The 55,081-nt window shown below is 43.1% G+C and overlaps 1 protein-coding gene across 1 annotated transcript; it reads left to right on the plus strand.

The window, feature by feature from the left end:
• The first annotated feature begins 4,957 nt into the window (after positions 1–4,957).
• On the plus strand, positions 4,958–52,514 carry LOC123990860 (stanniocalcin-2-like). Its single transcript, XM_046291798.1, has 7 exons — positions 4,958–5,494; positions 5,690–5,814; positions 6,021–6,217; positions 47,761–47,910; positions 49,260–49,402; positions 49,909–50,120; positions 50,258–52,514. Exons 1-7 carry the CDS (start codon positions 5,354–5,356, stop codon positions 50,634–50,636), a joined length of 1,347 nt encoding a protein of 448 aa, XP_046147754.1. The 5' UTR covers positions 4,958–5,353; the 3' UTR covers positions 50,637–52,514.
• The last annotated feature ends 2,567 nt before the right edge of the window (positions 52,515–55,081 follow it).

Here is a 55,081-nt window from a genome sequence, read left to right on the forward strand (position 1 = left end):
AATACAAGTTCGATCTGTACATCAATGCATATCTTTTGTGCAGTATACAAACAGGAAGAAAGGTGGAAGAGCCAACGGGAAAGAGGTAAGAACATAGGAGGAGGGACGGCAGCATATCATTAATGAATCACAGTGCAACCCAAATATTCTCTCAGTTCATCACAATTACATAATAGTGTCTCAAGTCGGCCTGAAGGTTATCTGTTATGCTGGTGAATGAGGACCCAAAAGCGACTTAACAGAAACAGAGTCTTTATTCCAGTCTATAACAAAAACGATAATCCTGGAAATTATCTCAGGAAAATACAAACAGGAAAACTGAAATCCTCTCGTCAGTAGAGAGGAACGACTGGAGACGCGACCACAGACTGCAGGTCGCTTCGGGAAGGCACAGGACGTAGCTGACATAGACACCTGCTCACACGCAGCATCTGAAGAAGGCAAAAACACGACGGAACAAGAACACAGCACAGCAAACATCAAACAATGATCCGACAAGGACAGAAGCGGAAAACAGAGGAAGAAATAGGGACTCTAATCAGAGGGCAAAATAGGGGACAGGTGTGAAAGAGTAAATGAGGTAGTTAGGAGAATGAGGAACAGCTGGGAGCAGGAACGGAACGATAGAGAGAGAGAGAGAGAGAGAGAGGGAGAGAGGGAGGGGGAGAGAGAGGGATAGAAAGAGGGAAAGAACCTAATAAGACCAGCAGGGGGAAACGAACAGAAGGGGAACCACAAGGACAAGACATGACAATATATGACAAAACATGACATTATCTTAGGAGCAGGTGAGGTGGCGATGACGGGACTGGGGGTTGGCATCCTCTCTCACATCAGAACATCTGCAGACAAGAGACAGATGGAGAGAGAGATGCTTAAGCCTTGTTTTTATTTTTTATTCTAACATTGTTAGTCATCATAATAATCATGTGAAATGCAAAACTGACCTTGGTTCATTAACTCTGGGACGACTGCATCTCTCTGTATTTCAATGTAAAGCATCTCTTTAATAATACTTCCTGTATAATATAAACTGACCTGGGATCATTAACTCTGGGACGACTGCATCTCTCTGTATTTCAATGTAAAGCATCTCTTTAATAATACTTCCTGTATAATATAAACTGACCTGGGATCATTAACTCTGGGACGACTGCATCTCTATGTATTTCAATATAAAGCATCTCTTTAATAATACTTCCTGTTGTCCAAGTGCCCTCTAAGTAGACAGTTCAGCTGTGGGAGGGGTTCATCGACACAACTGATATAACCTAGAGGATTTAGAGAGAAGAGGGTAGAGGGATGAAGTGAAGGAGAGAGACTGTTATTGAGAAAATAAGGTAGTTCAAGAGACAGTGTTCAACAGGAATCTGTGTGTGTCGCCTCACCTGGTGTCCACACCACACTAAGTGGCTGCAGGGTACTTAACATCACTAGGGTATGTGGCCTCACCTGGTGTCCACACCACACTAAGTGGCTGCAGGGTACTTAACATCACTAGGGTATGTGGCCTCACCTGGTGTCCACACCACACTAAGTGGCTGCAGGGTACTTAATGCTGAAAAACATGAACGGGCACACAAGGATGAAAAATATATAGCGAAGTTATAGAAATGATGAAGTGTCTTACTATTCTCCATGGTTGGCCCTCTTGCCTATTTGTTGAAGGTGGAAGGAGCCACAGTTATACACCTGAGTCTGCTTACTGCACAACCCAATCAATCAGATTGATACATGAGTGTGTAGGCGTGGGTTATAGGGTGTCTAATTGTTCTACATTTTTTTCAATATGGGTGACTTAAAAGAGCCTGTAGTTTTTGTACAGACAACACACTCTTACCTAAAACAGCACCCTCACCTGAGAAGTAGAAACTTGGAATTGATTTTAACTGCAGTTGACATAGCTAAGTAAATGGAAGAATACTCTTATAGATTGGAGATGTTTGATATGAGTCTAGAAGGAGAGTTTACAGTCTAGCCAGACACCTAGGTACTTATAGATGTCCACATATTCCAGGTCGGAACCATCCAGGGTGGTGATGCTAGTCGGGTGTGCGGGTGCAGGCAGCGAACGGTTGAAAAGCATGCATTTGGTTTTACTAGCGTTTAAGAGCAGTTGGAGGCCACGGATGGAGTGTTGTATGGCATTGAAGCTCGTTTGGAGGTTAGATAGCACAGTGTCCAAGGAAGGGCCAGAAGTATACAGAATGGTGTCGTCTGCGTAGAGGTGGATCAGGGAATCGCCCGCAGCAAGAGCAACATTATTGATATATACAAGAGAATTGAACCCTGTGGCACCCCCATAGAGACTGCCAGAGGACCGAACAACATGCCCTCCGATTTGACACACTGAACTCTGTCTGCAAAGTAGTTGGTGAACCAGGCAAGGCAGTCATTAGAAAAACCGAGGCTACTGAGTCTACCGATAAGAATATGGTGATTGGCAGAGTCGAAAGCCTTGGCCAGGTCGATGAAGACGGCTGCACAGTACTGTCTTTTATCGATGACGGTTATGATATCGTTTAGTACCTTGAGCGTGGCCGAGGTGCACCCGTGACCGGCTCGTAAACCAGATTGCACAGCGGAGAAGGTACGGTGGTATTCGAGATGGTCAGTGATCTGTTTGTTGATCCAATATACCATGGCTTTCAACCAATCCCAATGCAGGACTCAAACCACCCAGTTTATAAAAGCACATAATCCCAAAGTAAGTGCTCCAAAACACTCCTTTCTTAGATTCCTAATCCATGTGCCAACCAGGAAGAATACAGTCATGACTAATTTACATTTTAGCAGACACACTTACCCAGAGCTCCTTACAATAGTGAATGCATACACTCTTATACTTTATTTTTCTTCTTCATACTGGTCCCCCGTGGAAATCAAACCTACAATCATGTGGCGTTGCAAGCGCCATGTTTTACACAGGACTCTACAAGGATATACCAGTGGGAGCACAATGACATATTGATCCCAAAAACCAGGACTGCAATCTGACTGTAAAATGATTACAGCACAGCAGGCCAGCCTGATTCTGCTAAATAGGAAGAGTTATGATTGGGACTAGTTCCATTAAGTATTTGTGTGTTTTCATGCCAGGGTGCTTTGTTTTTGTTGTTTGGTGGCAGTTACAGAATATCTTATTGTACAGATCAAAGATACATATGCCACAGCACATGTCGAAAAACTCAACTACAGCTGGAGACTACAGCATTGCATAATTAAACCTCTGTTCTAGCTGCTTTAACTCTGACACATACTGATGTTATGTCACCATCTTGTGGCCCATTGGTGGTGGAAATCTGGAAGATTTTTCATTACTGTGCTCAAACCATCTCTGAGGCAACATGAAATGAATACAATCCATTAATAAGCATAACTGCATTGTGAAAAATACATTGCCGTACAGAGGGTGTACCTCAACTCTCCATGTTGGTATTTGTGTAACCGATGTAAAATGGCTAGCGAGTTAGCGGTGGTGCGCGCTAATAGCGTTTCAATCGGTGATGTCACTCGCTCTGAGACCTTGAAGTAGTGGTTCCCTTTGCTCTGCAAAGGCTGCGGGTTTTCTGGTGCGATGGGTAACTATGCTTCGTGGGTGTCAGTTGTCTATGCGTGCAGAGGGTACCTGGTTTGAGCCCGGCGAGGAGATGAACTAACGTTACACTGTTACATATGCATATGTTATACACAAACAATGTGTATGACCAAATAGGTTTGAGATCATTAACATGCAAACCCTACCCAACAGTGCAGTACTCAATATCCAAAAAGTTTAACTGATTAAAAATGTGAAAATTTAAAAAACACACAAAATAAGAAATACGAGAGGAGGCTATATACAGGGTATACTCCCAGTACAAAGGGTTAGCCTACAAGACCATGGTGTACTTACATGGAAACAATGTTACAATACATAAAGACACTGTCCTCCTCATCAGACCCCCCTTGTTTCTCCCTCCTCTTCCCTCAGTATCACCATGGTTCCTCTCCCTAGTTGCCTGGCAACCACCTACTCCTGGAAATTGAGGAGACTATAGTTGACATTATAATTAAAGACCACCCCCACCATTTACAATAACTACATTTATTAAAGAAAATAATTGCAAGACAAAATCATATCTCTGTAGTTGATTTTTGTAATATAGGCCTAAATTACAAAACAATTCACATTTAGGATATTTATAAATCAGCCACATGGCCAATAGTCTAACACTTGAATTTACCTCAAGTTTGTTTTAAGAGCCATGTGGTATTAATATTCAAATCAACAGAAGATGCTGTCTGACAATGTAAGTCAGATAAACATAATTGAGTTTAACTGCAAATTGCAGTAATTGAAGTTGTTATGTAACACTCACATGGCCATTTAAAACAAAAATAATAATAATAACATCACAAATGCAGATGTCTTTTTTCCCAGTCTCACCCACACCAGACCTATAATCACCATCCCATCTTAGATGGGCACTGTCTATTTGATCTGTCACACAGGAAATGTATGAATTCATTAGGCACAAACTGATTTCATCATTATGCAAAACCAAGTCCTGTAATCCATAGGCCTATATCTAAGTTGTTATGAGGTGGTCTACATTTACCAGTAGGCCTATGCAATTTACAGGAAAGATATACATACAATGTGAGTATTGCTGACAATATTAGAGACATTCATTTTTTTAAATCAAACAAGACAATGAATATGATCTGCTCATTACTCCCTGTCATCAGTACATTTGGTATTTTTAAGGTTGAACTGTGTCTAAGCAAAGAGTTCCCTCTCTGTAAACAAAAGCTAAGAGCCATTTTATTGTTGATCTGAAAATGTGGTCTGATGCGCGGTGTGGCGCAATAGAGGAGCCTCCAGAGGCACGCAGAGGCCAAATTGAACTCTGTACCGCATCACAGTGCGCCTCTCAAATGTTTTAACAATGCGGAGTGCTCCGTATAGATCCGCATTGACACGATTGTTTGACGTTCGGTGAGGGCGGGAGGTCATGTATAACACAAACTCACTTCATTGACAACTTCCTTCACAACAGCGCTGCTCGGCGAAACTAAATAAATATGAATGACCTGACTTCTGCAGAGTCCATATCACCGTAAATGCTGCACGGCCAATGCAGAATTCGGAATGACCACGCAAGACCTCGCGTAGTAGTAACTTCCCAAGAAGCAACTTCCGTATTGCAAAGCATTTTGGTACTCGTGTACACTTCCAAATCATTCTTCCACATAACTAGCTAGTTTGTAGTTTTAGACCCACGAGCAGTTATTTTGTGTCGTTTCCTCAAATTATATCGATAGTGTTCCACCGGTTTATGAACAAGGCTGAAATTAAACAAACATCGGTATGGCGGAGGGTGCCAGCGGTAACGCGGTGAATCTTCCTCCCGGAGATCCTCAGCTAATCGGTCTCATCGTGGAACATCTCAAGAACCGAGGCTTGTTCGACGAGTTCCGCAGAGATTGCCTGGCAGATGTGGATACAAAGGTACTATATATAGCTTTCAACTTTTTTCCTGACTAACTGGCTGTCAACATTTATTTTACTCAGTTAGATCACGTTTACGCTTTGTGTCCAACCATGTTGTTTTTAGCATAGCTAGCTAACGTTAGCTAGCCAGTTGTGCTGGAAAATGTCCTCAGCTATTGATCAATGCCGGTGTACTTCTGTCATTGCCGTCAGCCTGCCTACCAGAATCTGCGACAAAAAGTTGACAACTTTGTATCCACTCATTTGAGCACTCAAGAATGGAACCCATCAATCAACAAAAATCAAGTGCGAAATGGGCTAAGACAAAGCGTCGTGCAGTAAGTAGCTACAATACTTCATATACTCATAATTCTGCCTGTAAGTGTCAAATGCGTTGCTGACAGTGCATATTACAGAGGATAGTGAAATCGGCACATTGGATGGCTAAGCTCATGTCCCCAGTCTGGACTGAGGTAGGTGTTATCAGTTGTTGCTACTTATGCCACAGTCATTAGTCATCTGTAGTGTCTCTGCTGTGTGTCAGGTCAGGCATGCTGGAGTCTGGCGTGGACAGAATCATCACCCAGGTGGTGGATCCCAAATTGAACCACACTTTCAGGCCCCACATTGAGGATGCCATTCATGACTTCCTGTCTGCTGAGAAGGAGGAGGGTCCATCCAACACTCAATCAGAGACTGAGCAACAAGAGGCTCCAAGCCACACTGGACCCAAAACGCCATGAGGTCAGTGTGTTAACATAAACATCATGGGCACATCTATAGGCATTGAACTGTATAATCTCAAAGTTTCACAGTTTGTCTTCTCTCCTTTTACTTCAGGTACAGAGAAACGTTTTCTGCTGAAGGTAGATATTTTTTAGCGCTCCATCAGGCTGGATGGACAAGGACCTACTGTCTAGTAATCATGGAGCAAGAGGTTTGCACAACTCTTAGTCTTTCTTCATGTGGAGAAACCAAGCCGTGGATGTTAGCTGTCATTGCTAACAGCTACCAAATAATGCCCATAACAAGTCAAAGGGGAATTGTGCAAATGACACTGGTATAGCACCCTCAAACTCAACTCTGGACCTCGAAGCCAGTTCCACTGCATTTTTTCATTGTTCCCCTCTCAGGGACTGATTTTGACCTGAGACACCAGGTTGTGTGCAATTCATTATCAGGTAGAAGAAAACCTGCAGGCAATGGACCTCGTAGGCTAAGAGTTGAGTACCCCAGGTATAGCACATGGCATTTTGTTTGTGGTTATTGAATTAAAGAGACTGGTAACTTTATTTTTAAGGGCAGGAAGTAGCCATTGTAAGTAATGTTGGCTTACAGATTTTGTTCCTCAGTTTGACACTTATTGGCGAATATTGTAAATGTCATTCACCAATAAATGAATGATTTGGTTGAAATGTGCACACTGCTCTGTCATTTGTTAAACTGTGTCAATACCGTGCTGTACGGGCTGCGGTAAGACTACATTGCTCAGTTAGCCTGGAGCAGCGTTTCCCACACTTTGTCCTCAGGACCCCAAGGGGTGCAAGTTTTTGCCCTCGCACTACACAGCTGATTTCCTAGATTTTTATTAGATTAGAATGATCACAGCATTATCACATTTGGATCCATCCAGAGCACAGCCAGTGAGATCTCTTACGGGATGGAAGGTGTACTGCGTTACATAGAGGAGACAGTCCATAAAAGGGAGCGCTGCAGTCTTTGCCAGTTCAAGACTTAACATCTGGAGTACAACCCAGGTTATGAAACTAGATGCCAGGGCGAGGGAGTAGAACAGCCTGCCCCTGACTGAGGCTTGTTGGCATTCCTCTGGGCAGGCAGGGTGCAAGTTGATTGGCAGTGCCTGGGAGCACGGCATGGTTGCTGTCTCAACACATCCATGCTATATTTCTCTCGCTGCCCTCAGCCGTGTAGGAGTGAGGCTTAGCTCCATGGCCCTAAGATGCAGCTCCAAGGCCCCCAGTAAAAGGAGGGGGATGAGGGGCTCTGGATGAGCTGTGCAGAGTGTTCCCGCCTGGCTGGGACAAAGGTTGAATTGTCAGAGCTGCCTGGATGGAGCTGCTTCTGTCATTCACCACCTCGCCTCTGAGGACGTGCATACTAGCAGGCCCGCTGTGCTGCACCACTGAGAACTGGCAAGCAGGCCTTTGTTCTCTTTTTTTAAATCAGAGACCTCCACACACTGACACTACTGAATGGCTTTTAGGAGTGGTCTAAAGAATTCCGTAAGGAAATAGTGTGTAGTAGACCGATAAGCATTTAGGGCAAGTGGATACTAGTGAGACATTGGACTTTGAGCATAGCTAATTTGTTGCCACCCCCCCCTCCCAACACACACTTACACAAATTGAATAAAGGTCCTGGTGGTGTGTCAGGTTTTCAGAGACCAGCAGCATGGCTACGTGACTCCAGCCCCCACCCTGACATCAGTGTCTGCTGCTCACGCTAATTAAGATGCTTTGCCACAGTTCCTCCATCTGGGGAAACTCAATCCTGTCCTGATTTTAACGCTACAGTTGTCAGCTGTCTGGTGTGAGTAATCAGAATCCAGGGTGAGGAATTTAATGCCCTGGCTCCACTGCACTCGAGCTGGAAGTCTCTGGTCTTCACTTCATCTTGTCAGGAGGGGAAAGGGGGGTTGAGCCACCCTTGTTTCTAGGAAACCATACACAAAAGTAATACTTTTACTAAATATTTAGGAAAAGTTAATCATTTCAAGAGTCTAAAGGAAGAAACCACATGAAAAAAGTCAAATTAATATATACTAGAGGTTTCATGATGCTTCTATCTAAACCAAAGTAAATCATTTTCTACATCAGTTGGGGTCTCTAAGTTTCAGTATGATGTCCTAAACCTGCATAAAAGTGCATCCTTGTAGCTGTGTGGGCTAATTTAGACCAAATGTTTGCCTTGGGATTAGTTGAGCCAATGTTTGAGCAAATTGAAGTGTTTTCTTACCAGGTGTAGTGCTTGGCATTATCAACAGGGCCTGGCCAATGATAAGTGCTTTTAAAAAAGTGTTTGTTAAAATATGCTTAAAATGTACAAAAATCTGTGGAAAAAGTGATTGTGTTGAATAGTGTTTGGGAAATAAAGTTAGACATGGTTTCAAAAAGTTAGTGGTACAATTTAATTCAGTACATACATTTGTAGGTGGCTTAACTTACCCTGTCCCGTGGCTCAACTTACCCCATACCTGGAGTAAGTGCCAAGTTACCCCAAATGTTCTAAACTGTATGTTTACATGAATTCTGAATATTTCCAGGGATACACAACATCCTGAAATATATGTAGGTATCTTTGTTAGAAAGAATACTTTACTGAACAAGTGAGCTATATCAAGAAGCTGATTAAACAGCATGATCATTACACAGGTGCACCTTGTGCTGGTGACAATAAAAGGTCACTCTAAAATGTGCAGTTTTGTCACACCACATAATGCCACAGATGGCTCATGTTTTGAGGGAGCGTGCAATTGGTATGCTGACTATACGTCTACCAGAGCTGTTGCCAGATGATTGAATGTTAATTTTGCTAGCATAAGCCGACCTCCCAACGTCGTTTTAGAGAATTTGGCAGTATGTCCAACTGACTTCACAACCGCAAACCAGGTGCAACCACACCTGCCAAGGACCTCCACATCCAGCTTTTCACCTACAGGATCGTCCGAGACCACCCAGCTGAACAGTTGATGAAACGGAGGAGTATTTCTGTCTGTAATAAAGCCCTTTTGTGGAGAAAAACTCATTCTGATTGACTAGGCATGAAATTGTTGCATAATATGTTTATTTTTTGTTCAGTCTATATTTATCTTGACAGAGTAAAGCTGAATGTAAAACAAAATGGCTTAATTTACACCACTCTCCACTACCTTTTCTACAGGTCACAGTATGTGGTTGGGATTACCCATGAACCCTTATTGAATTATGGTCACTTATTACACATGCATTATACAATTAAAAGCAATGCCAATTTATGACCAGATGGCCTCAACACAATCACATTATTCTGAATAGTAAAGGTCAAGTTGTGTTCCAGTCCAGAACTCTCACAGCAGCATAGCAACGTCTTCCTTCCACTCAATGGAGGAGCAGAGTGTACAGGGCTGTACTGTAGCAGATGCTTTGGCAGTATCTGAAATGTAAGACAAACCCACTAGAGGGCAAAGTGATTCTAACAAGCTCAGGAACATCCTCCTCTAGCTGTTGGTCTTGAGTCTGACTTGACCCGGCTAAACTGACAAAGTATCATGTATAGTTTCTGTAGAATAACGAAGTATGCAACCAATACAACAGGCAGAGATGTTTTTATTTTAATATAGCTGGTCAGCTGTGGGGTTTCAAGCAATCAAATTTATAAGTCCCCTTTTTACATCAGCCAATGTCACAAAGTGCTATACAAAATCCCAGCCTAAATTCCCAAAGAGCAAGCAATGCAGATGTCGAAGTACAGTGTCTAGAAAAAACTCCCATTGAAAGGCAGGAACCTAGGAAGAAACGTAGAGAGGAACCAGGCTCTAAGGGGTGCCGAGTGAAGATTAAAACAGTGCCAAGATGTTCACATTTTCATAGAGGACCATTGTTGTGCTGCTGCTCTCTTCCTGGTCACTATCTTGTGTCAGTATGTGAGCAACACATCATGATGTAATTATGACTCCCTAATTAGAATTTTGGAATATTGCACAATCATAGCAATCATTCCAATTATTTAGAAAAACAAATATTTGTAGGACATAGCAAGCCAATCATTTATCATCATTGTCAAGTGTAAACAATCAAAAGAAACTTAAAACCCAAACTCTGCCCAGTACTAAATCGCTCACGGATGAGAGAGGACACAGGGTTGAACTATGCATTGTGTAAGAAACCAAGTGACACAGCACTTTTGGCCTCAGATATGCAGCAATTAAGTTCAGGGTCCTTGGAGGGTACTGGTAATATAGTGTGAAATTGTGTGTTGTGTTCACTGCACATCTTGGGGGCAAAAGTCTCAGCTGTCATTGCATTGGTTTTCTGAACCAGAGTAATTATTGAAATGGGACAGAGTAGGGGTAAATTCACCCCCTCCCCTTAACCCCATTAGAGCACAGCTGCACGTTGGACCCAGAGTTGTCCCTTAGAGGCCCAAGCCACAACAATTAAATCCCCATTCCTCTGCAAAGCCTTGGTGCATCTGTTCATTTAATTACCCCTCATATTTCTCACACGTTAGTGGGGGGATTCATTACATATAGTGGTACACTGAGGTTGCCCGATCCAGGACCTCTCTGCCCAGATGTGCATTAGGCAAGGTCATTTTCACCACTAGACACAAGCTCCTCAGTCTCCACTCTTCTTCAGCCAGGGACTATACAGACGTAATGAGTATTAAACGCTGTGGCTTGGTGATCTTGGCTGCCTATGGAAGCAATCCCCCTTTAAAACTTTAATGGAGGACATACTGTATGTATGATGAAATGTGTTTGCAAATGTTATTTGTGAATTTTTGTTTTGGAACATATATTTTTTAATTATATCTTGGAAGTAATTAGTTGTGAAATAAGCACTCCATAAGGACTAAGAGGATAGTGACTGGCTATAATATATCTATCAAAATACATCTAGCATCCATCCATTATTACATAGTGAGAATTATAAGCAGGCATATGTACTTATTGGACAATTGTATTTATTGTACATTGTCTTTACAAATATTGTGAGTTTTGCCATTACAGGTACATTCGGCCCGCTTATTCATAGTGAGAGGGAAGAAAGCAAGCTAGCAACATCAGCACAGCTTGGCTATTCCTCTGCAGATGTCAGCTCTTGTGTAATTTCATTGATTTATCCACTTGTTTTTGGCTTGAGTCTGAAACACACGTTCAATGTCAGGCAATGTGCAGATTGGGGGAGACGTTGTGTGGAGAGTGAGGCCCGTGGTGTTTTCCCACGTGGTCAGGGTCCTCTAGTAGGGGACACAACAAGCCCTTTCTCTACTCTCTCTCTGCATGCATTGTCTGAGCCTTCCTGACCTATTACAGCAGAACACAAACCAGGTGCCTCCAACAATAACAGGAGGTTTTATAGAAGTATCACAGAGTCCATTCTCAACCCACGTCCTCCTTCTCTTTACTCCCAATTTGAAGCAATAGAACAGGTGGTATTATACAACCTTTAGTCCTCATTCCAATGAGTTGTTGTTGATGCTGCAGGGTATCTACAGTACAGTCCCATGACTTACAGTGCCTTGCAAAAGTATTCACCCCCTTGGCGTTTTTCCTATTTTGTTGCATTACAACCTGTAATTTAAATAGATTTTTATTTGGATTTAATGTAATGGACAAACACAAAATAGTCCAAATTGGTGAAGTGAAATGAAAAAAAATTACTTGTTTCAAAAAATTTAAAAAATGAAATAAAAGGGAAAAGTGGTGTGTATATGTATTCACCCCTTTGCTATGAAGCCCCTAAATAAGATCTGGTGCAACCAATTACCTTCAGGAGTCACAGAATTAGTTAAATAAAGTTCACCTGTGTACAATCTAAGTGTCACATGATCTGTCACATAATCTCAGTACATATACACCTGTTCTGAAAGGCCCCAGAGTCTACAACATCACTAAGCAAGCGACACCATGAAGACCAAGGAGCTCTCCAAACAGATCAGGGACAAACTTGTGGAGAAGTACGGATCACGGTTTGGTTATAAAAAAAGATCTGAAACTTTGAACATCCCACGGAGGACCATTAAATCCATGAAAAAAGGGAAGAATATGGCACCACAACAAACCTGCCAAGAGAAGGTCTCCCACAAGGCAAGGAGGGCAAGGACGGCATTAATCTGACAGGAAACAAAGAGACCAACGATAACCCCGAAGGAGCTGCAAAGCTCCACAACAAAGATTGGAGTATCTTTCCATAGTACCACTTTAAGCTGTACACTCCACAGAGCTGGGCTTTATGGAAGAGTGGCCAGAAAAAAGACATTGCTTAAAGAACAAAATAAGCAAACAAGATTGGTGTTTGCCAAAAGGCATGTGGGAGACTCCCCAAACATATGGAAGAAGGTACTCTGATCATATTGAGACTAAAATTGAGCTTTTTGGCCATCAAGGAAAACGCTATGTCTGGCGCAAACCCAACACATCATCACCCTAAGAATACCATCCCCATGCTGTGGGGATGTTTTTCATCGGCAGGAACTGGGAAACTGGTCAGAATTGAAGGGAGGGTGAATAGTTATGCACAAAAAGGCTTCTATTTTTTGTCTTATTTCTTGTTTGTTTCACAAGAAGAAAAACAATTCCATCTTCAAAGTGGTAGGCATGTTGTGTAAATCCAATCATACAAACACCCCAAAAATCCATTTTAATTCCAGGTTGTAGGGCAACAAAATAGGAAAAATTCCAAGGGGGGTGAATACTTTCACAAGCCACTGTAGGTTTCCGGAGAGTTATGTTTCAAATGATTTCCATTAAAACATGCTGGTCATTTATGAACATTTGAACATCTTGGTCATGTTCTGTTATAATCTCTACCCGGCACAGCCAGAAGAGGACTGGCCACCCCACATAGCCCGGTTCCTCTCTAGGTTTCTTCCTAGGTTTTGGCCTTTCTAGGGAGTTTTTCCTAGCCACCGTGTTTTTACACCTGCATTGTTTGCTGTTTGGGGTTTTAGGCTGGGTTTCTGTACAGCACTTTGAGATATCAGCTGATGTACGAAGGGCTATATAAATACATTTGATTTGATTTGATGTAGTATTTCAATGAACTACGTCCGTCTCCCAACTATCTATTGATTGTTGGTACTATAGCTGGTATAGGTGTGCTATACAGAGCAACTGTCCCTGCCTCAACTCAGTTGCGCCATATCAAAATGCAGCCTCTGGGATGTGTGTACTATACCTGCATTACCCTTTCTCTTCTCTTTAGTCTACATTAACAAGCTACTCGAGTTATGTTTATACAGCGTGTACACACACACAATGCTGCATTCTACAACTCTGACAGTTAGGCAAGACAACAACCGTGTTTACATTTTTCATTTTTCATAACATGGTCATGTGAGGGACAGGTGGTACAAGAATGCACTTCAACATTGTTTGTTTGAGACAATGTGTATGCTTATGTTTGCAGGTCAGGGGTCATTCAGTGGGAGATCAACACTGTTCTGTTAGGTTGTTTTTAAAGCTCTCTGCGAGGATAAAAGAGAGCGGGACAGTCACCAGTCCAAATATGGGGCGCACTATGTGTAAACTCACCCACACACAAGACCTCTTCACCCCCCCCCTCCTACCTCCAATCATCCAGGGTCAGGGGGAGGAGACTAGGGATTGCCATGTCTGTGTGGCGCTGTTTCACTGGGGCTCTGTGATGTCATCATGGTCCTGCTGCCCTTGGGCTTACTGTGCTGTCATAAGGTCCAGGAGAATCATTCACAAAAACAGGTAGGACACCTTGTGACTGTCAGGGTGTAGGGGGTCAGCCCCTTATAACGACAATGTCACTGGAAAGGGCTCATGCACATACGCTTGAGTTGGATGCCTCTCATGTTTGACACGCCAGGCCCACGAGATGACATTTTCTACACGGGGATCCGGGTCAGAATTAAGCCCCTCCAGTGATTTATGGACACGCTCATTCAACAGTGCTATGAACATAGGGATAACTCACATGTGCAGTCTGTTTGGAAATAGCCACCTCAACAGTCAGTGCCAGTCACTATGTTTAAACCTACTATTTCGGGGCCCCCCGAGTGGTGCAGCGCTCTAAGGCACTGCATCGCAGTGCTTGCTGTGTTACTACAGATCCTGGTTCGATACCGGGCTGTGTTGCATACCGGGCTGTGTCGGGATGTCCTTGCCCGTTTGCGCTCTAGCGACTCCTTTGGCAGGCCGGGCACATGCATGCTGACACGGTCGCCAGGTGTACAGTGTTTCCTCCAACACATGACTTCCGGGTTATGCGTGCATTGTGTCAAGAAGCAGTGCGGCTTGGCTGGGTTGCGTTTCGGAGGACGCATGGCTCTTGACGTTCACCTCTCCCGAGTCCGTACGGAAGTTGCAGCGAAGGGACAAGACTGTAACTACCAATTGGATATGACAAAATTGGGGAGAAAAAGGGTGGACATTTTTTTTACACTTGAGATCCTGTAACGATGTGCGCTGAGTTTCGGGAAGCAAGTTCAGGGACTGAGTGTTTAAATAAATAAACACAACATAATACAAATGAAGAAACACGAACAAAGCACAGACATGAAAAAGAAACAATGATGCCTGGGGAAGAAACCAAAGGTGGTGTCATATATATATATATATATATATATACACTGCTCAAAAAAATAAAGGGAACACTAAAATAACACATCCTAGATCTGAATGAATGAAATATTCTTATTAAATACTTTACATAGTTGAATGTGCTGACAACAAAATCATACAAGAATTATCAATGGAAATCAACCCATGGAAGTCTGGATTTGGAGTCACATTCAAAATTAAAGTGGAAAACCACACTACAGGCTGATCCAACTTTGATGTAATGTCCTTAAAACAAGTCAGAATGAGGCTCAATAGTGTGTGGGCCTCCTCGTGCCTGTATGACCTCCCTACAACGCCTGGGCATGCTCCTGATGAGGTGGCGGATAGTCTCCTTAGGATTCTCCTCCAAGACCTGAACTAAAGCATCCGCCAACTCCTGGACAGTCTGTGGTGCAACGTGGCGTTGGTGGATGGAGCGAGACATGATGTTCCAGATGTTGGTCTGGGGAACGGGCGGGCCAGTCCATAGCATCAATGCCTTCCTCTTGCAGGAACTGCAGGAACTGCTGACACACTCCAGCCACATGAGGTCTAGCATTGTCTTGCATTAGGAGGAACCCAGGGCCAACCGCACCAGTATATGGTCTCACAAGGGGTCTGAGGATCTCATCTCGGTGCCTAATGGCATGCAGGCTACCTCTGGCGAGCACATGGAGTTCCCCCAAAGAAATGCCACCCCACACCATGACTGACCCACCGCCAAACCGGTCATGCTGGAGGATGTTGCAGGCAGCAGAACGTTCTCCACTGCGTCTCCAGACTCTGTCACGTGCTCAGTGTGAACCTGCTTTCATCTGTGAAGAGCACAGGGCGCCAGTGGCGAATTTGCCAATCTTGGTGTTCTCTGGCAAATGCCAAACGTCCTGCACGGTGTTGGGCTCCAAGCACAACCCCCACCTGTGGACGTCGGGCCCTCATACCACCCTCATGGAGTCTGTTTCTGACCGTTTGAGCAGACACATGCACATTTGTGGCCAGCTGGAGGTCATTTTGCAGGGCTCTGGCAGTGCTCCTCCTGCTCGTCCTTGCACAAATGCGGAGGCAGCGGTCCTGCTGCTGGGTTGTTGTCCTCCTACGGCCTCCTCCACGTCTCCTGATGTACTGGCCTGTCTCCTGGTAGTGCCTCCATGCTCTGGACACTACGCTGACAGACACAGCAAACCTTCTTGCCACATCTCGCATTGATGTGCCATTCTGGATGAGCTGCAATACCTGAGCCACTTGTGTGGGTTGTAGACTCCGTCTCATGCTACCACTAGAGTGAAAGCACCGCCAGCATTCAAAAGTGACATCAGCCAGGAAGCATAGGAACTGAGAAGTGGTCTGTGGTTATCACCTGCAGAACCACTCCTTTATTGGGGGTGTCTTGCTAATTGCCTATAATTTCCACTTGTTGTCTATTCCATTTGCACAACAGCATGTGTAATTAATTGTCAATCAGTGTTGCTTCCTAAGTGGGACAGTTTGATTTCACAGAAGTGTGATTGACGTGGAGTTACATTGTGTTGTTTAAGTGTTCCCTTCATTTTTTTGAGCAGTGTATATATATATAGGGAAGGTAATCCGGGAAGTCCAGGTAAGTCTGATGACGTGCAGGTGTGCATAACGATGGTGACAGATGTGCGCCATAACAAGCAGCCTGGTGACCTAGAGGCCGGAGAGGGAGCACAAGTGACAAATCACCTATACACTAAGCTCAACTGGCATTGGACAATATGTCCCTCCACTTTCATGACGATTAAACCAACATCACCCATCATGACAATGTGTCTGTAGTTGATCACATTGAGTTTCTCTATAGCTTATATTTGGTAGTTGAGGCTGAAAGATGACGAGTATAGGGGACAGGGTGAGGGGACAGACTCAATCTACTGTGCAGCAACACGAAATGGGATATATTGGAGAGCCTTTAAGTGACTTGAATATGTAGGTGTATCACCTGCCTCTTACACTGTCTGGGTAAAGGACGTACACTGAGCGCTGCTATCAGTACATAGGATATCCTTCCAGGGAACATAACCCACTTCCTTGTATACATATAGACAAATACAACACACAGCAAATTGACTGTGCTATGGTAGCAATGAGAGAGTTCTGAAGGTAGCTTTTGGAGTATGTGTGTGAATATTTGGGGCCAAGACCTCTCCAGCCCTGCGGTGCCAGCACTATGGCAGAACCTGGAGTCAGGCCAGTGTTGTACTTGGCCAGATTCAGCAAATGCCCTGTCTGGCAGAGTGGCCTCTTTTTTCAGAGTGCTTGCAAATGACTGGAGGTCTGACACGAAGAGGGGTAATGATTTAAAGCCCAAGTAAGGGTCAAAGCACAGTCAGAGCTCGAAAATGTTATTTTCTACAAGGGTGCCAAAAGGGATTACCTTCACCCCCTCGGCAGGGTAACCTAGAATACTATGCCCCACAGAGCATGTGAATGCCCTCTTCAATACCTTGCTGTAGTGTACACACACACACACACACACACACACACACACACAACACACACACACCCACACACACACGTAGCCTTGAAACAGGTAGCTGTCCTGAAGGGTACGTCATGATACAGAAAACAAACTATAAATCAAGGAGAGCTCTTAGCTTTCTAAAAACATTGTTTCTCTGCACCGGGGACATGGTGTGCTGCATCCCACAAGCAACTGTGACAGAGGGAAGGCCTGCCTGGCCGGCAGCCTGTGCTCTGTCTTTTCTCAGCCTGTTAAAGTGTGTTTATTTTAACAGCAGCAGCAACCCTCCTGGGAAGCCTGCTCCTTTTCTTGGCAGGGTGCGGGGCCTGTTAAAATGTGCCCTGACGTAGGAGGCTGAGACTATCGTCGCTTAACTCCGATGGTTAAGATTCACTCTGCAGAGTCGGCATCTGCTGCCACCAGAGACAAGAGTCCAGCTCCATTAGTCCCACTGTCTGAGAGTAGAACACCCAGAGAACTCTGCCCCTTAACCCCTGTGTCACCACTAGACTTTACAACAACTACTTAACTGGCACCAATTCATGGATTATATAGTCATTTGTGGTGTAAAATTAATTACAACCTATCAGTTAATGTGTGTCACAAATGTTCATCCTGTGTCATTGTGTTGTCACAGCTAACGAGGAGATGTGAGTGTAGGCATAGGAAAACGAGCTATTCAATACCTTGCATCAGTTACCAAAAGACAATTTTATTGATGACAACTGTTTTCCTGAAGTAATTTTGTTTGATCTGACTCCAGAGTGGTTCCATGGGATTTACTTGTGGTGGTATTGCTATTACACAAGAGATGCATGGTTTAGACTGTTGTGAGGACCACAGACGTTGTCTTATTCTTTGAATGCGGTGGATCAGAAGGCTAAACAGTATTGGTTTACAACAGAGGGCGCCCAGTATGCCTGTATCAGTTACCTGCATGGGAAAAATTTCATTCACAAAGATAAATATTATTGTGTGTGTGTGTGGGGGGGGATATTTTGGGATATTCTCTCTTTCAACATTTTGGAAACAAATCCCCCTGATTTCAAGCAGAGATCTTGGAAAAACAGAATTATAGGATAGTAATAAATCCTCAACATGGTCAATATAGGCTCCTCGCTTTAGCAGTTAAAATGTTTTTCTGGTTGATAAACCAAAACATTGTGTTCTTCCAGCATAAACTCATCTATTGTAGGGTTCTATTGTCTCAATGTTCAAAACAACCAACCACATTTTTCTTTCCTTTATTTAACTAGGCAAGTCAGTTAAGAACAAATTCTTATTTTCAATGACAGCCTAGGAACAGTGGGTTAACTGCCTGTTCAGGGGAAGAACAACAGATTTGTACCTTGTCAGCTCGGGGGTTTGAATTTGCAACCTTCCGGTTACTAGTCCAACACGCTAACCACTAGGCTACCCTGCCTTTCCTTGTTGTGGTCACCTTCACTGTTGACTGCCAACACCCCTGCCTGATATGCAGACAGGCCCCTATTTGACTGTTCTTCAGTGTCGTTTCTGGTCCTGGCACCGTTGGGGCACTGAACACTTTCACTAAGGAGAGCAGTTTAGAGTGTAAACACTTGAGATGTTGTTGATAAAATAAATATCTGTATCTTCAACAGCCTAAACATTCAGCACCAGTGCTATAGAGGGAATGAATTAAACTGGGTTCAACTGGAGTTTCGTAATCAGCTTGCAAAAGTCTTACAACCCCCCCCGACAAAAAATCGTCCAAGAGGCTGAATCTACACGGGAGAAAAATATAAAAACGCAACATCCGACAATTTCAAAGATTTTACTGAGTTACAGTTCATATAAGGAAATCAGTCAGTTGAAATATATTCATAACTCCTAAATCTATGGATTTCACATGACTGGATTACAGATATGCACCTGTTGGTCACAGATACCGTTAAAAAAAAGATAGAGGCGTTGATCAGAAAACCCGTCAGTATCTGGTGTGACCACCATGTACCTCATGCAGCGCGACATCTCCTTCGCATATAGTTGATCAGGCTGTTGATTGTGGAACGTTGTCCCACTCCTCTTCAATGGCTTTGCGAAGTTGCTGGATATTGGCGGGAACTGGAACATGCTGTCGTATATGTCAATCCAGATCATCCCAAACATGCTCATTGGATGTCATGTCTGGTGAGTATGCAGGTCATGGAAGAACTGGAACATTTTCAGCTTCCAGGAAATGTGTACAGATCCTTACGACATGGGGCCGTGCATTATCATGTTGAAACATGAGGTGATGGCGGATAAATGGCACGACAATGGGCCTCAGGATCTTGTCATGGTATCTCTGCGCATTCAAATTGCCATCGATAATAGTGTATTTTTTTCCCGTAGCTTACAGTACCAGTCAAAAGTTTGGACACACCTACTCATTCAAGTTTTAAATTTTAAAAAATATATATTTTCTCAATTGTAGAATAATAGAGTAAGATGGCGCCAGAGAAGAAGACAGACGTTTAATGTGCCCCCAACCGATTGTGTTTTTTTGTTTGTTTATTTGCAATGTTTGTCACTTATATTTTTACTTGTTTAGTACATAATGTTACCGCTACCGTCTCTTATGACCAAAAATAACTTCTGGTCATCAGGACTGCGATTACTCACCACGGACTGGCAGAATCCTTTTTTTCCCCCCTGCGAGCCCGACGCGAAAGATATACTGCTTTCTCAGGAACAGGCCCAGATCCCTGTGATTTGTGTGAAGAGGAGGCGGAGAAAAAGGGTCCGGAGGGCGGGCTGCCTTCTGAGAATTCGTAGGCGATCTAATAAAAAAAAACACTTCCTTCCATTCTGCTAGTAAACGTGCAATCTCTGGAGAATAAAATGGATGACCTATGCGGAAGACTAAACTACCAATGGGACATTCAAAACTGTAATATCTTATGCTTCATGTAGACGTGGCTGAACGACGACACCATCAACATACAGGCTGGTTATACGCTGCACTGGCAGGATAAAACAGCGGCGTCTGGTAGACAAGAGGTGGCGGACTATGTATAACAGCTAGTACACAATATCTAAGGAAGTCTCGAGCTGTTGCTCGCCTGAGGTAGATTATCTCATGATGAGCTGTAGACCACACTATCTACCGAGAGAGTTTTCATCTGTATTTTTCGTAGCTGTTTACATATCACCACAGTCAGAGACTGACACTAAGTTAGCATTGAATGAGCTGGATTCAGCCATAAGCAAACAAGAAAACACTCACCCAGAGGCAGCGCTCCTAGTAGCCAGGGACTTTAATGTAACGAAACTTAAATCGGTTTCATCAAATTCCTATCAGCATGTTAAATGCGCAATCAGAGGAAAAAAACTCTGGACCACCTTTACTCCACACACAGAGACGCATACAAAGCTCTCCCTTGCCCTCCATTTGGCAAATCTGACCATAATTCTATCCTCCCGATTCCTGCTTACAAGCAAAAATTAAAGCAGGAAGCACCAGTGACTGGATCAATAAAAAAGTGGTCAGAGGAAGCAGATGCTGAGCTACAGGACTGTTTTGCTATCACAGACTGGAATATGTTCCGGGATTCCTCCAATGGCATTGAGGAGCACACCACATCAGTCATTGGCTTCATCAATAAGTGCATCGATGACATCGTCCCCACAGTGACCATACGTGCATACGTCTGTTTATCATATATGCATCGTCACTTAAGCTATACATTCATGTACATACTACCTTAATGGGCCCAACCAACCAGTGCCCCCCGCACGCACATTGGCTAAAAGGGCTATCTGCATTGTGTCCCACCACCCGCCACCCACCATCCACCACCCCCTCTTTTACGCTACTGCTACTCTCTGTTCATCATATATGCATAGTCACTTTAACCATATCTACATGTACATACTACCTCAATCAGCCTGACTAACCATTGTCTGTATGTAGCCTCGCTACTGTTATAGCCTCTCTACTGTATATAGCCTCACTACTGTATATAGCCTCGCTACTGTATATAGCCTCACTACTGTATATAGCCTGTCTTTTTACTGTTGTTTTATTTCTTTACTTACCTTTTGCACTGTTGGTTAGAGCCTGTAAGTAAGCATTTCACTGTACGGTCTACACCTGTTGTATTCGAATAAACTTTGATTCGATTTGATTTGTGCACAACATTTTTACAAAAATAAGCTTATGAAACATGGGACCAACACTTTACATGTTGCATTTATATGTATTTTTCAGTATAGTTGCCTACCCCTTACATTAGACTTTATTTGGCCAGGGAGGGACATACAGTGCATCTTTGGACAGAGGGTGAAAGCCGTTGCTGAACTTGTCTTCTGCTGGCACTGAGACTCTCGCTGAGAGACAGATACTGTAGCTTCTCATCCGGTTCCAGTACCGGATCTCTCCCCTTCTGTAAATACATTAATATTAGCCTAACTAAACACTGGGGCCATTTCTAGGACCCTGTTATTACTGGGGTAGTATGCCATTATGGCCAGACCTCAGTACACAGCCGTTGATGATATATGCTTTGTAACACTCCCCCCCCCACCCCCACCCCTCCCTACCAGGTCTCTGGGAGTAATATTAATGATATTAGCTAAGCCAGTGGTTCCCAAACTTTTTATAGTCCCATAACCCTTCTAACATTCAACCTCCAGCTGCATACCCCTTCTAGCAGCAGGGTCAGCGCACTCTCAAATATTGTTTCTGCCATCATTGTAAGCCTGGCACACACACACACACACACACACACACACACACACACACACACACACACACACACACACACACACACACACACACACACACACACACACACACACACACACACACACACACACACACACACACACACACACACACACACACACACACACACACTATACGATATATTTATTAAATATAAGAACGAGTGTGAGTTTTTGTCACAACCCGTCTCGTGGGAAGTGTCAAAGAGCTCTTATAGGACCAGGGCACAAATAATAATATAATAATTATCAATAATATTACATATAAAACCTGTTTTGTTAATCGAAAATTGTGAATAACTCACCACAGGTTAATGAGAAGGGTGTGCTTGAAAGGATGCACATAACTCTGCAATGTTGGGTTATATTGGAGAAAGTCTGTGTCTTCAATCATTTTCCACACAGTTTGTGCCCATATTTAGTTTTCATGCTGGTGAGGGCGGAGAATCCACTCTCACATTGGTACGTGGTTGCGAAGCGCAGCCCAATCCAGAAATCTGGCTGTGGCTCCTGATTAAATTCCATTTTCACAGAACCGCTTGTTGCAATTTTGATGAGGCTTTTTTTGTTCAGATATTGGTAATTGGACTGGAGGCAGGGCATGAAAGGGATAACGAATCCAGTTGTTTGTGTCATCTGTTTCTGGAAAATACCTGCGTAATTGCGCATCCAACTCACTCAGGCGCTATTTGTCATTTGACATTGTCCGTAAGTTTGAGTTCATTTGCACACAAAAAATCATACAATGATGGAAAGACCTGTGTGTTGTCCAGACAGAGGAGATCTCCAACTTCTTAATCATAGCCTCAATTTTGTCCCGCACATTGAATATAGTTGTGGAGAGTCCCTGTAATCCTAGATTCAGATCATTCTGATGAGAAAAAACATCACCCAGACAGGCCAGTCATGTGAGAAACTCGTCATCATGCAAGCGGTCAGACAAGTGAAAATTATGGTCAGTCAAGAAAACTTTAAGCTCGTCTTTCAATTTTAAAAAACGTGTCCATACTTTGCCCCTTGATAACCAGCATACTTTGCATACCAGCATATGTTGTAAAAGCGTTACATGGTCCTGTCCATATCATTGCATAGTGCAGAAAATACACTAGAGTTCAGGGGCCTTGCTTTAACAAAGTTAACCATTTTCACTGTAGTGTCCAAAACGTCTTTCAAGCTGTCAGGCATTCCCTTGTCAGCATAAGCCTCTCAGTGGATGCTGCACTGTACCCAAAGTGGCATTGGGAGCAACTGCTTGCACGCGCGTTACCACTCCACTATGTCTCCATGTCATGGCTTTTGTGCCAGATACCAACATGAGCAACAGCTACGTTTGGCTACATACTGTCACGCCCTGACCTTAAAGAGCTTTTTATGTCTCTATTTTGGTTTGATCAGGGTGTGATTTGGGTGGGAATTCTATGTTAATTTTTCTATGTTTTGTATTTCTTTGTTTTGGCCGGGTGTGGTTCTCAATCAGGGACAGCTGACTATCGTTGTCTCTGATTGGGAACCATACTTAGGTAGCTTTTTCCCACCTATGCTTTGTGGGTAGTTGTCTGTTTAGTGTTTTCTGCACATGACAGGACTGTTTCGGTTTTGTTTTGCACTTTGTTCTTTTTGTTTCAGTGTTCAGTTAAATAAAAGTCCTGAACACTTGCTGCACTTTGGACCGATTCCTCCTCATCCGACGACGACACCCGTTACACATATGGACCGTTAGTGGAATTTCCGTGAGAGAGTAACGGTTGATGTGATTGGATGTTAATTATTTGACTAGGCTACCTGCATTTGACATTGTGTTATTTCGCTGAACACTAGATGGTTTAATTGTTTTTTTTGGCAGTAAAACGAGTCTACTCAGGCGAGAGAGAAACCTCACCCAAATGTATAGCTCCTTTGGAAAATACAAATGGTCTGTTTGAAAATGTAAATACTTCAATTTAAAAAAATTGTGAATCACATTTTTATTTGGCATACCCCTGACAGCACCTCTGTTTGGGAATACCTGAGCTAAGCCAATGGGACACAGTTGCTTTGTGTGTCACACAGGCCAACTACTGTCATATCTGTTCTACACAATTATAAGATGACTGATGCTGGATGACATTGAACCTCAAGTTATACAATATTTTACAGAAAACGTTGTGATTCACCATGCCATTGATCTTGGTTCTTGGAATCTATCTCCCCTTCCATCTTCCAATAAATATGTTTGGATGAGGCCAGTGTTGTGAGGTTGTCGTAGTAGGACCAGCTTGTCCTACTCTGTTCTCTGTGTGACATTCCCCTGACCTCCACCTTCTCTGACCACTAAGGCCCATATTTTAGGTGTAGTTGACAGGAGCACCCTATACCACGTGAGTTATAGGAAACCTCTCCCCACTGCCTCAGGCAATTTATAATGCAAGATACAATGGCTTGGGCCCATGAGTAGTTTTCTACCTTTGTATGTTGAGGTGCCGGGCCTATGAAAAGTGAATACATCTATTGATGCACCAAAAGGATACATCACACCTGTTTGCTTACAGATGGGTGTACAGGTGTAGGATCTTATTTTTCCCTATATTCAGGGGCACAACTTTCACTGGGGTCAGGTGGGGACACGAACCCCCCCCCATTCTGAAATTGCATTGTGCTCCGGTGTGCTTTAGGACCATGTGGACGCCTCAGATCGGTTGGGTAGGCAGTTTTCAGGTTTCACCCGGCTGGATTTAGGACGGCATGGACACCACAGAGTGTGCGGGAAGGCTGTGTGAAGGCAAAGCTTCTGAAAGGCTGGCATATATTAGTGTCTTATGAATCTAAAATATCGCAGAGTGGAGAAATAGTATATGGAATCAGTGATCAATTTGTAAGTCGCTCTGGATAAGAGCGTCTGCTAAATGACTTAAATGTAAATGTAATGTAATGATCATTTTATTATATTTTGCACAAGGAGGATTTTTAAATATATATTTAAGTGTCACAAAACAGTTAGAATCAGAGGACTCAAAAAAATGCTGTGCTGAAATGTTTAGGGAAGAAGTGGGTAAAATAGACTGGTCACCTGTGCTGGATAGTGTAGGGGTAGACAGTGATGGCTCCCATTAGACTGGTCACCTGTGTTAGATAGTGTAGGGGTAGACAGTGATGGCTCCCATTAGACTGGTCACCTGTGCTAGATAGTGTAGGGGTAGACAGTGCTGGCTCCCATTAGACAGGTCACCTGTGCTAGATAGTGTAGGGGTAGACAGTGCCTGGGAAGTCTTTAAATGTAGATTCCTTGATGTGGTGAATGTGATACTCCCATTAGAAAGGTCACCTGTGCTGGATAGTGTAGGGGTAGACAGTGCCTGGGAAGTCTTTAAATGTAGATTCCTTGATGTGGTGAATGTGATACTCCCATTAGAAAGGTCACCTGTGCTGGATAGTGTAGGGGTAGACAGTGCCTGGGAAGTCTTTAAATGTAGATTCCTTGATGTGGTGAATGTGATACTCCCATTAGACGTGTCAGGGTAAAGCAGAGATCTAGCCCTTGGTTTAATCATGAGATTCTAGAATCTATCCAAGCAAGGAATAAGGCCTTTAAAAAATGTAAGAACTCTCGAGAGAAGCCTGATTTTGTCCTATATTTTTATTTTATATTTTATTTCACCTTTATTTAACCAGGTAGGCTAGTTGAGAACAAGTTCTCATTTGCAACTGCGACCTGGCCAAGATAAAGCATAGTAGTTTGACACATACCTGTACAACAACACAGAGTTACACATGGAATAAACAAACATACAGTCTATAATACAGTAGAAAAAAAAGAAAAGAAAAAGTCTATATACAGTAAGTGCAAATGAGGTAAGATGAGGGAGTTAATAAATACATAGGCCATGGTGGCGAAGTAATTACAATATAGCAATTAAACACTGGAATGGTAGATGTGCAGAAGAGGAATGTGCAAGTAGAGATACTGGGGTGCAAAGGAGCAAGATAAATAAATAAATACAGTATGGGGATGAGGTAGTTGGATGGGCTGTTTACAGATTGGCTATGTACAGGTGCAGTGATCTGTGAGCTGCTCTGACAGCTGGTGCTTAAAGTTAGTGAGGGAGATATGACTCTCCAGCTTCAGGGATATTTGCAGTTTGTTCCAGTCATTGCAACAGAGTACTGGAAGAAAAGGCAGCCAAAGGAGGAGTTGGCTTTGGGGGAGACCAGTAAGATATACCTGCTGGAGCGCGTGCTACGAGTGGGTGCTGCTATGGTGACCCGTGAGCTGAGATAAGGCGGGGCTTTACCTAGCAGAGACTTGTAGATGACCTGGAGCCAGTGGGTTTGGCGACGAGAGTGAAGTGAGGGCCAGACAACGAGAATGTACAGGTCGCAGTGGTGGGTAGTATATGGGTCTTTGGTGACTAAACGGATGGCACTGTGATAGACTGCATCCAATTTGTTGTGTAGAGTGTTGGAGGCTATTTTATAAATGACATCGCCGAAGTCTAGGATCGGTAAGATGGTCAGTTTTACGAGGGTATGTTTGGCAGCATGAGTGAAGGATGCGAAATAGGAAGCCGATTCTAGATTACATTTTGGAATGGAGATGCTTAAATTGAGTCTGGAAGAAGAGTTTACAGTCTTACCAGACACCTAGGTATTTGTAGTTATCCACATATTCTAAGTCAGAGTCGACAAGAGTAGTGATGCTGGACGGGCGGGGAGGTGCGGGCAGTGATCGGTTGAAGAGCATGCATTTAGTTTAACTTGCATTTAAGAGCAGTTGGAGGCCACGGAAGGAGAGTTGTATGGCATTGAAGCTGAATATAAAAGTCACAGAAATTAAGCACAGAGCAGGATGGATGAAGCTAAGAGGGGTTACTTTGTTGAGAAAATAATTGAGAACAAAAATAACCCTAAAAAGATTTGGAAATCATTTAAGGAACTAGGCTGTAGCAGTACTACCAAAAACAAACTAAACAGTATTGGACTGACCATCAAGGGTGAGATGGAATAGGAAAAATCAGAGGTTGCCAATGCATTCAACTATTGTTTTTACTTCTGTTGCCAGCAAGCTGGTTAGCAAGCTGCCCACCAGTTCTGGTTTGTATGGAAGCAACCAAGTCAAGAAGTATTATGTAGAGTTAGGGGGTTCAGCCAAACTCTTTTTCTTTTGCGAAGGTAGTAACAGCCAAAATAGTCAGTATGCTGGCAGAGCTTAAATGCTCCAAAGCCACAGGCCTGGATAATATTTCTGCAAGGTTTCGTATAGATTCTGCTGAGCAAATTGGCCCTTGTATTACTCATATCATTAACCTCTCTCTTAAACAAGGCATCTTTCCCAGGGACATGAAACAAGCTAAGTTATACCTCTGTATAAGAAGGGGATAAAGTCTGACCCTGGGAATTATAGGCCTGTATCTATCCTCTATCAAAGACCCTGGAGAGAGTTGTACATGAGCAAATATATGAATATGTTAACAAACAGTCGGGTTTTCGAAAAACATACTCCACTGATTCATGTCTACTTTACTTGACTGACTTCATCAGGAAAGAGATTGATGAGGGAAATCTCCATTGAATGGTACTGCTTGACCTACAGAAGGTCTTTGATACAGTCTCCAAACTGGAGGCACTGGGGTTAAGCAGTATCTCTCTAGGCTGGGTAAGTCCTATTTATCAGGAAGGGAGCAAGTAGTAGATGTTAATGGGTCACTGTCTCAGGCAAAACCAATGGGTTGTGGCGTTCCGCAGGGGAGCGTGCTTGGGCCTCTGCTGTTTTTATTGAATATTAATGATATGAAAGATACTTGTTCTTGCCGTATTTTTCTTTATGCGGATGACTCTACACTTCTGGTGTCTCACAAAAGTAAAACTATGTTGGAGAGCATAATTAGCACAGAGCTTACTAACAATAGTAAATTACTTGGAGATAATAAGCCATCTCTGCACTTAGGGGAAAGGAAAAAAGTCAGTTAAGAAAAAAATATTATTTTCAGTGACAGCCTAGGAACAGTGGGTTAACTGCCTGTTCAGGGGTAGAACAACAGATTTTGTACCTTGTCAGCTCGGGGATTTGATCTTACAACCTTGCAGTTACTAGTTCAATGCTCTAACCACTAGGCTACCCTGCCGACATAGAGCCATGACTACATGGAGCCATGACTACATGGAACTCCATATTAAGTAACTGATGCAAGCAGTAAAATTCTATTTTAAAAAACAGATAAAAATACACCTTATGGTACAGAGGGGACTGTGAAGAACACAAACACAGGCACAGGCACAGACACATGCATACACACACAATAACATACGCACTATACACACACATACACATGGATTTTGTACTGTACATATGTGGTAATGGTGGAGTAGGGGCCTGAGGGCACACAGTGTGTTGTGAAATCTGTGAATGCATTGTAATGTTTTTAATATTGTATAAACTGCCTTAATTTTGTTGGACCCCAGGAAGAGTAGCTGCTGCCTTGGCAGCAGCTAATGGGGATCCATAATAAATACAAATACAAATGTCACGGTGCACAGTCAGTACACAACCCTATGCTCATCATGTCTTAGCAGGATCAGAAGGTGACAAGTGTCCCAACAGGGTCAGACAGCCAAGGAACTCAGGTGAATTTTTCAGTATATTATAACAATCAGTGAACTGATACAAAGTTTCATCTTGAGTTGATGGGTATGATACAGTCTGGGATCTGGGAATAATGGTCATTTCAATTACTGAACCATTAATTTTATACTCCAAATCAAATGTTATTTATCCAATGCGCCTAATACAACAGGTGTAGGTATACCTTTCCCGTGAAATGCTTACTTACAAGCCCTTAACCAGCAATGCAGTTAAGAAAATATTTTTTTAAATAAACTAAATTTTTTAAAAAAAGAAATACAAAAAGTAACACAAAATAACAATAACGAGACTATGTACAGGGGGTACCGGTACCGAGGCAGTGTGTGGGTCTACAGGTTAGTCCAGGTTATTTGTACATGTAGGTAAGGGTAAAGTGACTATGGATAGATAATAAACAGCGAGTAGCAGCAGTGTAAAAACTGCTGATACTCGCTGGGGGTCAATGCAAATAGTCCGGGTGGACATTTGATTAATTGTTCAGCAGTCTTATGGCTTCGGGGTAGAAGCTGTTAAGGACCCTTTTGGACCAAGATTTGGCGCTCCAGTACCACTTGCTGTACGGTAGCAGAGAGAACAGACTATGACTTCTTGGATAATATAATAAAACAGAAATGTGAGGAAGACCTGGGAAATGCTATTGATGATGATGAATAGATACAGATATGCTAGAATGCCCAGTCATGTTCATATCATCTCAGATATAAATGACTGCAGTTGTAGACCATCCATAGACCGTTCTACATGCGAGTTAAACTGAATATCATGCACTCCGAAATGTCATTCCTCTGCTGAAAGTGTAAAGCACGAAAGGGGACATATTTGCATATGTTATGGTATTGTGAAGCCTGGCTAAATTCTGGCAGAGTATGTTATTTTATCTCAACATGTCTACAGATTTTCCCTGTTTTGTTTGCTTGGAAATGTTGTTACTGGAGACTGTTATCAGAAGCAACTGTGTAACTTAGCATTTATATAGGCTAAGAAATGCATTGCCATTAATTGGAAGGTTTGTTATCCTCCCACTATGTCACAATGGATGGCAGAAATGTCAAGTTATGTATCACTAGATTTGATTTATTACCAGACTAAGTGTATACTGTGCAGCTTTAATTTGGTCTGGATTCCTTATATGGAATACTGTAGGACTAAAGGAGTCTGTATTGAAAACATGCCCACGTCAGGGGAGACACCTATTTAGGCAATCCCTAACTGCTGGGATGCTCAGTCCTGGCACTAGGCGTCTGCCGTACTGTAGGTTGTCACTCTGGCCTTGGCCTAACACACCTGATGAATAATGAATGTTTCACTAAGACCCTAAAGCTGAGTGGGGTGTGTGGGTTGGGGTGCTGCAAGGCCGTGGAGCACTAGTGGCAGGACGTGGTGACTGAGCTGTATTGTGTACGGTAGTAGTAGGCCTATGATATGAATTATACGGAGGATTAACTGTTTCTGTGTGTTCATGTGTAGGCAGTGAATGTGTGTTTTTATTAAACTTTTGATTTCCAAACCTTTCCATTGAGACATTTTAAAAAAAGATGGTAAGGAAATTGTGTTGGGAGAGAGTTGAGTTATTGACTAGACTGGCGGGGGTCGGGCGTGCAGGGAGCTCGGGCTGGTCTGGCTGAAATTTGATATAGAGGATGTCTTAGCAATGACAATCAAAATGTAAGTCTTTGTACTTTATTTGTAAGACTTGTTCATTTGTTAGGTTATTGGTTAAAGGAGCAGCACAATATTGATTATTGAAATATTATTGATCTAGTTCAGTGTTATCAATCACTTAAATCATATTTAGTAATGGTCTCTTGCCAAGCTTGATGACCGTGGGCATTTTTACTTACTTTTTGATGTTCTAAATAGAGTTGGCTAGAAGGGTCACAGGTCATATTAGATTGTGTAGTTATACAGGAAATTAGCTTTAGATGCCCCAAAAAACGGATGGACCCTCAGACCCCCGCCAAGTTATGTCCCTCCCACTTCTAAAACCAACGTTACGCCCCTGCCTATGTTGTCACAGCAAAATAATCCTGCAGCAACAGGATTTGAATGTTTAGTCCAATGTTGCTTGATCAGAGGTTAGGCTATTAGCTGGCCAAAAAGCCACATGAAAAGTGCAATACTGTTAATATAACTGTGTGTTATTTTGAGTTTTCAGTGAATTTATGTAAATCACAAATCTCATCTGCAGTGCAGGAATATTCTCAGCAACAAAATAGTGATCAAATTAAGATGCTACATCTGTAGTTGATTATTTTGGGAGTAGTGGAGCGACTACCAGGACTGACTCAGCTATCTGTGTGTGACCCTGCTAATGAGTGTGGGCCTTTATCATTTAGATGGATTGATGGATGGTGATGATCTGGGTTTGATCAGCAACCAGAACTAGGTTTGATTCCCCCATCCCCTGACTTTCATTCAATATCATCTTCAATTGCACCTTACTACTGAAAGCAAATACAAATTTGGTTTGAAATGTATCTATGACGTTTCAGTTTAAGTAAGTAGTGGGAATTTCAAAACTGGACCAGGACAGAACGAGCTGTCACTCAAGCGACTTTAAGTGTCAGCCATAGGGATTATCTCAGTTGCTGGCCCTTCACATGGCCCTTCATATAGGATGGCAGGTAGTCTAGTGGTTAGAGCATTGTGCCAGTAACTGCAAAAGTTGCTAGATCAAATCCCAGAGCTGGCAAGGTAAAAATCTGTCATTCTGCCCCTGAACAAGGCAGTTAACCCACTGTTCCCCAGTAGGCTGTTATTGTAAATAAGAGTTTATTCTTAACTGACTTGCCTAGTTAAATATAAATAGTTTTTTTTAATACACAAGGAGGCTGTATTTACCTTCATCGTGGCATATTATCCACATTAGTCGAGTTTCTGACACATAGTGCTAATACAAGGATGACGGGATATGTTTGGCTTGGCCCTGGTAAAGGCATCGGAGTCGCTCTTACCTCATGTTCCTTTGGGATCCTTTGCCACTTTGACACATTCTGGTTTCCATGGTACTATGCCGATCATGCAGTTATAACCTTGAGGCAAGACTGCAAGATGTTTCGGCACAAATCACGGCCTGCCGAATTGGGCTGGGGTAAGTGAGGCTCCTGACTTGCAGACAATTATTTTGAATAACACCACTTCAAAGTACACACCCCTTCGCTGACTCTCTCCCTGTTAATAAAGACTCACAACTAAGTGACTCATGAAGGCTACTACCTTACAGCTGCCTACCTTCACACTGGCTGTCAAGACATGCTGACATTCTTTCACCCACTTAGCAGACTGGCTAATTGAGGCTAGTTATGATAATCCCATCAATTCAGTGTAACTGACTTAACATGTGTGCTTAGGAGCTTTAGGGGTAAGGGAATGTTATTCTGTGCCACCTGATACCTTCAGGAAATAGCATGATTATGTTTTCTAGTAGCATTGACGTCCAGTAGGCAGGCAGTGTTTACAATCAACAACAACAAAAAAACATATGAAAAGCCAAATAAATAAAAAACTATATATAACTTTTGACTGATGGTATATATATATATATATACACACAGTTGATGTCGAAAGTTTACATACACTGGAGAAATGTCCTCTGGTCTGATGAAACAAAAATATAACTGTTTGGCCATAATGACCATAATTATGTTTGGAGGAAAAAGGGGGATGCTTGCAAGCCGAAGAACACCATCCCAACTGTGAAGCATGGGGGGTGGCAGCATCATGTTGTGGGGGTGCTTTGCTGCAGGAGGGACTGGTGCACTTCACAAAATAAATGGCATCATGAGGCAGGAATATAATAATAATATAATAATAATATATGCCATTTAGCAGACGCTTTTATCCAAAGCGACTTACAGTCATGTGTGCATACATTCTTACGTGAATATATTGAAGCAACATCTCAAGACATCTGTCAGGAAGTTAAAGCTTGGTCGCAAATGGGTCTTCCAAATGGACAATAACCCCGAGCATACTTCCAAAGTTGTGGCAAAATGGCTTAAGGACAACAAAGTCAAGGTATTGGAGTGGCCATCAGAAAGCACTGACCTCAATCCTATAGAAAATTTGTGGGCAGAACTGAAAAAGCGTGTGTAAGCAAGGAGGCCTACAAACCTGTCTCAGTTACACCAGCTCTGTCAAGAGGAATGGGCCAAAATTCACCCAACTTATTGTGGGAATCTTGTGGAAGGCTACCTGAAACATTTGACCCAAGTTAAACAATTTAAAGGCAATGCTACCAAAAACTATATTAAACATCTCCAATCAAAAATCTAGAATCGGCTTTCTATTTCGCAACAAAGCCTCCTTCACTCACGCCGCCAAACTTACCCTAGTAAAACTGACTATCCTACCGATCCTTGACTTCGGCGATGTCATCTACAAAATAGCTTCCAACACTCTATTCAACAAACTGGATGCAGTCTATCACAGTGCCATCCGTTTTATTACCAAATCACCTTATACCACCCACCACTGCGACCTCTATGCTCTAGTTGGCTGGCCTTCGCTACATATTCGTCGCCAGACCCACTGGCTCCAGGTCATCTATAAGTCTATGCTGGGTTAAGCGCCGCCTTATCTCAGTTCACTGGTCACGATAACAACACCCACCCGTAGCACACGTTCCAGCAGGTATATCTCACTGATCATCCCCAAAGCCAACACCTGATTTGGCAGCCTTTCCTTCCAGTTCTCTGCTGCCAGTGACTGGAACGAATTGCAAAAATCGCTGAAGTTGGAGACTTTTATTTCCCTCACCAACTTTAAACATCAACTATCTGAGCAGTTAACCGATCGCTGCAGCTGTACATAGTCCATCTGTAAATAGCCCACCTAATCTATCTACCTCATCCCCATACTGTTTTTATTTTATTTACTTTTCTGCTCTTTTGCACACCAGTATCTCTACTTGCACATCATCATCTGCTCATTTATCACTCCAGGGTTAATCTGCTAAATTGTAATTATTCGCTCTTATGACCTATTTATTGCCTACCTCCTCATGCCTTTTGCACACACTGTATATAGACTTTCTTTTTTTCTACTGTGTCATTGATTTGTTTATTGTGTTATTGGCTTGTTTATTGTTTACTCCATGTGTAACTCTGTGTTGTTGTCTGTGTCACACTGCTTTGCTTTATCTTGGCCAGGTCGCAGTTGCAAATGAGAACTTGTTCTCAACTAGCTTACCTGGTTAAATAAAGGTGAAATAAAATAATGTAAACTAATCGAGTGTATGTAAACTTCTGACCCACTGGGAATGTGATGAAAGAAATAAAAGCTGAAATAAATCATTATCTCAACTATTTCTGACATTTCACATTCTTAAAATAAAGGGGTGATCCTAACTGACCTAACTAAGGTGCATGTAACTTCAACTGTATATATAGTACCAGTCAAAAGTTTGGACACACCTACTCATTCAAGGGTTTTTCTACATATGTACTATTTTCTACATTGTAGAATAATAGTGAAGACATCAAAACTATGAAATAACACATACAGAATAATGTAAACCAAAAAAGTTTTAAACAAATCTAAATATATTTTATATTTGAGATTCTTCAAAGTAGCAACCCTTGATGACAGCTTTGCACATGCTTGGCATTCTCTCAACCAGCTTCATGAGGTAGTAACCTGGAATGCATTTCAATTAACAGGTGTGCCTTGTTAAAAGTTCATTTGTGGAATTTCTTCCCTTCTTAATGCGTTTGGGCAACGGCAGTCAAGCACCCAAGCTAACTTTGGCTAGCTTGCTAGCTACTTCCAGACACAAATGAGACCACGCTGACCATTATAGTCGCCCTAGCAGAGCTGGTTATGTCGTTTTCATGTTATCCAGAGCGTTGGTGACTGTAACTGTACTGCTGGCGACAATTTCATGACATTTTTTCGTCTAAGTTTACTGACACCGGACATATTCAACCGGTGTTGAGCGCTCGTAAATTCATTATTTTGCACTCTGGTACACTCAGACGAGAGTGCTCTGAAATTGGAGTAGATAGCCAGAGTGAATTTACGAAAGCACCCAAATGTCCATTGAGAACGCAAAACGACTATACCATTTAGCTTTGCTAAGAATGACGGGAATAATCAAGTCAATAAACGTTGGGTATTAGTTAGATAGTGTGACAAACCTCTTCAACTTGGGCTGTGCCGTGGCGGAGATCTTTGTGGGCTATACTCAGCCTTGTCTCAGGATGGTAAGTTGGTGGTTGAAGATATCCCTCTAGTGGTGTGGGGCTGTGCTTTGGCAAAGTCGGTGGGGTTATATCCTTCCTGTTTGGCCCTGTCTGGGGGTGTCCTCGGATGGGGCCACAGTGTCTCCTGTCCCCTCCTGTCTCAGCCTCCAGTATTTATGCTGCAGTAGTTTGTGTCGGGGGGCTAGGGTCAGTTTGTTATATCTGGAGTACTTCTCCTGTCTTATTCGGTGTCCTGTGTGAATCTAAGTGTGCGTTCTCTAATTCTCTCCTTCTTTCTTTCTCTCTCTCGGAGGACCTGAGCCCTAGGACCATGCCCCAGGACTACCTGACATGATGACTCCTTGCTGTCCCCAGTCCACCTGGCCATGCTGCTGCTCCAGTTTCAACTGACCTGAGCCCTAGGACCATGCCCCAGGACTACCTGACATGATGACTCCTTGCTGTCCCCAGTCCACCTGGCCATACTGCTGCTCCAGTTTCAACTGTTCACCCGAGCGTTCTTCTCTTTAGCCCTATGCATCCAGGTGAGTGGGGCATGGTCACTGATGAGGGTGAAGTGGTGCCCTAGCAGGTAGTATTTCAGGCTTTCTAGAGCCCACTTTACTGCCAGTGCACCTTTCTCAATGACTGAGTAGTTGGCCTCCCATGGTTCCAGCTTCCTGCTTAAAAACAGGATGGGGTGTTCCACCCCTTCTACGGGAGAGCACGGCACCCAAGCCAACCTCTGAGGCATCTGTATGAACAACTCTCTCTCTCTCAATGTCTGGTACCACCAACACTGTATTACAGCAGAAAGCCTCCTGTAATGTCTGGTACCACCAGCACTGTATTACAGCAGAGAGCCTCCTGTAATTTCTGGTACCACCAGCACTGTATTACAGCAGAGAGCCTCCTGTAATGTCTGGTACCACCAACACTGTATTACAGCAGAGAGCCTCCTGTAATGTTCTAAATGTTTTGGTGGCCCTTTCATCCCATTTGACCATGTTTGGCCCTCTGGCTCTAGTCATGTCGGTAAGTGGGGCGGCCACTGTAGCATAACTTGGGATGAACTTACAGTAGTAACCAGTCAATCCTAGGAAGGCTCGAACCTGCTTCTTATTTACTGGTTTTGGCCATCCTCTAATTGCCTCGACCTTCTTAAATTGGGGTTTGATTAACCCTCTTCCCACGGTGTATCCCAGATACTCTGTTTCCTCTAACCCCACGTAACACTTGGCAGGGTTCGCCATGAGCCCTGCCTTCCTAAAGGCATCTAGCACTGCCTGTACCCGGGGTAAGTGGGATCCCCAATCTGGGTTGTAGATCCCCACGTCATCTAACTAGGCTGCGGTGTAAACTCGGTGCGGTTTTAGGACCTTGTCCATGAGCCGTTGAAAGGTGGCTGGGGCCCCGTGTAAGCCGAATGGCATGACGGTGTATTGAAACCGTCAGGTGTTGCAAAGGCTGTCTTTTCTTTGGCCCTGGGGGTCCGAGGAATTTGCCAGTAACCTTTGGCTAGATCCAGGGTCGTAATGTACCGAGCTTTACCAATTTTCTCAACAGTTCATTTACTCGGGGTAGGGATCAAACTTGAAGATTTAATTTACCTTCTGAAAATCATTACAAAACTGCAAAGACGTATCGGGCTTGGAGACCATCAAAACTGGGCTAGACCACTCACTTTGTGACTCTTTCGACCACTCCATCTGCCAACATTTTCTCCGTCTCTGATCTAATCGTGGCTCGTCGAGCCTTGGGTGACACATATGGACTCATGCTCACTTTTCTCCCTGGTAGGGAAACAATATCATGAGCTGTAACCTCAGTTAGGCCTGGTATCCCTGAAAACACATCTGTTTTTCTGGATCAGGGTCTTTACTTCCTGTATTTATGCTGGCGACAGAGTAGGTGAAACCTGCACTTCGGCTGCCTCCTGAGTGTGTGTGAGGTACGTGAGCATTAGTGTTTCTCCCTCTCTCCATGCTTTTAACAGGTTAATGTGATAGATCTGTTCTGGGGGCCGACAACCTAGCTGCCAGATCTGATAATGAACTTTTCCTATTCTCTCCAGCACTTCACATAGTCCTTTCCATGCGGCTAGTAGTTTACACTCTACCGTGGGGACCAGCACTAACACCTTATCTCCCGGTTGAAATTCCCTCAGGGTAGCCTGCCAGTTATAAGCGTCCTGCTGGTGCTCTTGTGCTTGTCTCATGTGCTCTCTGACGATGGGCGTGACTGTGGCTATCCTGTCTTGCATTGCCATGACATGCTCTATAACACGAGTGTAAGGGGTGGACTGGTGCTCCTAGGTTTCCCGGGCGATGTCCAAGATTCCCCGGGGGTGCCTGTGGCTATCCTGTCTTGCATTGTCATGACATACTCTATAACCCGAGTGTAAGGGGTGGACTGGTGCTCCTAGGTTTCCCGGGCGATGTCCAAGATTCCCCGGGGGTGCCTCCCATATACCAGCTCAAAGGGTGAATACCCCAGCGTGGCTTGGGGAACCTCGCTAATGGCAACCATCAGTTAAGGTAACATGAAATCCCAGTTTTTCCCATCCTTATCGATTACCTTCCTGAGCATTAACTTCAGGGTCATGCCCATTTCCTGAAGAATTGCATTATGGGCCCTAAAGTACGGAAATGGTGTCCTCTGCGTGTATACTTCATATTTTGGCAAATTTAGTACGACATCTGGGAACTTTTGGCATACTAACCATATCAATACTATGACCAATAAGCATACTATATACTCAATCCACGTCACAAATAGTATGGTTAGTGTGGTTAGTATGGGTATTCGAAAAGAGCTCATGTCCATATTATGGCAAAATAGCTCAAAAAAGCAACCGGGATGCATCACCAGCGGTAAGAAATCACAAACTTGGCAAGAGCTTGAGCCCAGAACGGATGAAGGAATGGTCTGTCCAAAGACAAAAGGAACCACCACTGTCGCCATTCGAAAGCGGATGGCGAGAACGGTTACCCACATCATAGTTGCGCTCAGATGCAGGCGATGAGAAAAATAAGCGCAATTAACGACAGTCCATCATTACTTTAAGACATGAAGGTCAGTCAATGCGGAACATTTCAAGAACTTTGAAAGTTTCTTCAAGTGCAGTCGCAAAAACCAACAAGCGCTATGAGGAAACTGGCTCTCAAGAGGACCGACAGAGGAAAGGAAGAACCAGAGTTACCTCTCCTACAGAGGATGAGTTCATTAGAGTTCAATGCACCTCAGAAATTGCAGCCCAAATAAATGTTTCACATAGTTCAAGTAACAGACACATCTCAACATCAACTGTTCAGAGGAGACTACGTGAATCAGGCCTTCATGGTCGGATTGCTACAAAGAAACCACCACTAAAGGACAGTAATAAGAAGAGACTTGCTTGGGCCAAGAATCACGAGCAATGGACATTAGACCGGTGGAAATCTGTTCTTTGCTCTGAGATTTTTGGTTCCAACCGCCGTGTCTTTGAGAGATGCAGAGTAGGTGAACGGATGATCTCCGCATGTGTGGTTCCCACCATGGAGCATGGAGGAGGAGGTGTGACACTGAGGGTGATTTATTTAGAATTCAAGGCACACTTAACCAGCCTGGCTACCACAGCATTCTGCACCGATACGCCATCCCATCTGGTTTGCGCTTAGTGGGACTATCATTTGTTTTTCAACAGGACAATGACCCAACACACCTCCAGGCTGTGTAAAGGCTATTTGACCAAGAAGGAGAGGGATGGAGTGCTGCATCAGTTGACCTGGCCTCCCCAATCACCCGACCTCATCCCAATTGAGATGGTTTGGGATGAGTTGGACCACAGAGTGAAGGAAAAGCAGCCAACCAATCAAATGTATTTATAAAATCCTTCTTACATCAGCTGATGTCACAAAGTGCTGTACAAAAACCCAGCCTAAAACCCCAAATAGAAAGCAATGCAGGTGTAGAAGCACGGTGTCTAAATCGATCATAGCCGATCGCTCAGGTCCTCAGAGAGAGAGAGAGAGAGAGAGAGAGAGGGAGAGAGAGAGAGAGAGAGAGAGAGAGAGAGACATACTTAAATTCACACCGGATAAGACAGGAGAAATACTCCAGATATAACAATTTGTAAGTCGCTCTGGATAAGAGCGTCTGCTAAATGACTTAAATGTAATGTAAATGTATAACAGACTGACCCAAACCCCCAACACATAAACTATTGCAGAATAAATACTGGAGGCAGAACCAGGAGGGATCAGGAGACACTGTGGTCCCAACAAGTGCTCAGCATTTGTGGGAACTCCTTCAAGACTGTTGGAAAACTATTACAGGTGAAGCTGGTTGAGAGAATGCCAGGTGTGTGCAAAGCTGTCATCAAGCAAAGGGTGGCTACTTTGAAGAATCACAAATAGTAAATATATTTTGATTTGTTTAACAGTTTTTTGGTTACTAGATGATTCCATATGTGCTTTGTCATAGTTGTGATGTCTTCACTATTATTCTGCAATGTAGAAAATAGTCCAAATAAAGGAAAACCCTGGAATGAGTAGGTGTATCCAAACGTTTGACTGGTACAGTATATAAAACATACCATTATTTTTTGTTACCTACTGATTCTGGTGATTCAAATCTCAAAATCTGCTAATACTGCATCAAACCCTCAGGTATGGCACAGTATTCATGCCTTTCTTTCCATATCTTCTTTCCATCTTTTCAAAACCTTTCAAATCTTTGACGAGCCCAGCAGTTCTTGACTCGTCACTTATTAACGGACAGAGCCAGCATAGGTGTCGCTGCTTTCCCTAGTTTGAAGTAGCGGATTTCATATTTTGCGTGTATGCTTAATGCCTAAACATGTTGTGTGGGTAATGCCTGGGGTAAACTCTGCACATTTGGGCGTGCCTACTTAATTTGTCGTTCGCATCCCTTGAACTGAACAAAGCTAACTAGCAAAAACAACCTATCAAATCAAACAATTTTCCAAGTTGGAATAATGTAACATTCCGCATTGAGGGTTCGAACGGGGGACGTCAACTATAATGTAAGAACATAGGCAATATGCAGGAGCTCAACAAAACGTGACATGACAGGCCACAGCCATCCTCGTTGCTAACTGTCGGACAGGCGAACAGTGAGTCCTGGACTGACCACTTGTCTGAAATGTCGTTACCAATGAAAACATTTTCACCCTGACTTTTACACATCTTGGACATCTACCTGTACTTCGTGGACGTAGTGGGAATGGGGCTTCTCACACCACTCAATACGGGCCAGAGCTTGGCTTCTACCAGATGGATGTGACTAACCACACTACAATTATTCTACGTGAGTGGCTGCATGCGGGCGCACTCGCGAGTGAGGATTCAGCTCTCCAACCGGCTTGAAGCGGAAATCATCAACTAGATTTAGCCACGGGCCAGTTTGTTCTTGAGCGAATGGTTAGTTGGCGGGAACATAATAAAACAAAGAATTGACTGCGAATTGAACGCAAGAAGCCTAAACATATATAATATTTGACTAAAATATAATCATTTCAAATATTGATTATATTTGGGAACATTTCCCTGTATAGGGTGCCGTCTTTCAGATGGGATGTTAAACGGGTGTCCTGACTCTGTTGTCACTAAAAATCCCATGGGGCTTATTTTAAGAGTAGGAGTGTTCACCCGGTGTCAGGGCCAAATTCCCAACCTGGCCCCATTCCATCATGGCCAACTAATCATCCCCCTCATTCCTAATTGGCATATATCCCTCCTCACCTCTCCATCATAGCTAATGTGTGGTGAGGGTTCTGGTACAAAAAAATGGTCACTGTTCATCACTAAGATGTGTGCTACACATTGATGGTGGATGAGGTGAGTTCCCTCTACTATGTAAAGTGCTTTGCGTACCTCAGTTGGTACAATAGTGCTAGATATAAATCCAATAAATTATTACAAATTATTATTATTTGTATACAATCACATGTCTCTCTATTAAGCGTTGGGAATACTTGGGAACAGATTAACCAAATTAAAATATCTCTGAGCTGATTTCCTGGCGTTTTTACAGTCTTTTATGTCCAACAATTAAATATTTGTTTTTTTTTAGCTCAGAAAACTTTGGGGGCCAAATAAAACCACCCGCAGGCCACCAGTTGGGGAACCCTGCCCTAATGGATGGAGCTGCCTACCTGTGTGCTGCGTGGGAGAACTGTGCTACTGTTTGTGTGTGCGACGTTTTGTGCCTTGGGGATGCATCTCCCACACAACCATGGGCCTGTTGTGTCCATGCAGAATAAAGTAATGGACATGTGGTTCTGCTGTGAATTCTAAAACGCTGTCAGTGAGATGGTTCACCCTGAAGGACAGATGAAATAACTTCATTCACAACAACGTAGGGCTGACAATGCATTTTCCTTTGGAATTTTGAGGGTTAACATCTCTTTGAATGTGTTTGATTTATCAAGCCAAAATGTTGTTTTGATGAGAGACTTCCACGTTTTTAAATGTATTTTTCAGTCATTGATTGTTGATATGAAATGTAGTTAAACCCTTATTTATTATACAGTTGAAGTCGGAAGTTTACATACACCTTAGCCAACTACATTTAAACTCAGTTTTTCACAATTTCTGACATTTAATTCTAGTAAAAATTCCGTTTTAGGTCAGTTAGGATCACCACTTTATTTTAAGAATGTGAAATGTCAGAATAATAGCAGAGATAATTATTTATTTCAGCTTGTATTTCTACCCACATTCCCAGTTGGTCAGTAGTTTACATACACTCAATTACTATTTGGTAGCATTGCCCTTAAATTGTTTAACTTGGGTCAAACGGTTCGGGTTGCCTTCCACAAGCTTCCCATAATAAGTTGCGTGAATTTTGGCCCATTCCTCCTGACAGAGCTGGTGTAAGAGTCAGGTTTGTAGGCCTCCTGTTATGCAGATGAATGAGGACCCAAAAGCGACTTGGCGAAAACAGAGTCTTTAATCCAGTAAAGGAAATATGCAATACTCCTAGACAAATCGGAGCGGTAAATAAAGCATAAAAAACAATTCCACTCGTAATGACGAGAACAGACTGGAGACTCGATCATAAACTGTAGGTTGCCTCGGGAAGGCACTTGATCGTAGCAGACTCAGACACCTGCTCACCACGCAGCATCTGAGGGAAACACGACACGACAGGGCGATACAAAGACACAGCACGGTGAACAATATACAAGGATCCGACAGGACAGAAACGGAAAACAAGGGGAGAAATAGGGACTCTAATCAGGGGAAAAGATAGGGAACAGGTGTGGAAAGACTAAATGATTGATTAGGGGAATAGGAACAGCTGGGAGCAGGAACGGAACGATAGAGAGAAGAGAGAGAGGGAGGGAGAGAGAAAAAAGGGAACGAACCTAAAAAGACCAGCAGGGGGAAAACGAACAGAAGGAAAAGCAAAATGACAAGACAATATAAGACAAAACATGACAGTACCCCCACTCACCGAGCGCCTCCTGGCGCACTCGAGGAGGAATCCTGGCGGCAACGGAGGAAATCATCAATCAGTGAACGGTCCAGCACGTCCCGAGACGGAACCCAACTCCTCTCCTCAGGACCGTAACCCTCCCAATCCACTAAGTATTGGTGACCCCGTCCCCGAGAACGCATGTCCATGATCCTACGTACCTTGTAAATAGGTGCGCTCTCGACAAGGACGGGAGGGGGGAGGGAAGACGAACGGGGGTGCGAAGAAAGGGCTTGACACAGGAGACATGGAAGACAGGATGGACGCGACGAAGATGTCGCGGAAGAAGCAGTCGCACAGCGACAGGATTGACGACCTGGGAGACACGGAACGGACCAATGAACCGCGGAGTCAACTTACGAGAAGCTGTCGTAAGAGGAAGGTTGCGAGTGGAAAGCCACACTCTCTGGCCGCAACAATACCTTGGACTCTTAATCCTACGTTTATTGGCGGCTCTCACAGTCTGTGCCCTGTAACGGCAAAGTGCAGACCTCACCCTCCTCCAGGTGCGCTCACAACGTTGGACAAACGCTTGAGCGGAGGGAACGCTGGACTCGGTAAGCTGGGATGAGAACAGAGGAGGCTGGTAACCCAGACTACTCTGAAACGGAGATAACCCGGTAGCAGACGAAGGAAGCGAGTTGTGAGCGTATTCTGCCCAGGGGAGCTGTTCTGCCCAAGACGCAGGGTTTCTGAAAGAAAGGCTGCGTAGTATGCGACCAACCAACCTTAGCGGAATCCATCTGAATGCCTTCAGCGGAAATAACGGAACCGAGAAAAGTAACGGAGGAGACATGAAAAGAGCACCTCTCAGCCTTCACGTAGAGACAATTCTCTAAAAGGCGCTGGAGAACACGTCGAACGTGCTGAACATGAATCTCGAGTGACGGTGAAAAAATCAGGATATCGTCAAGGTAGACAAAAACAAAGATGTTCAGCATGTCTCTCAGAACATCATTAACTAATGCCTGAAAAACAGCTGGCGCATTGGCGAGACCAAACGGCAGAACCCGGTACTCAAAATGCCCTAACGGAGTGTTAAACGCTGTTTTCCACTCGTCCCCCTCTCTGATGCGCACGAGATGGTAAGCGTTACGAAGGTCCAACTTAGTAAAGCACCTGGCTCCCTGCAGAATCTCGAAGGCTGATGACATAAGGGGAAGCGGATAACGATTCTTAACCGTTATGTCATTCAGCCTCGATATCCACGCAGGGGCGCAGAGTACCGTCCTTTTTCTTAACAAAAAAAAAACCCCGCCCCGGCCAGAGAGGAAGAAGGCACTATGGTACCGGCGTCAAGAGACACAGACAAATAATCCTCGAGAGCCTTACGTTCGGGAGCCGACAGAGAGTATAGTCTACCCCGAGGAGGAGTGGTCCCCGGAAGGAGATCAATACTACAATCATACGACCGGTGAGGAGGAAGGGAGTTGGCTCGGGACCGACTGAAGACCGTGCGCAGATCATGATATTCCTCCGGCACTCCTGTCAAATCGCCAGGTTCCTCCTGAGAAGTGGGGACAGAAGAAATGGGAGGGATGGCAGACATTAAACACTTCACATGACAAGAAACGTTCCAGGATAGGATAGAATTACTAGACCAATTAATAGAAGGATTATGACATACTAGCCAGGGATGACCCAAAACAACAGGTGTAAAAGGTGAACGAAAAATCAAAAAAGAAATAGTCTCACTGTGGTTGCCAGATACTGTGAGGGTTAAAGGTAGTGTCTCAAATCTGATACTGGGAAGATGACTACCATCTAATGCGAACATGGGCGTAGGCTTGTCTAACTGTCTGAAAGGAAAGTCATGTTTCCGAGCCCATGCTTCGTCCATGAAACAACCCTCAGCCCCAGAGTCTATCAAGGCACTGCATGTAGCACCCGAACCGGTCCAGCGTAGATGGACCGACATAGTAGTACAGGATCTAGATGGAGAGACCTGAGTAGTAGTGCTCACCAGTAGCCCTCCGCTTACTGATGAGCTCTGGCTTTTACTGGACAAGAATTGACAAAATGTCCAGCAAGTCCGCAATAGAGGCATAGGCGGTTGGTGATCCTCCGTTCCCTCTCCTTAGTCGAGATGCGAATACCTCCCAGCTGCATGGGCTCAGTCTCTGAGCCAGAGGAGGGAGATGGTTGCGATGCGGAGCAGGGAAACACCGTTGACGCGAGCTCTCTTCCACGAGCTTGGTGACGAAGATCTACCCGTCGTTCTATGCGGATGGCGAGAGCAATCAAAGAGTCCACACTGGAAGGAACCTCCCGGGAGAGAATCTCATCTTTAACCACTGCGTGGAGTCCCTCCAGAAAACGAGCGAGCAGCGCCGGCTCGTTCCAGTCACTAGAGGCAGCAAGAGTGCAAAACTCTATAGAGTAATCCGTTATGGATCGATCACCTTGGCATAGGGAAGCCAGGGCCCTAGAAGCCTCCCTACCAAAAACTGAACGGTCAAAAACCCGAATCATCTCCTCTTTAAAGTTCTGGTAATTGTTAGAACAATCAGCCCTTGCCTCCCAGATAGCTGTGCCCCACTCTCGAGCCCGGCCAGTAAGGAGTGATATGACGTAAGCAACCCGAGCTCTCTCTCTAGAGTATGTGTTGGGTTGGAGAGAGAACACAATATCACACTGGGTGAGAAAGGAGCGGCACTCCGTGGGCTGCCGGGAGTAACAAGGTGGGTTATTAACCCTAGGTTCCGGAGGCTCGGCAGACCAGGAAGTAACAGGTGGCACGAGACGAAGACTCTGGAACTGTCCAGAGAGGTCGGAAACCTGAGCGGCCAGGTTCTCCACGTCATGACGAGCAGCAGACAATTCCTGCTCGTGTCTGCCGAGCATGGCTCCTTGGATCTCGACGGCAGTGTTACGAGCGTCTGTAGTCGCTGGGTCCATTCTTTGGTCGGATCCTTCTGTTATGCAGATGAATGAGGACCCAAAAGCGACTTGGCGAAAACAGAGTCTTTAATCCAGTAAAGGAAATATGCAATACTCCTAGACAAATCGGAGCGGTAAATAAAGCATAAAAAACAATTCCACTCGTAATGACGAGAACAGACTGGAGACTCGATCATAAACTGTAGGTTGCCTCGGGAAGGCACTTGACCGTAGCAGACTCAGACACCTGCTCACCACGCAGCATCTGAGGGAAACACGATACGACAGGGCGATACAAAGACACAGCACGGTGAACAATATACAAGGATCCGACAGGACAGAAACGGAAAACAAGGGGAGAAATAGGGACTCTAATCAGGGGAAAAGATAGGGAACAGGTGTGGAAAGACTAAATGATTGATTAGGGGAATAGGAACAGCTGGGAGCAGGAACGGAACGATAGAGAGAAGAGAGAGAGGGAGGGAGAGAGAAAAAAGGGAACGAACCTAAAAAGACCAGCAGGGGGAAAACGAACAGAAGGAAAAGCAAAATGACAAGACAATATAAGACAAAACATGACACCTCCTTGCTCGCACACGCTTTTTCAGTTCTGCCCACAGATTTTCTATGGGATTGAGGTCAGTGATTTGTGATGGCCCCACTCCAATACCTTGACTTTGTTGTCCTTAAGCCATTTTGCCACAACTTTGGAAGTATGCTTGGGGTCATTGTCCATTTGGAAGACCCATTTGCGACCAAGCTTTAACTTCCTGACTGATGCCTTGAGATGTTGCTTCAAAATATCCACATAATTTTCCCCCCTCATGTAGCCATCTATTTTGAGAAGTGCACCAGTCCCTCCTGCAGCAAAGCACCCCCACAACATGATTCTGCCAACTCTGTGCTTCACAGTCAGGATGGTGTTCTTCAGCTTGCAAGCCTCCCCCTTTTTCATCCAAACATAATTATGGTCATTATGGCCAAACCATTCTATTTTTGTTTCATCAGACCAGAGGACATTTCTCCAAAAAGTATGATCTTTGTCCCCATGTGCAGTTGCAAAACGTAGTCTGACTTTTTTATGTCAGTTTTGGAGCAGTGGCTTCTTCCTTGCTGAGCGGCCTTTCAGGTTACGTCAATATAAGACTCGTTTTACTGTGGATATAGATACTTTTGTAGCTGTTTCCTCCAGCATCATCACAAGGTCCTTTGCTGTTGTTCTGGGATTGATTTGCACTTTTCTCACCAAAGTACGTTCATCTCTAGGAGACCAAACGTCAACTTAGTGTATGTAAACTCTTGACCTACTGGAATTGTGATACAGTGAATTATAAGTGAAATAATCTGTCTGTGAACAATTGTTGGAAAAATGACTTGTGTCATGCACAAAGTAGATATCCTAACCAACTTGCCAAAACTATAGTTTGTTAACAAGAAATTTGTGGAGTGGTTGAAAAACAAGTTTTAATGACTCCAACCTAAGTGTATGTAAACTTCCGACTTCAACTGTATATATGTGGGTAATAATATTATTAGTGTGTGTGTTTGCTTGCGTGCAGTGCAGTGCATTGTAAGAATTGTAAATCCCTTATAATAGGCTATGGAGTTTTAAATGTGCATATATTGGTATTTTAGTGCCACCTATCAGTTGTAACTGTGGATGCTACATGAGTCTATGGCTGAGCTGAGTGGGGTGTCATTTTGTCATATACGAAATATGTGGGGGCGGCAGGGTAGCCTAGTGGTTAGGGTGTTGAACTAGTAACCGAAAGGTTGCAAGTTCAAATCCCCGAGCAAATCCCCGAGCTGATGAAATCTTTCATTCTGCTCCCGAACAGGCAGTTAACCCACTGTTCAGAGGCCCTCATTGAAAATAAGAATTTGTTCTTCAACTGACTTGCCTAGTTAAATAAAGGTTAAGTAAAATCACTTGTGTGTTATGCCTACATTGATATTTGGTGAACATTTTTGTAAATTTGGTCACTTTGGTTGTTGGAACTATCTTTTGTATGGGGAACTTGGGCTTCATCAAGGTTTATTTGTGAATAAATCTGGCTTTAATAATGTGACTACCCATCCACTGACCTCACCACAAGTCCCTTAGTGCAGTCCATAAGCATCTATTGTACATTTCTCTGGGTATGCACAAACTATTCTAAAATTTGTTTTTCAAATGCCACCTCAGCAGCAGCAATTACCAAAAAATACTAGATGTGAATAACAACAAATGATTCAGAAGTTGAACCAAAAGAAAAAACCTAACCCCACCCTTACATTGTATTATTACAGAGAATATATTTTTTTAAACATCATGATATCAATGCACCACTGCGTTGTGGTAATATGTCACTAATTGCTTCTAATTATTCAGTACAGGATAGGCGAATATTTAATTGAGCGCACGCCCTTTAAACTTGGTGGTGGATGCCTGCCACTGTGATTGGTCGGCAGCCACGAATGACAGCACCTGCTTAGCTACTTAATCAAAACTGACACGAGTTGAGGGAGATATAGGAAGCATCATACCCTCTCGGTACTCACTCTCGACATTAATGCGCGGTTCCAAGCTAAACTTAATTCAAAAGTAATATTTTTCTACATTTCCGTTTTTTTTTTGAGTGCAAATGGAGATGCTACTTACATTTTCTTTAGCGCTCTTTTTAATAGCGTTTCAGCAATTATTGGCGACAGATCCAAACGAATTTCACGAAATCCCTCAAGACAAACATTTGAACCAGCCGAAAAGACGACTATCACTGCAAAACACAGGTAAGTGAATGTTACTATGTATTGCTACTATGTATTGCTACTATGTATTGTTACTATGTATTGCTACTTGTGTATTGCTACTGTGTGTATTGCTACTGTGTGTATTGCTACTGTGTGTATTGCTACTGTGTGTATTGCTACTGTGTGTATTGCTACTGTGTGTATTGCTACTGTGTGTATTGCTACTGTGTGTATTGCTACTGTGTGTATTGCTACTGTGTGTATTGCTACTGTGTGTATTGCTACTGTGTGTATTGCTACTGTGTGTATTGCTTAAAACAATAATTCGGATTATAACTTTTTAAACAGGTGAACTAAAAAAAAAAAAAAATTAAGATTCCCTGCTTGCATTCTGAGTTTCACATTCTGTCACGAGCCAAAATGACAAGATCAATAATTCTGACATGTCTTTTGGGGTTATTTAGTCATGTGGAGAAGTTGATTTCAATGTGGATTAAACTCTTTAAAAAAAAATTTAAAATGTGACACACACACACACCTGTGGTCGAAATGTGGTTTTATCATAGTCTGTTCCTACGCAGGTACCCAGTGATCTCTAGTTCTGTCACTTCACTGTAATTCCATACGCCTAGTGGCCAGCTCTTTTCCAAGCACCTTCCTGTTTAAATGCCAACACAAGCTCTGACTGCAAGCTGTTTTTACCCCGGCGCAGGCACACCAGCGGGAATATAACAATTTTAGAAATTGTAACATTGTTATGATACATTTGCATGTTTTCGAATATTTTATTTGTCCCCTATATGACCTATAAGCAGTTTTGCTAAGAAACATAAATGCCAAGGTGGTAGGTTGTGTAGACTACAAAGGAATGATTATATTGTTTTGACATATTTCTAACTATAGGTTACTTGAATGTTTGTTATTGGGTTGATTTTAAAACGCGGAAGTTGCCATTTTTGTTCAATTACGCACAAATGCATTGAATAGAAGCCCACGTTTATTTTTCGATTAAAGCCGTTATGACACTTAACAATGCATTCATGTACCTTTGCCTGTCCCCTGCGTTTCTGTAATCACCGATACAATGCCACATGGCGTCAGGCACTCGACTGGTCCCAGCATTCAATCTTCCTAGTCATCACTGGTCTAGCCCTATTGCAATTGTAAAAGCTATTTGCTTAATTTGCTACTAAATCATGGACTTTTTATTTTTTAAATCTCTACTGTATTTGGAACATGATCATTATTGAAAGTATCAGTAAAAATTAGGATTTTTTTTTTTCTCATCCACCTAGCAACTGTCAACTTCTGCACTATTATTAAGCTACTGTTCCATTGTAGTTTTCACATGCCCTCCCTCATGTTCACTAACATGTTCTCTCCACCAGCGGAGATCCAGCACTGTCTGGTGAATGCTGGGGATGTGGGCTGTGGCATGTTCGAATGCTTCAACAACAACTCATGTGAAATCCAAGGCCTACATGACATCTGTATGACATTTCTGCACAATGCCGGCAAGTTTGACTCCCAGGTATATCCCACTTCTTCCAAACCTCCCAACTAACCTGAGTCACTCACAATCCAGGAGGAGTGTTTCTATCGTAGAGGGTGAAAGTGACAGTATCCCCATGCCCTACTACAGATTACAGCGCCCCCCCCCCACCTCTCTGGGTTAAATGTGAAAGACATTTTGGTTGAAAGCATTGTGCAACTGACTGGGTATCCACCTTCCCAATACAGCTTTGGAGACGCCCGTCTCAAACTACTAGATTTGACCACTTGGAACTTTCGAAAATTAAGCTTCTCTCTACTGCCACTCTACTTGAAACTATTACCAACTTTAGCATCTTCATGTAAAAATGAAACTGCTATTGGGTGAACTATATCTACATGAAAATAAAGTTTAACCCCCCCCCCCCCCCGCTAAAATAAATGTAAGAGGATATGATGACTACAACTTCAGTTAATGGTTATTGTCTATAATTGTCAGCTATACTATTGTACCAGCCCATAACCTTTTATGTTGAACTCTTAAAGGGGAAGTCCTTCATCAAGGATGCCCTGAAGTGCATGGCCCACGGCCTGAGGCACCGGTTCAGCTGTGTGAGCAGGAAGTGCCTGGCGGTGAACGAGATGGTGTTCCAGCTGCAGAGAGAGTGTTACGTCAAACACAACCTTTGTTCTGCTGTCAGGGAGAACGTCAACGTCATGGTGGAGATGATCCACTTCCAGGACCTCTTCCCCAAAGGGTGGGCATGAGGCCTTCCATTTCATACTAAACCCATTCAGTGTAGTACATTTTAATGGTCCAGAGTCCACATGCTCTGAATTAAATTACTATAGTAATCTGCATTCAGAAATATAATTGTTCCTCTTCCTATGTCAGGCCTCATGTGGAGCTGGTGAACATCCTGCTGGGCTGTGGCGAGGAGGTGAGGACGGCTATAGCACGGAGAGTGAGGATGCAGTGTGAGCTGAACTGGGGGGCCCTGTGTGGCAGCCTGAGCCTGTGCTCCCTGGGCCGCTCAGATGACCCCCAACACATCACCGTCCCTTCTGCCTCTCTGCAGGGCAGGAGCACACTGCCCCCTGCTGGCCAGCTCTCCCTCCCCAACACCGAACAGGACCAACCAAGAACAGACCAGCTAGGTGACGAGGGAAGCCTTCACCCCTCTGAGAGTCTCAGTCAGAATCCCCTGGATGACGCCACAGACCCTGGGCTCGCTGTGCCTGGTCAAGCACCCAGTACCGCCGTCCAGGGGTGAAACAGAGTGCAAGGTCCCTAGCCTGAACATGCAACAGATAAGCCCCTAGCCTCTGACTCATGTTTCCCCCTCAAGCAACCCTACTACAGACTACCTCTTACACCCTTTCCCCTCAAGCAACCCCACTACAGATGACTGACCCCCCCCCCCTTCCCCTGAAACAACCCTACTACAGACGACCTCTGTTGTAAAACAAGGGAGAGTAATGACCGTGTACCATGCTTCTCCGTTCATACTCTCCTAAATGGTACAGGTGATGGGGTATATTTGGTCAAATGTAGATTGAGGCCTTGTTTTTCAATAATTCTTGTTTTAATTACAAGTGATATTCAAAACATATTTTAAAGTAACATTTATTTCATTTGATTCCTTTTTAAAAGTATATCATGGGCATATCAATCTTACCTGGATCTGTATAAATTGTTTATACTGTGTCTGTTAGTTCAGTAAAGATGTAAAAGTTTGTCACAGCAAGGACTCTATTGGAACTGGTTGGAAGTTGTCTTACACTTCTTCCCAAAATTGTGACTGCAATATTCCAGGTTTAGCTAGACATTAACTTGGTATTACACACAAAGTTATGACTTATAGTTTGATAAATTAGGTTTTAAAGAGACCTTACATTTAATTAAACCCACATCTTGGATGGCTGACTCGCTCTAGGTCCTATTTTTCTAGGTATCCAGAAGATGAGGTAAACTGTTTATTGTGTTTTACGTTCTGTCAACTAGTTTCAATACTGCATTTGTTTTAACTAAATACTAGCGCTACCGTAAATAAACTTGTGTAGAGAATTGTGCTTACGCAAGCTGTCAATGTTTCTGCGGAAACTATTTATTTGCAGTACAAAAGTGAACCGTACAACTCAAGGTCACAAACTCTGCAAAGAGAAGTCCATTACTGGCCCATATGATGCCTTGTGTGATTTCTCATCACAAGTAACAACTTGGCTGACAAGTGGCCCTTCTACCACAATCAGGAAAGCTCATTAAAAAGATCTCACAACCATAAACTCTGAAACATGGTAATGCGTGTTCACTCAAAGGCAAACATCAGGAAACCTCAGGTGTTATAACAAAACAATGAGACCCATCAAAATGTATTACTTAAATGGAATGTTGTGAGTCTTAGCCTGTTCTCACTGAGGCCTTCATTTTATATGCATCAGGGTCTACTGCAATTTTTTTTTTTTTTTTTTTTTAAACAGGATGACCACAGAATGTCTTGTCAAACATTTTCAAATCTGACAGTTTGAATGTTTTTACTAGCTTTTGATCCAACTAGCTAGCTTGTCCTTTAGTAGTAACCTCAATAGTACTCCAAGTAACCTACCTCACCAGTCATGCCATCTCTAGAGATGTTTAATACTGGATACTTTCAGAGGACATTGAACTGGTATGAATACAACAGACACTCTGCTATCTTTTTTTTAATTACTTTTTTTACACATTTTGTACAGTTGGCTTGTATGATGTGGATTTTCTTTTGGTATGTCCAGTTGTGCATGTGTAAGATGAGCATCAACTGCCCTCTACACAACTTCTGTCAGTAATAGCGGCTAAATGTCAAGTGGATGACTGCATTCAGACTCTGTACTTGACAACAGCAACTTGTTTCTTACGAAGTTTGTTTGTACTCTGATTCAATGTCTAAGTATTTAACTTGTATTTATTTTGACTACTTTTCTTAAGGAATGCCTTACCTTTGTTATTTGTGGTGTAGGGTTAGGCCTTGATACAAGCAAACTACCATTTTATACTTTTCATTTTAGTTATTTTGAACATTAAACATTTCAGATCATTTGCAGTTTTAAAATCTATGACAATGCATTGTAATCATTTTTATAAGCATATTGTTGAATAAAACTAACAAATTCTACTAGTTGGTGTGTTTTTAACTCAGTGGAAATTGTTACATTTAAGTGACACTGATGTGCAGAACAATACACGTAAGGTTGCGCAAAAGTTGTATCATGTCAATATTGTAAAATTTGCCAAAATCAGATATACATAAGACTCCATCTGTCCATAATACTGTTGCTTACTGCCATCTACTGGTAATACACAGGACACATATTGGAGGAATCCAAAGTGGACACTTCAGCCAGCTCAAGATTTACTGAGGGAGTGACAAGTCACCCTCAATTCATTCAAACCCCCCCAAGTAAAAAAAAATAATAATTCACATGACCCTATTAAAATGTCTTGAACACCCTCTCATAGACTTGCCTCATGTTTACGACCACAAATGACCGTAGCGGCCCGGTTTATGAATATCGACCTCTGTGGCACATTCGCTGCCGCTACAGGCCAGAAGGTTGAGGGTTTGCCAATCAGCCCAGATGAGAACTCTCTCTGGAGCCTGTCATTGCAATACGATCAGCTAGGGATTAATCAGATGTATAGTTAAATAAAATATATGCAACAATTTCCAAGTTTCTCTGTACCACCCAACCAATGAAGCATACCAACTAGACACTTGTAGGTTTACCCAGTATAGAAGGCTTGGTTGACATTTTCCGAATGTTAGACTTTTTGGTGTTTTGTAGCTTTCCATTCAATTGTCTGCTGCAGTTTGGATTGATTTTTCATTTAAATACATACACTTTAAACTGACTAGGATTGCACAAAATTGGGGACATATTTCTATTGTGGTCCCTTAATGTTTTAACAAATATATCATTTACATTAAGTTTTGCTCAAAGGGGCAAACCTCTGTATGATTGTCAATGATAATGCAATGTATTCCCTTATAATGCCAGTCACAGGTCTTTTTGTTTGGCTACTGAACAAAAACAAATGTAACTCAATTTCAGAGAATGCGTTTTAACCCACAAGGATTTATTATAGACAAACACCCCCCTCGTGAAGAAGCTGGATGTGGAGGTCCTGGGCTGGTTTGGTTACACGTGGTCTGCGGTTGTGAGGCAACAGCTCTGGTAGACATTCCTACAGTTAGCATGCCAATTGCACGCTCCCTCAAATTGAGACATCTGTGACATTGTGTTGTGACCTTTCATTGTCCCCCAGCACAAGATGCACCTGTGTAATGATCATGCTGTTTAATCAACTTCTTGATATGCCACACCTGTTAGGTGGATGGATTATCTTGGCAAAGGAGAACTGCTCACTAACAGGTATGTAACCAATTTTGTGCACAAAGTTTGAGAGAAATGTTTTTTGTGCGTATGGAACATTTCTGGGATCTTCTATTTCAGCTCATGAAACATGGGACCAACACTTTACATGTTGCTTTATATTTGTGTTCAGTGTAGATAGAGACAAATATCTATGTAATGTGTCTATCAACCTTCAGATAAGTATAAGGGGAGAGATTAAGTACAATTCTTACAAGCTTGTTTGGGTGGTAGCTTATTTTTCAGATGTTTTGGGCTGCTGATTAATCATGATGTTCAGGCATATTCAAAGTGACACTGGACTAGCGAGTTGCCAGAGTCTTTAGGGTGTCTATAGCTAGGTTTCCTTCCAATTGGTGACAGATTTTCATGTGAATATTCAAAAATATTCATAAAAACAATATGCCATTTCAGAGTTTCCTTTAGAAAAATTTGGCGCTGGACAACATGACAGGGAAGATTTTAATATACTGGACAAATTACAAATTTAATGGACATCCATATGCATTGACATCCAACACAGCTAGCACCATCAATAAACAAGGGATGTTTGCCAAATGAGACATTTACATGTCCTTAAAAACAAATGACAAAAATATAACAAATGACAAAAACCCTATTCCTAGCATATGCAAAACTTTATAGCCTATTATTTGGGGGGATTCCTAAAACAATAATAGTCCACCTCAAGAGTTCAGGTCTCAGAGATTTGAGCACTAAATGTATCAGGGCACTGCATACAAAGACCTACAGGCTTAGTTGTCTACTGTATGATATTCATATTTTAATAAATATAAACAAAGAGAAGCTTAGGCCTAACCCCAGAGAGCTGGAGATATGCCGGTGGCATGCTACGACACCGACATGCATTTCCTTAATGTCAGATGGCTACTGCATCTGCTATACAGATAGACATACAGAAGGAGGGTAATTTGTTAATTTCTCTGAATATTTTGTATAAAGATAAGCAATATATTTAAAGGAGTAACTCTGGTAGGTATGAAACTTCCTCACCTCCAGTTGAACTGTTTTTTGGCCTGCCAAGGCGCACTGCCTTCATATTGTAGGCCTGGGTAGCTAAAGCTTCATAATAGCCACACCATACCAAAACTTTATTAAGGTAAATGTATATCTGTCCTTTTGTGAAAGTGGAGACAGATCTTTGAGCTAGCTAGCAATAATTAAAGAGACTTGTGAAACAAAGTTGTTTATTCAAAATGTTGTAAAACAGTTGATTCTTTTATACAATAAGTAGTCTATTTCACAACAATTTGCTAAATTCATGTGTTTTGGGAACACTATTCCATCA

Source organism: Oncorhynchus gorbuscha, linkage group LG02, assembly GCF_021184085.1.
Source record: "Oncorhynchus gorbuscha isolate QuinsamMale2020 ecotype Even-year linkage group LG02, OgorEven_v1.0, whole genome shotgun sequence".
NCBI lineage: Eukaryota > Metazoa > Chordata > Actinopteri > Salmoniformes > Salmonidae > Oncorhynchus > Oncorhynchus gorbuscha.

Excerpts from the sequence above, each read along its gene's own strand:
- LOC123990860 (XM_046291798.1), top strand. The coding sequence starts at position 5,354 with ATGGCGGAGGGTGCCAGCGGTAACGCGGTGAATCTTCCTCCCGGAGAT. Across the intron at positions 49,403-49,908 it reads CCGGCAAGTTTGACTCCCAG|GGGAAGTCCTTCATCAAGGA; the intron begins GTATATCCCACT and ends GAACTCTTAAAG. Across the intron at positions 50,121-50,257 it reads CAGGACCTCTTCCCCAAAGG|GCCTCATGTGGAGCTGGTGA; the intron begins GTGGGCATGAGG and ends TTCCTATGTCAG.